This window comes from Budorcas taxicolor, chromosome 4, assembly GCF_023091745.1.
Source record: "Budorcas taxicolor isolate Tak-1 chromosome 4, Takin1.1, whole genome shotgun sequence".
Taxonomy (NCBI): domain Eukaryota; kingdom Metazoa; phylum Chordata; class Mammalia; order Artiodactyla; family Bovidae; genus Budorcas; species Budorcas taxicolor.
This window is the reverse complement of record NC_068913.1, coordinates 94,461,525-94,533,613: the sequence shown is the minus strand read 5'-3', so window position 1 is coordinate 94,533,613 and position 72,089 is coordinate 94,461,525. Positions and strand designations below refer to the sequence as shown.

General features: G+C 43.8%; 1 protein-coding gene and 1 long non-coding RNA gene across 2 annotated transcripts; both read right to left on the bottom strand.

Annotated features, from left to right (window-relative positions):
• Window positions 1–18,126: 18,126 nt before the first annotated feature.
• GARIN1A (golgi associated RAB2 interactor 1A) lies at window positions 18,127–29,843 on the bottom strand. The gene is made up of 5 exons (XM_052638769.1): window positions 29,691–29,843; window positions 27,239–27,423; window positions 26,196–26,442; window positions 24,551–24,669; window positions 18,127–18,325 (listed from the first exon to the last, which is right to left on the bottom strand). Exons 1-5 carry the CDS (start codon window positions 29,841–29,843, stop codon window positions 18,127–18,129), a joined length of 903 nt encoding a protein of 300 aa, XP_052494729.1.
• Window positions 29,844–42,060: 12,217 nt separating this feature from the next.
• Window positions 42,061–52,969, bottom strand: LOC128046618 (uncharacterized). The gene is made up of 3 exons (XR_008199269.1): window positions 52,946–52,969; window positions 42,391–42,479; window positions 42,061–42,116 (listed from the first exon to the last, which is right to left on the bottom strand). It is a non-coding gene; the product is annotated as an uncharacterized LOC128046618 (long non-coding RNA).
• Between the last annotated feature and the right edge of the window lie 19,120 nt (window positions 52,970–72,089).

Genomic DNA, 72,089 nt, shown 5'->3' with positions numbered 1-72,089 from the left:
TGTTAAGCTTAATCTCATCCAATCCCTTTTTTAGAACACTTACTGGTGGAAACAATTGAGTCAGTTGTCCTACAGAATGTCCCACCTTCTGTATTTCTCTGTTTTTCCCTTATGTTAGCTTGCTTCTCTAGCTACTACATTTCCTATGAAATAGAAGTTATATCTCAAGGGCAAATGGATTCAAGTACTAGTCACTATTTCTTAGTAAAGAGCTACCATGGGATCTACGTGAGATACTATTCTCCTCTCCCAAAGAATGTCAGTAGAAAAATACATGTAAAGAATACACATCAGAAGAAAAATGATTTCAGAAAATAGAATAAATTCTTTGAAAAGTATCACTCTAACTGAATACAATATGAGACCCTATGAAACAAAAATTCAGAGATACCAAAATTAGATTAAAAGAAGTCTTGGAAAGGTAAGGAAAGAAATAGAAAAAAACACACTAAATATCTGAAAGTCACATTAGAAACCACAAGAAGCAGAGTTGCTATAACAGAAAAGTGAGTCAGCGCCATGGATAACAGATGTGAGAATATCACACGGACACAAAAGAGAAGTACAAAGAGATGAAATGATTAGGAAGGAAGCGGTAGCTATGTGAGATGTTTATATTGATCCAACATACAGCTAGAGTCCTGATGAAGGGGGAACAAATGAAATTGAAAAAGTAGTCACAAGCATAAAAGAAAAGCCAATTCTGAAACAAAAAGACTCAGCTTGGCAAATGAACAGAATTTCCTGTATTCCAGGTAAATTGAGTAAAGACACCATTGAAATCAGAATAGCTCTTGTGAAGTTCCTGAATCTTAGTATAACAAAAGCTTCGTACTATAAACCTCCCAGCAGAAGCAGCAGACCATCTACCAAGAAGAAGAAAATGAGACTGACCTTGGACTTCTTTTCAGCAGTTTTAGATGCCATAGGACAATGGAACAATGTAGAAAGAATGTTGAGGAGGAAAGGATGTGACTCAACAATTCCATAAGTGGCTAGAAATTAATTCAAGTGTAAAGGTAGCAAAAATAATCTTAAAACTCTAAGCACTCTAGAATAAGGAAAACCAGAAGCTGCTTCTTTGAAAAAAAAATTAGATGACCCACTAGCTAACAGTTTAAGTTTTTAAAAGGAAGACAGAAATCATAAAACTTGGACTAAGAAAACACAAATAAGTACAAGTAGGAAGGACGGGTTCCTGGGTAATGGTAGTAACATGAAGCTTCGAACGTAAAATGGGCAGTCAGAAGACCTCAAAATACAGTGACTTAAACTAAGCAGAATTTTTATTCTCTTACATAGTAGTCCAAAGGAATGCAGTCTACAGCTGGTAGAGTGTCTCTGCCATTCTCAACAGGTGGCTTCCGTCTCTGAGTTCCCTGGCTGCTTTAGCTCCTGCCATGGTGTTTTCATCCTGGCCATTGAGAAGAGGAAGAGAGAAGGGGAGTGTACACTCACTCCTTTTAAGGGCAAGACCTGGAAATGACATAATCACTTTTACTCACATCCCATTGGTTGGAATTCAGTCACATGACCACGCCCAGCTACAAGGGAAGCTGGGAAATGTAGATTTTTTAGCTGAGTGGGCATGAGTCCATGTAGAACTGGAAATTTCTATTACTTATTATTTAATGATGAAGGATACTGATGGATTATCAGCAACCTCTGCAAAGAAGCCATGTCACAGAATTACTCCCTCTGACACCCACAGTAAACACATAATATTTTTTAATAGCAAAATTTTAACTATGGACAGTCTAACCAGGAAAGAGGTTAAATGGTGGTCAAAGGATAGGGAAAACATAAAATCTGGGTATGGCCTGATAATAAAGAAAGCAAGTGAATATAACTGTGTGTGTTCTCACAGATTACCTGCCACCCCCAAAAGGAGAGAGACAACCAAAGAGATGAGTAATAAGCTTCAGGGACACAGCAATAAGGAAAATCTTCAAGAGTAGAACCCCTTATTGATCACAGCACTGTCTCTGCAGAGGCAGAAAAGCTCAGCTAGGCTCACCATTTTTCAGATTTCCAGGCTGAACTGACAAAGATTATTCCATGAGAACAGGGTGCATCTCCAGCTAGAGAGAAGAACATTTAAAAGGCCATCAGGAGAGAGAGCACAGCCCAGAATCTCACCTGGACAGACAGTCCAGAAGAGATTGGATATGTAAAGTGAGGGCAGAACAAGCAAGATGGAGCTGGGGGACTGGGTAGGGGTAGGAGGGGGCCTAGGAGGGAGCAATGGCCCTCCTGGGATGGAACCAGGGAGCGAGTGATGCTGCAGGAACTTGTTTCTCTGATAGGTAAAGAGAAGGTGTGGGACCAGCACAGCAAAGGAGCCTCTGGGAGCAGCCCCAGAATGAGGAGAGAGCAGGAGAACGTGGAGATAGCAAAGTAAGCTAAAAGTTGTTATCTGTTCAAGTATCATCAAGTCAACCAGAAAATACCTGGAAGGTCAGTATTCCAATATGATGGCATCAACCTTGTCAGACTCAAGTTCCCTTTTCATGGTAGATATTTTTTATAATACATCTTTTGCTGTTCTGAAATAAAATTCAGTGATTATATCCTTACAGAAATATAGACATATGTAGTTTTAAGAAATCGATGTGCTTCAGTCTTATGTGGCAGCCTGAAGGGAGCGGAGTTCGGGGGAGAATGGATATACACATATATATATGGCTGAGTCCCTTTGCTTTTCACCTGAAACTATCACAACGCTGTTAATTGGCTATATTCCAACTCAAAATAAAAAAAACTTAAAAAAAAGAGAGCAAAAAAGAAAAAAATCAATGTGTTAGCCTGTCATGTAAAAGGAAAAAAATATAATAAAAATATATATTCCAACGTGTAAATTTTTGCATACAACTTGCAAAAGTCACAATGAAATCTAATCAGAAACTTTTACTCAGAAAATAATGAAATCTAATCAGAGACTTAGAATGCAGCTGTAACAACAAAAAAATACCCTTGAAGATGTATTGAACTGGGTACTGAAAAGCAGTAGAACTCCACAATAGACAGATAGTGAGGTTCCAAATAGTCAATTGGTTGGTGGGGCATTATTCTGAAGTTAATAAAATGCCTGGGGCTAGGCTACTCAGCTAAGGGGCTGGGAGACGCAGATCTGATCCACTGGGGTCCTGGCTGTGGTGTGGTGCCCCCTCGTGCAGCCTGCTTACCTAGGCCAGAATCCAGGGCTTGGGCTTGGGTTGGGCCGCTGGTATAGCAACTAGGCTGGGCTAAGCCTGCTACCAAAGGTCTCAGTGATGATGACTAACAGAAATGGGTACAACAGGGATGGACACTCATGAAAAGAGGCCCAGAGGCCATCGACCCCACTGCCCTCTGGACTTTGAGACTCATGAGCTGCCCAAAGCTCATGCCAAGCTGTTCTGGGCTTTCCTTTTCTCATCTGTAAGGTATAGTTCAAAATAACAGCTATCATCTCACACAACTGGGAAAATTACATTAGACTGTAGAAGTGGAGACACTTTTTGAAAAATCCAAAGCATTTACAAATGGAACATCCTGAGGATGGGTGTGTGAAGATCTCATACCACTAGGGGCCACGTTCTTCTTGCATCTAGATGTGGCCCTTGACAGGAATGCAACAGAAATTCCTTTCCTTTGTTGTGCAAGGCAGCATGCTTGACTGGAGACTTTAGGGGGCTATAAGAGGGCTTCCCTGATAGCTCAATGGTAAAGAATCCACCTGCCAATGCAGAAGACATGGCTTCGATCCCTAGGTCAGGAAGATCCCCTGGAAAAGGAAATGGCAACCCACTCCAGTATTCTTGCCTGGGAAATCCCATGGACAGAGGAGCCTGGCGGGCTACAGTCTATGGGACTGCAAATGAGTTGGACACGACTAAACAACCACAGCAAGACCAACTTGGAATAAACTATGACTACTTGTTTGTCAAGGACACATGGTGTGTTTCCAGTTACTGTTGCAACTATTAACATTCAAAAACAGTGTTTTGTTTGGGAGCATCATGAAAAAATGTATCTCTCCAATGGGGAAATTAATTAATTTATTCTAAGTCAAACAGGAATCAGAAACAGATTCGAAAACCTGAACTGAAACCTCTCGGTATATTTCTAGATTGTTGTGTTTCTCATTGTTTCCATTCAAGAAATAGCTCCACTAAGTGCCCTTAGCCTTAATAATTCTAAATTTTCATTTAAAATGTTCATTTTAGGGAGTTTTACTATTCTCAGTATTTGTTTTTCTCTTTTGAAACCATAGTCTTGGATTTCTCAAGGTTGACCCCTTGTGGGCTTTTTTTTTTAAAGTAAGATAACGAAGACTTTATTTGGGGCAGGAGGGGTGAGGGTTAACACAACAGGTATAGGGACCACCACGATGGAATTTTGCAACTGAGGAGAGAAATTGCATCAACTCTGACTACAGCATGGATGCGCGTGCTCGGTTGCTCAGTTGTGTCCAACTCTTTGTGACCCCATTGTTTGTAGCCCGCCAGGCTCCTCTGTCCATGGGATTCTCCAGGCAAGAATACTGGAGTGGGTTGCCACTTCCTCCTTCAGGAGATCTTCCCGACCCAGGGATGGAACCTGTGTCTCCTGCATTGGCAGGCAGATTCTTTACCACTGAGTCACCTGAGAAGCCTTATTGGTGGCATTTTATAGCCAAAAAACAGGGTGGGAATCAGTGGATGGAAATTTACTGGGAGGAAACATCAGGGGTAAGGAGGAAAGTGAAGAGGAACTAAAGAGCCTCTTGATGAAAGTGAAAGAGGAGAGTGAAAAAGTTGGCTTAAAGTTCAACATTCAGAAAACTAAGATCATGGCATCTGATCCCATCACTTCACGGGAAATAGATGGGGAAACAGGGGAAACAGTGGCTGACTTTATTTTTGGGGGCTCCAAAATCACTGCAGATGGTGATTGCAGCCATGGAATTAAAAGATGCTTACTCCTTGGAAGGAAAGTTATGACCAACTTACACAGCATATTAAAAAGCAGAGACATTACTTTGCCAACAAAGGTCTATTTAGTCAAGGTTATGTTTTTTTTCAGTAGTCATGTATGGATGTGAGAGTTGGACTGTGATGAAAGCTGAGTGCCGAAGAATTGATGCTTTTGAACTGTGGTGTTGGCGAAGACTCTTGAGAGTCTGTTGGACTGCAAGAAGATCCAACCAGTCCATCCTAAAGGAGATCAGTCCTGAGTGTTCATTGGAAGGACTGATGTTGAAGCTGAAACTCCAATCCTTTGGCCACCTCATGCGAAGAGCTGACTCATTTGAAAAGACCTGATGCTGGGAAAGATTGAAGGCAGAAGGAGAAGGGTACGACAGAGGATGAGATGGTTGGATGGCATCACTGACTCAATGGACATGAGTTTGAGCAAGCTCTGGGAGTTGGAGATGGACAGGGAGGCCTGGCATGCTACAGTCCATGGGGTCGCAGGGTCGGACATGACTGAGCGACTGAATTGAACTGAACTGAAGGAGGAGTCTAGCTAAACTGAAGTGACAGGATTCTTGCTGAAGATGAGACATGTATTGTTTTGTTTTTCTAAATCAATGCTCTGTGGTTCTGGGAGTTCATTAGTGGATGCCTTGGTGGCCCCAGGATGCAGGTCAGGATGGCTCATTTCTACATATTCTCTGTCCCCAGGTTCTCTGCTTCTCCCACCTGCTGTCTCATCACTACTAGAGTCTTAATGGAATTGCTGTTGATTATTTTTCTTGAGATTTACAGGGCATTTGTGAAGCTTTCATCTCATTTCCATCACACATTTTAAGTGGGTCCCTCTTGGTATTATTCCTTGAGGACATTTTCTCTTGTCTCTGAATTCCATTTCAGAAACTTTAACAGGGATTCTTACATTGTTTGGGGGGTGGGTTTTGCAAATGTCATGTCCTGGTGGGCTCTATATGACTCTGGGTAACAATGTTTTATTCCTTTTCCCTTTTAAATGATGTGCTTATTGGCCCTTAAGAGCTTTACTAATCCTTTATGTTGTGTTATTTTCATCTAAGAAATAGTCTCTGGGAAGTCAGTTTCACTAAGCTCATTTAGCAAAGACTATAGTTTCTTCCCTTGTTTCAGGGGAGGAACAATGTGGGGCAGCCAGGACTGGCCATGGCAGAAATGGATTCACTTAACAGCTTTTAACTGGGTATCTAGCAGGAACCAGGCACTGGAGGAAACAGATGAATAAGACACCCGTGTTTGCCATGTTTACACAGCATCCACTTTTCTGGGGATAGCAGCGCATCAATTAGACTTCATGTTTGTAGGCACAGGAAGCGACAGGCTCACCTAAGCAAAACAGAGTTCACTGGAAGGCTTTTGGAAGGTCTTGACAACAGCTGAAAGTTATGGGAACCAGACGAGGGATTTGGGATTCTTGGCAGGAATCAAAAGAGGACAAGAAGCTGGATGGATGCCCAGCCCTGTCACACAGCCAGCACTGCCTGGTCAGGATGCTGTCCCCACTACCATACCTTCATTTAGTGGGGATGAGGGACACCCCTGATCAAGATACAAAATTCAGGGGGGAGCATCCAATTAGCTAAAGCTCATAATGGCCCTAGGGGTGAGGGGAGGGCATGGTTACTGGAACTAGGAAAGAGAATTGAGTGGAAGAGGCTGCCACAAGAAGAACAATTTCCTTCTACTGAGGGACACACAGCTAGCCTCATGTTACTGAAAGAGAGGAAATAATTGCCTTGATTCAATTCTCCTCTCACCCTCTCATCTCCTACCTGGACTTCCTACTGGCCAAATCCATCTGGAGACCAGAGGCAATGAGACCATTGATGTAGTCTATGGTCTTGTAGAACAGGCAGAAACCGTATGGTTCTGGCCACAGAGAGGGTGAAGAAGGGAGAGAGTGGGTTTGGATGGAAAAGAGAAGATAACTGGCACAGGCAGGCAACAAGGCCCAAGAGAGGTTCCTGGGACTTTGAATGTTAAATGGAAAAACATAAGGACAGAGAACTTGATGGAGCCTTGTTCAAGCTGGTAACAGTGTCCCAAACAAAGTGTGGATTAAATCCACGTCCTGCATCCTTGGTGCTGCTCTGAGTCTGCATGTTTTTTTTTTTTTTGGGAGAGGGGGTTCTGCATTTTCTAAGCCTGTTTCTCTAATTGTCTCTGATTCTGTGCTGTGCTATGCTTAGTTGCTCAGTGGACTGTAGCCCACCAGGAACCTCTGTTCATGGAATTCTCCAAGTAGGAATACTGGAGTGAGTTGCCACGCCCTCCTCCAGGGGATCTTCCCAACCCCTGGGATCAAGCCCAGGTATGCCTGCATTGCGGACAGATTCTTTATCGTCCAGGGAAGCCCAAGAATACTGGAGTGGGTAGCCTATCCCTTCTCTAGGGGATCTTCCCAACCCAGGAATTGAACCAGGGATCTCCTGGATTGCAGCCGAATTCTTTACCAGCTGAGCTATCAAAAAAGTGAGGGACACAAAACCCAAGCTCCTTCTAAACTTAGAGAAATTCCTATTGCTTGCAACTGAAGATCTCTGAGACAGAAATTGGTACTAGATAGCAGATTGCAGGTTATAGGTCCTCCAGGGAGTTAATTTTATCCTAACAAGATGCAATAGAATTCAGCAAGATTCCAGCAATATTCCAGGTTGGGAACTTAACTATCAATGGCCTGCAGCTAATTATAAGTTGTTGATAACAAGGATCATTTGTTGGCTGAGGGTATCTGGTGAACGAGGTGGCTGCTGCCTTCGGACAACATAAAGGGTGTGAAGAGCTCCTGGACACCGGGGTAAAATGGTTGCTTCTGATGACACTGAATAACTCAAAGAAAGAGACAAAAAAGTTCAAAGAAAAAGAACTCAGAATCCAGGTTCCTTGGGTTGTTGAATTTTGAAGACTGCCCAAGTCATAGCTTCAATCCAGTCTTTAATGTAAAAGAAAGGCATGATTAAACAGAGTGAAAATTAGGGATTAATTCTAGAGACTTAGAAGATCCAAACCCTCAAATCCTTCTGGAAATTTCCCACTGCCTAATCCCTTAGGAGAAGAAGGCTTTCCTTTCTTGCAGGATGGTGCTAAAATTTCCTCTCAGAGTTAGGAGACTGGTAAGCAGAATTCAGTTCCACAGTGCCCAGTGGGTGTGGGTAGGTAAGTGTAGGAATCAATGTAGGGAAGAGAAAGTATTTACCCATGAAAATATAAGGTAGGAATTTGATGATTTGTATGTGCAAAGTCTGGAAGTATCTATTATAATAAATTTAAGGCACTCCATCAAGGAGGGACAGCATAATTTTAGATAGAGCTGGTTTATTGATATGGGTCTGCTTACCATGGATTATGTAATGATTGCTATTTCTCCCAGCTCTGTGTGTTTCTAGTAGTTTGCTGTGTTGGCTTAAATGAGCTTGGATTCAACCTGGTTTACATTAAAGAACAATGACAGGCCAGAAATTCCTTGATAGGATGTAGAAAAAGGAATTCAAGGCTTTGGGAGACAAGAACGCTGGCTCATCTATCATGCATCTCCTCTGCCCTGGCCCAACTCTGTCCTTTGAGAAGACTCTGAATACTTATACATCTCCAAGGTTTTTGCAAATGTCATTTGTTTATCTGGCTGCCTCAGGTCTTAGTTGCATCATGTGGTATCTTTCGTTGCGAGGCACAGACTTTCTAGTTATGGTGCATGGGCTTAGTTGCTCTGCAGCATGTGGGATCTTAGTTCCTCGATCAGGGATCGAACCCATGTTCCCTGCATTGCAAGGCAGATTTTTAACCACTGGACCACCAGTGATGTCCCTATCTCCAAGATTATGAGAAAGTATTAGAATGTTTAATTAGGCTAGTTGTAAGCCTGTAAATGGGCTTCAGTGGAGACTTTAGTGAAGAAAAGAGGATTCTGGGAAGCACTTGAGGACCAGAAGCATAGTCAGGTTTGGTAATCAGAGGGCTTTTGAGATCTGGGACTGTGCTTACTTAATTAAGGGTGCTTTGGGGACATTTTCAAGACTTCTGGCTGCTGTACTTCTATTTGGGGATTTACACATCATGAGTTTCACTTTCCTGGGGAGGAAGCCAGACCTTACTTCCCCAGCCTCTGTTTCAGCTCAGGTACATCCTGTCACCTGGGTTCTGCCAAGCAGACTCACTTATTTGGGAGTGAGAACATAAGGAAGCCAGCGCTACACAATCTTGTTTTCCGGACCAGGTGGCTGTAGAAGTGTCTGATATTAAAATACAGCGATGGCAGACTCTCGGCCCAGCATGGCTGGGGGGAGCTGTAGTGTTTGTGTTGTAGTCGGGCATGGGGTCTTTGTTGGGGCAGTCCTACCGTGGGTGGGCCATCATTCCTTGTGCTGGCTGGATAAGCCTTCAAGCCATTTCTCTCTTGTTTTTCTTGAGAGTGTGTCAGCTACTGGATATCCTGTCAAATGTTCATTTTACACCTGAACTTCAGAGTTGGTTGTGGACACCTAAAAAATAAAAACTGAGGACTTCCCTGGTGGTTCAGTGGTTGTCTCTGGGCTTTCAATGCAGGGGGTGTGGGTTTGATCCCTGGTCAGAGAATTAAGGTCCTACATGGCATGTTGTTCAGCTGTTCAGTCACTAAGTTTTGTATAACTCTTTGTGACCCCATGGACTGCAGCATGCCAGGCTTCCCTGTCCTTCACTCTCTCCTGGAGTTTGCTCAAACTCATGTTCATTGAGTTGGTGATGCCATCCAACCATCTCATCCTCTGTCATAGTATTATGAATAATCACAGACAAGGCATATACTTAAATTGTACTTCTTTTTAGTACAACTTTTTCCTCTTCAAGTTAAAAATTGTAACATTGTCTTGTTTGCTCGGTTTTAAAAAACTAATTATTTATTTGGCTGCACTGGGACTTTATTTGGCTCACAGGATCTTTGTTGCCACATTCTAACTTTTAATTGTGGCATGTGAGATCTAATTCTCTGACCTGGGATTGAACCCCAGGCCCCCTGCACTGATAGCTCAGAGTCTTACAAACTGGACCACCAGGGACATCCCTACTTGGTTTTATATACTATTCCTAATGTACCCCTTCCCAGGTGGTGCTAGTGGTAAAGAATCTGCTTCCAAATGCAAGAGACCCAGGTTTGATCCCTGGGTTGGGAAGATCCCCTGGAGGAGGAGATGGCACCCCACTCCAGTAGTCTTGCCTGGAGAATCCCATGGACAGAGGACAGAGGCATATTTAGCAGAGTCCTTTCTTGCGCCAATAAGAACTGACTGTTCTGCTGTCATTCTGGCATCTCCCTCCACCAACATCCTGGATTTCCTTCACTTCCATCCTACATTGAATCCATCCTTTTCCTGGATCCGTGTTTTCCTTCTTCTGAGGAATTTTAATGCAGCACATCCTCCAGAAGTCTTCGAAGGAAGGGTTGTATGAAAAAAATTTCATAAGTTACATCTCCAAAGTTTGGGCCTTTTAATACCTAAGGATGGAAATGATTCCACCAGAGGCACAAAAATCATTCTACTGATTGAGACTGATGCTGCTATTTTGGGCTCCACTTGCCATTAGCGGAGCATGGTGATTATGTATAAAAGGGGATTCTGGAGGCATTTGAGAAGCACTGACTCATTATCAAAGGCAAAATGTTGTAAAAACAACATGGGGGCAAAGAAGAGTAGGCATGGAGCCCAAAAGATCCACAGCACCTGCTCAGTTAACAGAAGAGCACGTGAGCCTACACAGCCAGACCAGTGAGGGCTTTAGGGGTTTGGTTTTTTTGTTGTTGTTTTGGCTGCACTGGGGGGCATGCAGGATCTTAGTTCCCTGACCAAAGGTCAAACCCATCCCCCCTGCAGTGGAAATGCAGAGTCTTAACCACTGGACCACAAGGGAAATCTAAACCTAAAGAATTAAGTTTTAAGGATTTTCAAGAATTAAGTTTTATGGTCTTCCTACCAAGAGAAGAACCCCATCTATCTGAGGTGCTTGTCAAAGCAAAAGGTACATGGAATGCGTAATAAAGAAATAAATGCTATCCTGTTCTCCAGTCGCTTAGTCGTGTCCAACTCTTTGAGACCCCATGGACTGTAGCACACCAGGCTTCCCTGTCCTTCACTATCTCCCAGAGTTTGCTCAAACTCATGTCCATTGAGTCGGTGATGCCATTTACCCATCTCATTCTCTGTTGTCCCCTTCTCCTCCTGCCTTCAATACTTCTCAGCATCAGGGTCTTTTCCAATGAGTCAGCTATTCGCATCAGCTGGTCAAAGTATTGGAGCTTCAGCTTCAGCAACAGTTCTTCCAGTGAATATTAAGGATTCATTTCCTTTAGGATTGACTGGTTTGATCCCTTGCTGTCCAAGGGAATCTCAAGAGTCCTCCCGTACCACAGTTCGAAAACATCAATTCTTTAGTACCCAGTCTTCTTTATGACCCAACTCTCACATCTGTACCCGACTACTGGAAAAACCATAGCTTTGACTAGACAGACCTTTGTCAGAAAAGAGATGTCTCTGCTTTTTAAAACACTGTCTAGGTTTGTCATAGCTTTTCTCCCAAGGAACAAGTGTCTTTTAATTTCATGGCTGCAGTCACCATCTGCAGTGACTTTGGAGCCCAAGAAAATAAATTCTGCCACCGTTTCCATTTTTTCCCCATCTATTTGCCATGAAGTGATGGGACCCAGTGCCATGATCTTAGTTTTTGGGATGTTGAGTTTTAAGGCAGCTTTTTCACTCTCCTCTTTCACTTTCATCAAGAGGCTCTTTAGTTCTTCTTTGCTTTCTGCCATAAGTGTGGTGTCATCTGCCTATCTGAGGTTAATGGTATTTCTCCCAGCAATCTTGATTCCAGACTGTGCTTCATCCAGCCCAGTGTTTCTCATGATGTACTCTGTATATAAGTTAAATAAACAGGGTGACAATATACAGCCTTGATGAAATCCTTTCCCAATTTGGAACCAGTCCATAGTTACATGTCTGATTCTAACTGTTGCTTCTTAACCAGCAGACAGGTTTCTGAGGAGGAAGGTAAGGTGGTCTGGTATTCTCATCTCTAAAAATTTTCCACAATTTGTTGTGATCCACACAATCAAAGTGTAGTCAATGAAGCAGAAATAGATGTTTTTCTGGAATCCTCTTGCTTTCTCTGTGATCAAATGGATATTGGTAATTTGATCTCTGGTTCCTCTGTCTTTTTTAAACCCTGCTTGTACATATGGAAGTTCTTGGTTCATGTACTGTTGAAGCCTAGCTTGAAGGATTTTGAGCATTACCTTACTCAAAAAATGTGTTCATGTGTGAAATGAGCACAATTGTGCGATTGTTTGAACATTCTTTGGCATTACTTTTCTTTGGGATTGGAATGAAAACTGACCTTTTCCAGTCCTGTGGCCACTGCTGAGTTTTCCAAATTTGCTGGCGTATGAGTGCAGCACTTTCACAGCATCATCTTTTAGGATGCAAACTAGCTCAGCTGGAATCCCATCACCTCCGCTGGCTTTGTTTGTAGTGATGCTTCCTCAGGCCCACTTGACTTCACACTCCAGGATGTCTGGCTCTAGACATGGTGTGAGTGAGTGATCATACCATTATGGTCATCTGGGTCATTAAGACCTTTTTTGTACAGTCCTTCTGGGTATTCTTGCCACCTCTTTCTAATCTATTCTGCTTCTGTTAGGTCCTTGCCATTTCTGTCCTTTATTGTACCCGACATTGCATGAAATGTTCTCTTGGTATCTCTAATTTTCTTGAAGAGATCTCTAGTCTTTCCCATCCCACTGTTTTCCTCTATTTCATTGCTTTGTTCACTTAAGAAGGCTTTCTTATCTCTCCTTGATATTCTTTGGAACTCTGCATTCAGTCAGGTAAACCTTTCCCTTTCTCCTTTGCCTTTCCTTTCTCTTCTTTTCTCAGCTATTTGTAAGGCCACCTCAGACAACCATTTTGTCTTCTTGCATTTCTTTTTCTTTGAGATGGTTTCGGTCACCACCTCTGTTCAGTGTTACGAACCCCTGTCCATAGATCTTCAGGCACTCTGTCTATCAGGTCTAATTTCTTGAATCTATTTGTCACTTCCACTATATAATAAATAAATACTAGCTACTGCCTGGTCATCAAGATGCAGAAGCAAGAATTTCAACCTATATTTCTTTCTTTGTGATGAAATATATTATTTAAGTTATTCCTTCTCTCATTACCATACATAGGATGTATCTGTGGCCTTTCAATTTACCACTTGGTATAGAAGTTTTGGAATATAAAGGTAGGATAGCAACAAGCCAGGGGAAGAATGGACCTTGCCTCTTGAACCCAGATATGGAATGGACGCAGTGATTGAGGAAGTTTTGTGTTTTCTCTAAAAAGAAAGATCCTCCCCATCCCCAAACATAGGCATTATGAAAGCTGAAGATTTTTTTTCTTTAATATTTATTTTTATTTATTTAACTTATTTAGCTGCACGGGGTCTTAGTTGCAGCATGTGAAATTTTTTAGCTGTGGCATGTGGGATCTAGTTCCCCAACCAGGGATTGAACCTGGGCCCCCTGCATTGAGAGCTTAGCCACTGGAGCAGCAGGGAAGTCCCTGAAGATTATTTTTAATAGTGAAAAAATGATATTGGGTTGGCCAATAGTGAAAAAAATCAGACTGAATGTTGGGGTTTGGACAGTGTTGGAGATGAACCCAGGTCTCACAGAGGATAGCAGAGAGAAGCAGAGCAATGACTGCAAAGAAAACGACTAAGGAAGAAAGCAGACTGATTTACGACAGTCCCAAAGGCACCCAAAGTAGACTTGCAGAGTGAATGGATGAAAGCAGGACAGTTTGTTACCAAGAGCACAGCAAACAGAGGAGCCTCAGCATGATAATACAAGCTGCCCAGCCCCCAGTGCCCACAGGAGAACAGGATGGGCCCAGTGAGCCCCATGCCCACAGTGAACTGCACTGCAGCTGAGGAACCAGGGCTGAGGGCTCAGCAAACAGCAACTGTAACCAAACCAGTGCCCCCTCCGAGAGCAAGTCATTGTAGTCACGCGTTGGTCACTTCCCCTGTTGAATTGCCTATGTGGCTAGCTCCAGAAATGGCTCAAGGTCATAGGACAGTTAGGCCTAAAAACCTGGGCTTCCTCATTAAGGGTATATAGACTTGCTTGAGGCTGATGGCAGAGCTCCTGTCCAAATTCAGAGCAAAGAGTCAGACTGTGGTGGGCATTTGTTATCATCCTCCAGTAGACATCCATTCCCCTAATTGCTCTTTCATGCTGCTGCTGCTACTGCTGCTAAGTCGCTTCAGTCATGTCCAACTCCGTGCGACCCCGTAGACGGCAGCCCACCAGGCTCCCCCATCCCTGGGATTCTCCAGGCAAGAACACTGGAGTGGGTTGCCACAGCCTTCTCCAATGCATGAAAGAGGAAAGTGAAAAGTGAAAATGAAGTCTCTCAGTCATGTCTGACTCTTAGCGACCCCATGGACTGCAGCCTACCAGGCTCCTCTGTCCATGAGATTTTCCAGGCAAGAGTACTATTCTTTCACAAGAGCCCTCAATTGCCTTTGGGGAAACCACACAGCCTGCTGCAGCATTTGATGAGATGTTCAACTGGATATCCTTACCTGAACCCCCAGAGCTCTGCTGGTATCAGAGCATTCCAAGACTGACTCCCAAGACTGGCTCTTCAGCTGGCCCTTCAATCCCATGGGCCAACTCATATTCTCCCAATAAGTTCCTTTAGATTTAAATTAGAGTCAGCTGCTCTTATTGGAATCAAAAGACTTTAATATAAAATGGATTCTCTTCTTAAATGTGTCCTAGTCCCTCCAAGGAAACAGATATGCAAGCAACTACAGTAATGTGAGAAATGCTATAATACAGGCACACACAGGGCACAATGGTAGCCTAGAACTCCATCGATAAGGACAAGTATCTTGAGAGCAATGTGATAACAACAAGTAGAAAACACAAGAAAAGATATTTGAATCGAGTGAAGGATGTGAAACATCCTTGCAGCATCTAAATACGTGGTGCCTTATGGAAACCACAAGAAATTCAGCATGGTGGAAGCAGCTGACTCAAGGGGAGCAGTGCTCAGTGGGGAGGCTGGAGAGACAGGCCTGGTCATTTCATATCAGAGTTTGGTTTTATCAAGGGTAAGGTTATAGTCAGATCTGTGGTTCAGAAAGACAGCTTTTTAGACATATGAAAGGGAAATGGATTGGGAAGAAATCAGAGTCATCAAGAGTATGGTCTTGGCTCTGCTATCGGTCCCTTTATGGCCTTGAACAAGTTCTTGAGCCCCTCTGTCCCTTGGGTTCATCATCTATCAAAATGTGATCCTTAGAATATCTCTATTCCAATGAGTTGGGTCATTTAAGTGATCTTTGTAAAGTCTTGGCATAGTGTTTGGCCTATAGTAAGTTTCTAATGAAATTAGCTGTTATTGCTACAGTGATGACAGAATCTGGGAGCCCAGTTGGAGTCATCACAGTAATCTAGGTGAGAGTTGATGGAGGCTTAAACCAAGGCAATAGAAGTGAGGATGGAGATCTCCTAAACATCTGTGAACACACATTATTAGTAGAGTGATTCACTGTTCCTATAGGGATGCTTTTGAGAGTGGAATGGGTTCATGTTAATAATGATACTAGAACAACAGGCATAAATTGGGAAGTGTGGTCACCCTTCACATGAGTCTCTTCTAAGTTCTGCTTCTGGATGTCCTTCATCAGCACCAACAATGCTCAGCTGATTTGACTGTTAGCACGTGAAAGGAACATTTGCTATTTTTATTGGAGGCAGAGAAAAACCAGCAAACACTGGGCAACCTCTTGGCTCAGATGTCTTTTCTGATCCAGTCTAGCCTGGGTTTGTCCCGTGCCATGCTAAGTCACTTCAGTCATGCTGACTCTTTGCGACCCTATGGACTGTAGCCCTCCAGGCTCCCCTGTCTTTGGGGATTCTCCAGGCAAGAATACTGGGGTGGGTTGCCATGCCCTCCTCCAGGGGATCTGCCCCTCCCAGGGATGGAACCCACGTCTCAGTTCTCTTGCATTGGCAGGCAGGTTCTTTACCATTAGTGCTACCTGGGAAGTCCCTCTAGCTGGGATTTACCACTCAGCATAACTGAGTATGCACGGAGGCAGGGGGAAAGGGGGAGGGCAGTCATGCTCTTTCTGCCTGTCTCACTCTATTACGTGGAGAAGGTAATGGCACCCCACTCCAGTCCTCTTGCCTGGCAAATCCCATGGACGGAGGAGCCTGGTAGGCTGCAGTCCATGAGGTCGCTAAGAGTCAGACTCAACTGAGCGACTTCCCTTTCACTTTTCACTTTCATGCATTGGAGAAGGAAATGGCACCCTACTCCAGTGTTTTTGCCTGGAGAATCCCAGGGATGGGGGAGCCTGGTGGGCTGCTCTCTATGGAGTCGCACAGAGTCGGACACGACTGAAGCGACTTAGCAGCAGCAGCAGCAGCAGCACTCTATTACGCACAACGTGAACTATATGGAAGCGGGTCTTCCAAGCTTTGACTTGCAGACCAGGTGACTCAAACATCCTGTCCTCCTAAATGGCTTTCTTGTGTCTCCAAAACAGGGCTCAGTGGCTCTCCCATTTGCTCCCCAAGTCAAGCATCATGTCCTTCTCTCCTGTTCTCAATAATATACCCAGCATCGAGTGCAGCATCTGGCGCCTAGCTGGAGCTTGATAGATGCTTACTGAATGTTGTGGTGATATTTCCCAAGTCAATATTCCCCATTTGCCCAGATGTTGGCCAAGGCTTCTGCCCCATCCCTGATCTACACAGTGTGTCTTCCAGGTGACTTTCATTAGGTGCTGGGTCAGAAGAGTCAAATCGATTAGGACTTCCGTGATGAGTGATCACCAGCTTCCTTACCAGAAGCCCAGTCTTCATTAGCAACCAAAGTATGCATGGCTAAGATGAGCCTTCATGAAATGGAACAGAACCATATGGTCCTTGCCGCCCGCCCCCCACCCCCATCATGTCCTCTGCCTGCCTTTTGCCTGTGGGAAACTTTAGTCAAAGAATAAGTTTAATCAGAGAAGTGAGAAATGCTGAAACAAAGGAAAACAGTCTAAGGAGACTGAATAATAATACTGTAGTCATTAAGCATGGCCAAGGGCCTTCAGTTCTTTGTCAAGGGCTATAGATAATATTCTGAGGCATATCCTGTGAGCTCTCATAGAAACTAAAATCCCGGGTGGGAAAGTTCACTGCACGATGACCAGACTGTACCCAGGACATGAGCTGCCACAATTCTGAGAACTGACCACAAAGAATTGGGAACAAGTTCACCCTGGAACTGAAGATCAACTGTACCTAAAACAACCAAGATGATGCTGTTCAGACCACCGATGACCAATTTGAAGATGACTGTTAGAAATGACTATGCTGTTTCTGCATGTAGGCCCCCTGCCCCAGACTCTGTCTATAAATGCTCTTACCTCTGCTTGTCAGGGGCTTGGAGTCTGCCTTTGGACAGATGTCCTCCACTCTCCCCACCAAGTGGCAGCCCTCTAAAATGAAGCAAACTTTCCTTTCCACCAACCTGGCCTGCTCATTGGCTTTTGAGCAGCAAGGAGCCAGACCCCCCCACGCATACCTTTCTGTAACATTCATAGCTTTACACTTAACATAGGGTATGGCAGCAGGAAGACACACATTCTTGCTTGGGGTAAGTGGGGCACCACAAAAATATCTCCCAGCCAGTTGCCATCAGTCTCAGGATTTCTTTCACTTTGGGCTTGTAGCAGCCCTGTCTCTGTTTCTCCGACCTCTCCCTTGTAGGAGAGAGTTGGATTTCTCCCCAGGCCCTTTCCTTGAGACTGGCTTTTTTGGCTTTGCTTGGCTGCTTTGGGGTTTCAATTGCACAAACAGAACACTATTTCCGCACTTGTTTCCCCAAGGAGTGAGCTATTGCTCCTAATTAGTCCTTCTCCAGCCTAGGGCCCCGTCCTCCCTTCCATAGCACAACCTACAACAATTAGGGACTCATCTGGAGGTTTACTGATGGACGTACAGAAGCAACTTGTTATAAACACCATCTTAGCTCTCCCAGGGTCATTTGGGCCACAATAGGAAAACTGCCCTATAGAAGATTGTAATAAGTGCACTGAATGAAGCCAGGGAAGACCACCCTGTTTGGGCCAGGTGTTAGGGTCCCCAGAAGTTCTCTCCTAAGGAACTGGCTACAGGAGCCTGCAAGTTGTACTCATCGGCATTCTCTTGTTCCCAGAGACTGTGGCTCAATGTGGCTCTCATAGGTATATTCGAAATGACCGGGGATGATGCTGGCAAGGATGTGTTGTCACTGCAGTTGAAATTCTCTATTTCAGTGGCACTGCTGGTGTTTCTGGAGTAGCCCAGGAACATTGAAAGCAACAGAAGAAAAAGAAAGCATTGGTAAGAATCGAATTTTAAAACTGTTGTTTAATTATGTTTTTTCCAGCACAGATACCTTCGACCCAGATCTGGGTTGAAGTGAAAAGGCACCAAAAAGAAAGTTAAAAATAACACACACTTAGTATTCAGAGATAAGCGTGATGAGTTTTTTTTTCCAATGAAAATAATTTTAGGGTTATTTAGCCATAGACAGGTAATATGGACTAATAATCTAAAAATGTCTTTGCCATGAAACACCCATAACTGCTAGATAAAATATAATCCACACAATTTTAAATGTACCATTACATTTATGAAAACTAAAGTAAAAATCCCCGGGGCCCAAAATTAAAGATCAATGAGGTATGAGTTAAAGCTGGGCTGACTGAGGGGCTGGCCAGTCTTGGTGACCCGGGCCCTGGGTTTGTTTATTTATTTATTGGGGCTATGCTGGGTCTTTGCTGCTGTGCAGGCTTCTCTAGGTGTGCTGGGTGGCGGCTGCTCTCTCGTTGTGCGTGCCTGGGCTTCTCACTGCAGTGGCCTCTCCTGTTGCAGAGTACAGGCTCTAGTGTACAGGGATTTGGTTGCTCTGTGGCACGTGGAATCCTCCTGGAGCAGGGATTGAACTCATGTCCCCTGCGTTGGAGGTGGATTCTTAACCACTGGATCCTCAGGGGAAGTCCAGGCCTTGGGTATTTATGGCCATGTGGCCCAGGAGGTTAAGTATTGGGACCCAGCTCCTGGGACATTAACTTGAGAAAGTTAATTCTTAGATAGGTTGATAAGGAATCTGAGGCCCTCAAGGAGAAGGGAACAAACTTTTTTTTTCTATATTGCTTTATCTTAGTCACAGGAGACTTTTTTTTTTTAAACTGGGAGTTGTAATGGCAACAATCTATTTCTTGTAAGACTAACTTTCTTTAAAGCCAGAGCTAATGATTACACAAAACAACACATCTTGCTCAAGGGTATGTTTTTCCTTCCCTGGTGGCTCAGAGGTTAAAGTGTCTGCCTGCAATGCAGGAGACCTGGGTTCGATCCCTGGGTCGGGAAGATCCCCTGGAGAAGGAAATGGCAACCCACTCCAGTATTCTTGCCTGGAGAATCCCATGGACGGAGGAGCATGGTGGGCTACAGTCCACGGGGTCGCAAAGAGTCACTTTTCAATGATTACACAAAACAACACATCTTGCTCAAGGGTATGTTTTTCCGTAAGCTCTATACTAATGATTATGTAATAACAATGTTTCTTGCTTGAGGACATGTTTCTCCTTCTTAACAGTAACCCTCTGTCTAATCTTGTTATCTTATGTTGTGGGAGTGGATCTGGTAAAACTTTCCTATTGTTTCCTATTGTTAGTTCTAATTCTGTTATCTTAAAATGTATGTTGTGTACACCCGTGGTGGATTCATGCCAATGTATGGCAAAACCAATACAGTATTGTAAAGTAAAATAAAGTAAAAAAAAATTAAAAAAAAAAAATGTATGTTGTGGGAGTGGGTCTGGTAAGACCTACTCTTAGTGAAAGAAAGAAAGTGAGTCGCTCAGTCTGACCCCATAGACTAGCCCACTAGGCTCCTCCGTCCATGGAGTTTTCCAGGCAAGAGTACTGGAGTGGGTTGCCATTTCCTTCTCCAGGAGATCTTCCTGACCCAGGGATCGGACCGGGGTCTCCTGCATTGCAGGCAGACACTTTACTCTCTGAGCCACCAGGGAAGCCCAAAGTGAAAAGTGGAATTGTTAGTCACTCAGCCATGTCTGACTGTTTATGACCCCATGGACTTTAGCCCCCCAGGTTCCTCTATCCATGGGGATTCTCCAGGAAAGAAAACTGAAGTGGGTTGCCATGCCCTTCTCCAGGGGCTCTTCCCTGTTGGTTACTAACCAACTGAAGAAGTATATAAAGCCTTGAGAAGACTAGTGAGTGGGGCACTCTCTGTCCCCCTTCTGATGTCTATGTCAGAAGCTTTCTTTGTCTCTTTTCCACTGTAATAAAACTTCTGGCACATGAAGCTCTGAGTGCCTGAAGCCTTGGCCCTGGTTCTGAAGCTAAATTCTCTTCGGAGATCACGAATCTGACACCGGTCAAGATATTTGCATAAGTCCAGGACTTTCAAAGCCACCTTCTTGACAAAAGGGGATATCAAGGACTTCCTTGGTGATCCAATAATACCAGGGAATATACCTGGTATCCAAGAATACACCTGCTGATGCAGGGGACACAGGTTCAATCCCTGGTCTGGGAAGATTCCACATGCTACTAAGCCTGCGCTCCATGGCAAAAGAAGCCACCACAATGAGAAGCCCATGCACTACAATTAGAGAGCAGCCCCTGCTCTCTGCAGCTAGAGAAAGCTCTCGTGTGTAGCAGTGAAGACCCTGTGCAGTCAAAAATTAATGAGTTAATTTAAAGGGGCAGGGAATACCAGAGAGAAATCCATCCAGTGTCAAAGCCAACATGGATTCTGGGTCAAAACAAAAGTCTCTGTTGAAAATCCTTATCCTTGGGACTGTCCCAGTATTGGTTTGAGATCTGAAATGATACAGGGTCCAATAACTTCCAAGCTGAGAAACTAATGTAAAAAATTTCTCCTGAGCCATGAATCTCTCTGAGGCATCCAACACAAGCAAACTTACAATGGTTCTGTGGGGTCCAACCCTGCCCCTCCAACTTAGGCCAACATGAATCCCACAGACATAGGCCTGTTTGAGAAAAGCTCAGATAAAATATTACAGCTACAGATAGCCCCAAGGCCCAGAGGGTCAGTATCTATGTGAGAGACAGCAGAGAGAAGCAGCAGGGCATCTGATGTGCCTGTAAACAGGAGGGCTTCTACATTGCCTGCAGCTTCTCAGGAGAAAGTGCAACCAGCCAATTTAGAAAGAAGGAAACTGGGGAAGTAAGTGCAAGGGGTCTGTGGAACAGTCTGAAGAGACTGTTGAAGTATGTGCCTTAAGAACTCTCAAAACCACCAGAACACACTCCCTTGCAGGACATGGCCTCTGGAAATGGAATCCAAATTGAGTAGGACAGGAACAATAGAAGAAAAGGAAAGAGAACAAATCAGCTAAAAATAGGAACACAGCAGGGGAATCCTAAAATGCTTAAGTCCATAAGTGAAAGAAAGTGAAGTCGCTCAGTTGTGTCCGGACTCTTTGCAACCCCGTGGACTGTAGCCTACCAGGCTCTTCCATCCATGGGATTTTCCAGGCAAGAATACTGGAGTGGGTTGCCATTTCCTTCTCCAGGAGATCTTCCTGACCCCGGGATTGAACCCTGGTCTCCCACATTGTAGGCAGACGCTTTACCATCTGAGCCACCAGGGAGGTCTATAAACACTTTACAAAAACAACACAAGAGGGAGCTCTGAGCCCAAACCAGACAGCTACCTTGACCAAGCCCTCACTCCCAAAGGTTTAGGAAAACCGTTTTCCATAAACACAAGCATCAGAAAAGGATCATAATCCAAGATCATAATCCAAGGAAGAAAGAGGCTATGAAGCATCTTAACTCCTTACAGACAACGAATGTACGCTAAAAAGACGTGCCTGCAAAACAAACAAAAACCGCAACCCAGCATTTCAGAATGAGCTCAGTTAAGACAATGACAGAGCATATAGGAAAGAGCCAAGTCAGCCAGAACCTAAAGACTTATAAATGCGGTGACAAAATTGAGAAAAGCATCAGCCATTTCTAAAGAAACAAAAATTACTTCCAAAATGAAGGAACACGAAAATGAACAAAGCAGCTAATGCCTTAAGAGAAAGAAGAGAGCAAAAGTCCTCTCCTTGAGTTTCAGAAATAAGAAAGTGGCAGGCAATTAGATAGCAAAGATGATCCAACCCACATATAGTGAGCATACCTTAAGAAGAAATTTTAATATTATAATTCAAGAAAACAATCTTGAAGTCAGAAAAAAAAAAAAGACTGCCAAGTATATGTAAAGGTGAACCATGGCCTGGGAGGTGGTGAGGGACAGGGAAGCCTGGCATGCTGCAGTCCACGGGGTCACAGAGAGGGGGACACAACTGAGCGGCTAAACAACAACAAATGGCCTGGGAGAACTGACCTGGCATGACCGCCACTGCGACCCCAGAGCGAGGCTATGGAAACACTGAGAGACACGATGTGTGGCAAGTCCTTTGTACAGAGCTGCTGCCTTGTCCCACCCCAGCTGAAGGAGAGAGGCTTTCTGCGACCACCCAGAGCCCTTGAGCAGTAGTCCCCAGGGTCTGGGAAACTCAGTAGTTGGGGGCACAACTCCTGCCCAGGGAGCATGGAGGGGGGAGAAATGGGAGAGCGGGTTTCTTTGATGATGGATGGAGTGATGAGGATCTGTGTGCGTCTGTGTCCAGGAGGCACAGTCCCCCATCCAGTAGCCGGTCGTTTCCTGAGGACCAGATGTGAACTGTACCAGGGAGAGAGCCAGCCTGGAGCCACTGTGAACCCTGCCTGACTCCCTTAAAGGGGAGGGGACACTGACAGCTAGTGCCCAGCGGGCACAGATGCCTGCAGATCCAGGGCCTGGCCGGGGAGGGGGGTGGGGGCTTGCCTTGGGGTGAGGGGTGTTAAGTGCATGGCGCATGCTAAGTTGCTTCAGTCTGTCTGACTCTTTGCGATCCTATGGACTGTAGACTGCCAGGCTCCTCTGTCTATGGGGATTCTCCAGGCAAGAATACTGGAGTGGGTTGCCATGCCCTCCTCCAGGGGATCTTCCCGACCCGAAGATGGATCCTGTGTCTCCTGCATCATAGGTGGATTCTTTACCTCTGAGCCACCGGGGAAGCCCGAGGGGTGGTAAGGAGGGGACTTCAAATAATCCAAGAAAGCTCCTAAGAGAAAAAGTCAGTTTCAAAATCAAGAAACAGGGGGCTTCCCCTGTGGTCCAGTGATTAAGACTCCACCTTCTAATGTAGGGGATTCAGTTTTGATCCCTGGTCAGGGAACTCAGTTGCCTCAAGGCCAAAAAGCCAGAGCATAAACAACAGATGCAATGTTGTAACAAGTTCAACAGAGACCTTAAAAATAGTCCACATTAAAAAAAAAAAATCGTAGGGGCTTCCCTGGTGGTACAGTGAATAAAAGTATACAGGTTTGATTCCTGGTCCGTGAAGATTCCACATACCGTGGAGCAACTAAGCCCACGAACTGCAACTACTGAAGCCCGGGCACCTAGAGGCCATGCTTCGCAACAAGAGAAGCCACCACAATGAGAAGCCTGAGCATGACAACTAGAGCAAGCCACTGTGCAACAACAAAGACTCAGCACAATCATATAAATAATAAATAAAAATTATATTAAAAAAAAATCTTCAACAATAAAATCAAATCAGAAACCTGAAGGAGAGGAGTGACAACCCAGTCCCCACAAAGAAGGGCCATCATAATATAAGGCCATGCTGACTGAAGGGGGGTGATGTGGCCACTTCAGAATTTTGATAATTTTCAAGCACTGGATGTTTTATTTCAGAATTGAGGCTGCTTTTGCAGTTTAAAGGGACCAAAGAGCCCTTTTATATTCTAAGAAGGACCCCATATATGCTTAGGGGGCCTGCCCAGAGACCAGCTTTTACTCAGGAGCAAGAGGAAGACTTTTCCAACTGAAAAAAAATTATAAAAGGAAGAACAAATTTTTGCATTTTGATGATGCCCTCCAACTTGTACTTGTTCAATGTATTGACTGCATGATCTTGTGTTGGTTTTTCTATCACTTGTTACAGAAAGAATCTAACACAGTGACTTAGTAGATAGTAAAGCTTTGGAGCCAGCTGTAGTCTCCTCTATGGGTTAATGTCTATTCTGTCCATTTTACAGAATAGATAAATGAGGCAAAGAGGCCTCAGGATTGTCTTACCCAAGGGACCCTCGAGAGCTGGGACTGTCAACATCTAACTCCATAAGTCTGCTATTATCACCCTTCTTTGAATTAACCTGTTCATCCTCACTCCTTTTACTGAACATCTTCCATTTGAGAACACTGGGGTTTGCCTAGGGAATATTTAGATCAAGCAGCCACAGATCCTGTTTCCAAGAACAGGCTTATAATAAAATGAAGGGGAAACATTACATGTAAAAGCCCAAAGTGTAAAGAAGGAACTGAGGTGGGTAGGCAGAGGGTGTCACTGACTCTCCACCCCACCATGACTCTAGGCTGTGGGAAAGGGATGCCAGGGCAGCCTGCATGGGGGACCCACCTGTGTACTGTGAGCTGGGAAGTTCCTGAGAGGTTCAAGAAACGGTCACTGTTCTGCTCGGCAGCCAACAGCATGGAGCTCTCACTGGGCTGGGAGGATGATGGCAGGCTGCTTTCAGACTGGATGGAGAAATTGACAGTCAGTTGACCGGGTCTGATCTCCAATAGCTCTTGGCCTCCTCAGGCCAGAACCTTGAAGAGATTCACTTATGTCTTCCAGCCTAGTCCCGGGAACTGTTCCTTAAATGTTAAGCCCTGGAATCATCAGACCAAAAGCAGGGCCCCTAGCAGGATCTCCTCTCCCTGATGGACTGCTTTGGCTACTCTGCCTAGAGCCAAGGTCTGATCCTTAGGAACAAGAGCAGCAGAGCTGTAAGGCTAACTTCGAAGTCAGTGACCAAGTACCTAAGGCATATCACTTAAATGCGATGAAGCAAGTGTTTAGATCTTGAAATCTGGAGGTTTAAGGCTATCTAATCTATCATGCTTTTCCTTCTTATGCTTCTACCCTAAGCAGGTACTGGGAAAGCCTTCTGTATGTCAAAAGAAGAAGGAAAAAAAAACCTTAAATAAACTAAAAGGGAAAACCAAATCCTTAGAACAAATATTTGCAAAAACTCATGATTAAAGGCTTAAAGTTCCTGACATATAAAAAGCTCTGATTTATAAATCAACTTAGAAAAATGCAAAGTTGCCAACAGGAAAATGGCCAAAGAAAGCAAAAGATGGTGCAAAAAAAAAAAAAAAGTTGGCGTTCAAATTCATTGACAGTCAAAGAGCTGCTACTTTATTTTTTAACCTGTCATATTAGACAAGGAAAATTTATGCTTCTCAATTGTGATAAGGATACAGTGACACAGTCACTCATATTATTAGAGAGAGTAGAATTTGGTATGAATTTCCTGGAAATAATCTGACAATATGTATTGAGAGCCTTAAAAATGTTCCCACCCTTTGAATTCTGCTTCTAAATCTATTCCGGGAAAACCATCAGAAATGTGGACAATACATAAATGCTTGTTTTAGCATCAGTTACAATAATGAAAAGTTAGGAATTACTCTGAATGTCCGATATTAGAGGAATGGTGAAGTAAATTTTAACTCATTCATACAATTGAATAGCATGAAATTATCAAAATGATGTGTACAAAGGGCTTTTGAAAGAAATGGGAAATGTTTATGATACATGATATAATCTACACTGGAAAAAAGCAACATTGAGAAATATATTTATATATGTAATGTCCTCAAAGATATAAATTAAAAATTAAGATGAAAGACTAGAAGAATATAGGCCAAAATGTTCCAAATGATTGCTTAGCGCTAGAGAGGAGTGGGGGTGATTTTTCTGTAATTTTCTGATTTTTCTTCAGTGAACATTATTCCTTTATAACACTGAGGAAAAAAAACAAACCCAGAAAACAATTTTTTAGTGAGTTCAGTATTTTATCTCTTTTTAGGAAAACAAAACTACTTTTTAACGTCTGTAGATCTCAGTGTGGTGTGTGCATATCAGTGATTTGAAAAAGAAGGCTGCTGATCCCCACGCAGTGCTAGATTCTAACATCCATCCATTCTCCAGAGACGGTACATCTCCAATTCCCAGCTGACCCTATGGATCTTGGCAGGATCTTGGTGAAACTTACTGTTTCTGCTGAGCGGCAGGGCAACTTGGGCACCAGGCAGTGAGAGATTCGGATTCTTGGATCTTTGGTGGTGATGGACAGACCTCTCTGCAGAATGTTCACCAAACGGATCCAGAACTGAAACACGGTCTCGGGGTGTTTTTCGTGGAGCCTCAGGTAGTAGATCTTTTCAGTCACTGTCCTAACCCTTAGGATGCGCTGGAGCCGGTCATAGATTCGCAGTTCCACGTACTTCAGGGGCAGAATCCTGGGCACAATCAGGAAATTCCCATGACAGAGGCCCCAGTGGTTTTAACGAAACCCGTTAGACTCCTGCCTCTGGGGGATGCTGGAGAGCGAAAGCTTGTGGTCTGAGGGTGGAAAAGATCACTAAAACCTATTCTTCTCTGATTTCTAGAGCCTTGGTTATTAAAGAGTCTGCTCAAACCAATAACAATGGCTGATGGTTGATGTGTGCAATCTCATTTAACCCTCACAACAACCCCTTAATGAAGGAACAATAAGTAGTATTAATTCCCTGTTACAGAATTTGAAACTGTGGCTCAGAAAAGCTAGGTGATTTGTCCAAGCTTAGATCTTCTTAGGTAGGAACGGGAACTAAGATTTTCTGACTCCATCTCCAGGTCTCCTTCTCCCTAGATCCTGAGTAACAGTGCTGAAAGAGTAGCGAGAAGGATGGAGGTCTGGTGTTTTACATCCAGTATTTTTTTTCAATTTCAATACCTCATAATCCTATTTGACTTTCATATCGCTCACCTTTCTTTTTGAAAACTTCCAAGTCTATATTGACAAAACAAAAATAAGCAAAAGGAAGCCAAGATTCTCGAAAACTAGGAAGAGACATGGTCTGGTCCTCTACCCTAGCACCAAGTACAGCACTTGGTACATACAGACACTAAATAAATATTTGTTAAATGATCAAAGGAAGTCTACACAGTTTATGCTAAAGAACACTGTCCTTTCTTCTTGTCTAGAGACCAGTGGCAAAACAATTCAGTTGTTCACTCAGCCCCTTCCAGCACCTCCCTCAAATCTTCCTTTACCTGCTGAGGGTGATGACTGGGGCACTCCCAGGTGTGCTCCAGGTGGAAAACTGACCCTGGGGCCAGGTGATGTTGGCCATCAGGAGGATGTTGGGTAGTGGCAAGGAGGGTACGGATGAGGTCACCCCAAGGATCACAGTGGTTGGCCCTTCACAGTCATCCATCCAGTTCCCCGGCTTAGTGACCTAGAAGTTAGCCCCAGGCACATGGAGTCAGAGAGAAACAGAAGACAGGGGTGGAAGATTACAGGTGCTTCAACTTGGCAACAGGCTTGGAGCACCTGTGTTCTTGCGCACCGGGCTGGGCCATGACCTGCCGTCCATCCTTCCCGTGGGTTCTCCCCAAAGAGACTTTAGGTCATTGGCAACAGGAAGTTGGTCACCCTCCTCTGTGTCCTTTGCATGACTAACTTTAAAAGGACGTACTGGTAAGACAAAGCTGATCACCACTTCATTCCTCCGTCCTTGGGCAGAAGAAGGCAGCACAGGTTTCTAATGATCTGGAAGGGGGATTATGCAAAGAAAGTTCCAGAAGGGGAGGAGAATGAGGAAAAAGCTGTTGAATGGGGAAGATCCAGGCAGCCCAACTTGAGAGAGTTTTGGGGAGCTTCCCTCAAGACAAATGATGGTCAGTCTGGCTTGCTGCTGGGTCCTGAGAGGAATACCTGTTCTCTTGCAGCACTCAGGGCTGTGGCAGGACAGGAAGATGGCAGCCTGGCACTTGGGTGCAGTCTCAGCTGAGACACCCCCACGCCTCACTGTCCAGGACAGGCAGATAAGCACCAGCACTGTAGCATCCAAGAAAGCACAGGGATCAGGATCTAAGGGGTGAGCCCTATGTTCCCAAGACCAGAGGGCCTTCTCCCAGTGTCCCAGACTCTGCAAGATCATTAAGGCCATTCACAGCCTGCGATGGATCTGCAGGGGGACAGCCCCAGCAATGCCTGAAATGTAGGTTTCCACAAGCCTAGTAGATGGTACTCTGAGAAAAGTGAATTTTGATTTTGAGAAGAAATAAGAGTAACATTTCTTGAAGCCCATGTTGTGGAATGAAATTCATATGTGCTACAAAACACAGAGGGCCACACACACAGAGTAATACATCAATGTTTGCAGGTGATGTTTCTTGGCAGTGATGGTAGCTGGTGACGCTGAGGAGAGGGGAAGGAGGGAGCACCATAACTCTGGGCTGGATCATTTCAAAGCAGCTTTTATCTCTGACGAGCTAGCTTCAGCAGGCAGGCTTTTCCCCTCCCTGGCACGTCTGAGTCTCCTGGGGCAGCTCAGGGTTGGGGAAGACCTGGAGCTATGAACCTGAGACCTGGGGGACCTCATCAGCAAGAGTCTCACTACTCTGTGAAACGGTCTCCAAATTAAGTTCAACACCCACCTCGGATTATTTCCACCCTCTCTCCCGGGGTTCTCATCACTTTTCAACTCCACCAAATAGATTCCTGACTGCAGACCCTCCCTGTGCATTCCAGCCTCCTGGCTTCACCCAAGAGCTTGAAAACCTTTCCCTCTGCCTGAAAGGTTTTCACTGCCAACTCTTCCGCTTACCAAAGTCTTAGGAACACCTCAAAGACGCGCTTTCCCAGAATATGGGGAAAGCTTCCACAACCGCCCATGTCGAGGGTTTGCTCTTCTCATGCTATAGGGCTCAGCAGGTCCAAACCCTCTGACATAGAGCTTTCTTAACAACTGCCATTTCACATTATGTCCGTTGAACCTCCAAAGTCACAAGCTTCTTGGCCAGGGGCACTATCTCATCTCTCTTTGCATCTCCTGCCCCTCACACAGTTGTTGACAAACTGGTGATCTATACCTGCCACGTAGCACAGGGGGGTCACCAGCCAGACCACTGGAGGGAGGTGGGGGAGCACCCTGGTAAAATGTCACATGGATTGAAATGACCATCCCGTGCTCTTGGTGGCTCCATGCTCCTGAGGCCACACTCACTCACTTGCGTGGGTCATATTACTACTCTTCTGGAAATCAGTAGAATCTGGGCAAGGCTAATTTGTCCAGGACCTTGCTCTCATGCAAGGGTGTTTGTAAGACATCCTAGAAAGAAGGAGTTTGGGTTTCAGAGCAGAGATTCTGACAGCCGCCTTCACCCCGTTTTACCAGTCGGTATGCACTGGTGGCCCCAGAACTGTGGGCCCCCACCTCACCCCTGGAAAACGGGTCCTGCTATCTCCTTCTGCAGATATAACTCTATTTCCCCAAAGCAGCTGAACTGCAGGGAGGCCTGTGATGCTGTAGGCACAAACCGAGGTGAACTTGGGATCTAGACACTCCTGTTTTCTCTGGCTCTACCTGCTTCCCTGCTGCTTCCTCCTCCCCACGGCTTTCAAAGGCCATGGCATTTGGAGGCCAAACCCTGGGAATAGGCTTTGGGGTACAGGGGTGGGGGGGAGGTGAGGGGAGGGTCCCTGAGTGCACAAGGGTACCTGGACAAAGATGCTTTCAAACACCACTGAGTCAGAGAACAAGTTGAATTCTGGAGAATGAATCAGTTGACAAAGGAGGCCATCTTCCACCCCAAGTTCCACTCCAGGGCCTGGTTCCCTGACCTCAGGTGGGAGGCCCCGTATTTTACTCATTGGTTCTTGGGAAGAATGGGCTGGGGAACATCTCTGGGGCTCCACGCAGACCCAGCCCAACTCCAAGGTGATGTTGTGACCTCTTCTTCCCCCACCTCCACAGCACCACCCCTCCCAATGTAGGGCTGTCCCCCAGGCTGGGGGGTGGGGGATGCTGCGGGCTCACAATGGCAGAAATGACATCAAGGAATGTGACGGGTAACAACAGGAAAGGAAGGCAGACAAGAGGCAAGGAAGGGTTGGCAGTGAGCAGGGCGTGTCTCTCCCCTTTCCTACTCCCTACAGACCAGCAGCCTCCTCCATTCTTCACTCAGCCTCCTCACACACACACAAGGAGAACGAGTCTCCCAAGGCTGTGGCCTGATTGTGAGCTGCCAGAGTAGCAAGGGAGTCTCTCAAGCCTCTCACAAAAACTTTCTCTCTCTGTGTAACCTGCTCGCCCAAATGCCAGGCCTTCACCAGGCCAGGGGAGGTCAGGATGGGGGCCACAATGCAGCCCAATCTTTCCTCCCCACCTCATGAGATGAAAAAAAAAATTTTTCTTAACATCAGGTTATTGATGTTTAAAAGCAAAGAGGTTTATTTATTTGGAAGCTGTGAGCGAACGAGGAAGTGTATGCTGGAGCATCAGTGAAAAGATCATGAAAACCAACTGTTATCTTTTTAGGAATTTGAACGAGCCAGTTAAACACAGCCATTATTTAAAATTTAAAATATAAACTGATAATAGTAAATAAGTTATATAAAAAGCAAGGTCATAGATGCCCAAACTCATCACTGCTTAATCGTTTTACTCTATTTTATGTCTCTTTATTCCCTTGGGGTTATTGGTTTCTATTGGTAGAAATGATATATAATGTGCTACCATTGCATCTCTCTTCTCAGGGTGTACAGAAAGTTCACAGTGATCGCTGTCTTGAAACCAGCCGTGCTGGGAGGTGTTTACATGATGGAAATCAGCCAGTGCCAAAATCTGGCCTTAATTTATTGCCATTGTGATTGTCTAAAGGGATAAAGAACATGTCAGTGATGCCAATTAAAAGAGTGTCTATAGCTGTTACACTGTGGACACAAAGAAAAATCTGAGGAAATGATCTTCCAGGATTTGAAACGTATTATCTAAATTAGCAAAGAAGGTGCTGGTCATTATCCTTAACAGAGTTCCCAAAGGCAACTTTGTTATTTCACATTCCCCTTATTCATGAATGTAAGTGGAAAAATTAGCCAGCATTCATGTCAGAAGTACTCTGGCTTGTTAGTTACACAGGTTGGCTAGGAACACAAAAATTCGACAAAAATCCATGAAAGCTTTCTATGAGAATCATCTGGCATCTGAAAGTTACAGTAGAATATTGTATAGTCTATTGTTGTAAATTGTGTGCTTTAAAGTAAATTCTTATTAAATAAAATGTTATAAAGTAAGATTCTTTTTAAAGAAAAAAAATGTATACTTATATGTATTTCCCCTTTCCACTGCCCCCTTGGAAAGCTTGTGGTTAGACATTTAACAGCTCACCACTGTGGTGGTACCAACTTCTCTCCCACTGCAATTCTTTCCCTGGTTCTAGGACATGAAACTTTACCTTAAAGGCATCTTCAGGTTGCATGAAGTTGAGGAGGGATGAGCCATTAGTTACCTCTCTCAGACATTGGCTGTACAGCTACAGGCTCTCTCACTTGGTGCTTCAACAGGCCAAGGGGTAAGTTCTCTCATCTTTTAAACTCTCAAGACACACACTGCTGCAGTCCACCCATGACTGCGCTTGAATCTTCTGCTGCCTCTCCTATCAGGAGGGAAATCTGCTTCTCATTGTTTTCCCAAAGCTGTGACATCAGAAGCAGGATTAGCTTATTTCTTCTTAAGACTCACTCATTAGAAGAAAAAATTCTTCTCTTTTATTGATGCAAAGTCTGTAAGACCAGGGATTTAAACTTCAGACACTTCAAGACTATTACTTTTCTTTTCTTATCTCAGTGCACTCTGTAACATTATTTCTCCTTTCCTTGTAAAAAGAAAAAAACAAACAGGAAACTTCTCTTACAATGTTTGTAGCATAAACCAAAAATTTAAACAATGTAGAGAACATCAGCATGACCACTTATGCTAGAGTACCTCGCTCACTTGCATAGGAAGTTCTAGTGTTAAATAAGTGGAAGAATGTTCCCTGAAACACTGTTTGCAGTAACAAAAGACTGGAGACAACTTAAATGTCCATCAACAAGGCAGCAGTTAAATTATGATACAAACCCTAACCTTAACCCTAACCATAATCTATAATGTAATGGTTTGCAGCCCATGAAAAAATAGGTAGCTTTATATATACTGATAAGGAATGATTCAGTTCAGTTCAGTTCAGTTGCTCAGTCATGTCTGACTCTTTGCAACCCCATGAATCGCAGCACGCCAGGCCTCCCTGTCCATCACCAACTCCCGGAGTTCACTCAGACTCAAATCCAATGAGTCAGTGATGCCATCCAGCCATCTCATCCTCGGTCGTCCCCTTCTCCTCCTGCCCCCAATCCCTCCCAGCATCAGAGTCTTTTCCAATGAGTCAACTCTTCGCATGAGGTGGCCAAAGTACTGGAGTTTCAGCTTTAGCATCATTCCTTCCAAAGAAATCCCAGGGTTGATCTCCTTCAGAATGGACTGGTTGGATCTCCTTGCAGTCCAAGGGACTCTCAAGAGTCTTCTCCAACACCACAGTTCAAAAGCATCAATTCTTCGATGCTCAGCCTTCTTCACAGTCCAACTCTCACATCCATACATGACCACAGGAAAAACCATAGCCTTGACTAGACAGACCTTTGTTGGCAAAGTAATGTCTCTGCTTTTGAATATGCTGTCTAGGTTGGTCATAACTTTCCTTCCAAGGAGTAAAGGAATGATTACCAAGACATTAAGTTAAAACAAGATGCAGAACAATATATATAATATGCCATCACTTGGGTAAAATGAATTTAAAAGAATATATACCCATATGAACATGTTTGAACATGCCCAGAAACTTCTGGGAGGATAAAAATGTGGTTGTGTTAGGAGGGGTAGGGCACTGGCAACTGTGGTGAAAAGAAAGGACTTATTTTTCACAGTATATATATAATATATACTATATTATATATTATATACTATATATAGCATATATAAAATATATAACATATACAGTATATACTGTATATAGTATATATATCATTATGCATATATATTATATACTATATAGTATATATAGTATATATAGTATATACATATATACAGTATATACTATATACATATAGTATATATACTATATACAGTATATACTATATACACATATATAAGTATATATACATATAGTATATATACTATATATAGTATATACCACACACACATATATACAGTATATATATGTATAGTATATAAATATATAGCATATATACTATATACAGTATATACTATATATATATAGTAAGTATGTATATAGATGTGAATTATTTACCTTGAGCATGTATTATATGTATTATATTTAAATATTATATATGTATAATAATAAATGTATATTATTATATATAGTATATAGTATATATATACAGTAAATATATATATGCTTGAATTATCTACCTTGAGCATGTATTTCCTTTTTAAATAAATAAATTTTAAAATAAAAAGCATTAGAGAATTATCCTATGTATGGCCCTACAAATATTTGCTGAGAGGCAACTATGTTTGCCAAAGTATGCCACATATTGGAAGAACCATTACTAGCTCTAAAAGTAGTCTGATCAGGGTTGTGGACGTGGTTAGGGCTGTCTCAGACATAACTCTCTACTTGTTGAGGTTAAAAAAAAACCAAAAACATATTTCAAGAAATAAGGGTGGGAAACTTTCCAAATGTAATAGAAACTGTAAACCTACATCTATACAAAGAATAAGAGCACTAGAAACTGTAAATATGTAACTAAACTTTAAAAACATACATATTAAAATATATATTATAGGGCTTCCCTGGTGGCCCAGACATTGAAGAATCTACCTGCAACTCAGGACACCCGGGTTTAATCCCTGGGTTGGGAAGATTCCCTGGAAAAGGAAACGGCTACCCACTTCAGCATGGACAGAGAAGCCTAGAAACTGTAAATATATGAGCAAATTTTTAAATATACATATTAAAATATATATTGCATATAACTTTAAGAGTTCTTTAAATAAGTTGTTTTAAAAATTACAATATAATATGTAACATCAAATTTAGAACACAAGCAGAAGTAAAATAGATGACAAGAATGGCACATTGAATAAGAGCGTGGAGATAAAAATGTATTGTTGCATGGCTCTGACATTATACATGAGTGGTATAATACCATTTGAAGGTAGACTGTGGTAAGCTGAAGATGTCTATTGTAAATCCTAGAAGAGAGAAACCATTAAAAAAATTAAACGAAAGAGGTATCGCTAATAAATCCATAGTGGAGGTAAAATACAACACTGAAGAATTTTCAGTTAATCCAAAAGAAGAAAGAAAACAGCAATAAAGACAGTTAATGCTCAGTGGTGATTTATTTTTTAAAACTATTTTAATATATATTTTATTTATTTTTTTTCATTTTGGCTGTGCTGGGTCTTCATTGCCACATGTGGGCTCTTTGTTAGGGCATGTGGGTTTCTCTTATTGCAGAACATAGGCTCAAGAGCACAGGATCAATAGCTGTGCCACATGGGCTTGGTTGCCCTGTGGCATCTGGGACCTCCATTCCCTGACCAGGGATTGAACCCAGGTCCCCTGCAGTGGAAGGCGGATTCTTAAGCACTGGACCACCAGGGAACTCCCTCAAGTGATGAATGCTGAGTCATCAAGTCGGCATAGGTTTGCCATATAAAGCAAATCAAGTTTGTTGGCATTATTAATACTGTGTGTGCAAAGCAGCACATAAAACAAGCACTGTAAGTTATAGCCATCTTATAATTTTAAATTTTGTTACAATAAGTTTGCTTAGGAAAAAAAATCTCACATGTGCCCAGATAAGAATTACCTCGAGGGTGATAAAACTCATTATTGACTTATTTTTCTTTACTGCATTTTGAAGTGTCCTTGAAAAAGGAAAAACACAAAACAAAAAGAAACCCGTGATGTAGACAAAAGAGCTGCATACTGGAAGAGACCACCAATTAATTCAATGACATTATCTAAGTTACTTAGTTTCCTTCTTTTTCCCCTGTGGTGAAATGATAAGACATCACCCAATACACTAGCCACCAGCCACACGTGATTACTAAGCGCTTGAAACGTGGCTAATCCAAATGCAGGTGTGTTGTAAATGTAAAAGACTCATCAACACAAATACACACTTAGAACAACAAAAAAAAGTACAATATCTCATTACACTTATGTTGATTACATACTGAAATATTCTTAATGTATTAGGTTAGCTAAAATTTGTTTAAAATACCTTTTCCTGTTTCTTTTTTCTTTTTCATGTGACCACTAGACAATTTTAAATCATATATACGGCTTGCATTATACCTTTATTGGACAGTGCTGAACTAAATCGTATCTTCTAGTCCTTAATATTCTGATACTTATCCTAAGCTTCAGGAGTGCAGCGCTTCAGATCCAGAAAGCATACATTTAAAGCAGTTCATTCTCTTCATTCCATTCCTCTAGATGGCACTAGAGTTACAGCTTCAAGCTAACAACATAGTTTAAAATAGTTGCAGGTCTCTAAACACGTGCTTAGTTTCAGCTCCACGCCCTTACTCACATTATTTTCTCTACTGGGAAACTCTTTCCTAACTAGATAGCCTATTCATTTTAAAAAAATTCAGACCCTCTGGGACATCCCTGTGGTCCAGTGGTTAGGATTCTGAGCTTTCCCTGCCAAGGGCCTGGATTCAATCTCTGGTTGGGAAACTAAGATCCCACAAGCCACGTGTCACAACCAATATAAAGAAATTAAAAATAAAACTCAGATCCTTAACATCCGTCTCCTGTCCATAAATAACTTTATGTAGCCACTGTCCATATTATTTATGTAGCCATATTATTCTATAGTAAATCCATGAAATATTGTTTACATGCATCCCCTCTTCTATCTTGCATGTTATCTGAGATAGGTAGTGATGAGATTTTAGTTGATGCCTGGCATCCGGCACACAGTAGGTACTATAAGCAATGTTATCAGGATAGGCCAAGTTAGCAAAAAGTCCACATCGAAGTAGCATAAGACAACAGAGGGGCACTTCCCTGGTGGTTCAGTGGTTTAGACTCTGAGCTCTCGGACCAATCCCTAGTTGGTAAGTAGATCCTACATGCAGGAACTAAGAGTTCACATGCTGCAACTAAAGATCCTACATACCACAGCTAAGACCTGGCACAGCCAAATAAATAAATAAAATACAATGTATTAAAAAAAAAAAAAGACAAAGTATTTTTCTTGGGTACATGTTCATCAGGGATCAGCTGAAGGCTCTGCTCCATGACCCGTACTCCAGGACCTACGTTAATGGAACAAATCCATCTAGAGCTTTGCTGGTGACTGTGGCAGAAGCCAAGAGGGCTCTGTGCCTATGCTTTGGAGGTCTCTGGACCTGTGCTTAAATGCACCAACCTAGAATTGACACAAATCATTTCTACTCACGAGTTACTGGCCAGAACTAATTATATGGCCCAATCCAACGCAAGGATATCAGAAAGTGTGATTCTATCATGTGCTTGGAAGGCAAGGGCAGAAATATTTGAGGAATGTTAATGATGATCTTTCCAGTAGCCATGTACGTATGTGTGAGTTGGACTATAAAGAAGGCTGAGCGCCCCAAAATTGATGCTTTCAAACTACAGTGCTGGAGAAGACTCTTGAGAGTCCCTGGGACAGCAAGGACATCGAACCAGTCAATCCTAAAGGAAATCAACCTTAATACACATTGGACGGACTGATGCTGAAGCTGAAGCTCCACTACTTTGGCCACCTGATTTGAAGAGTCAATTCATTGGAAAAGACTCTGATGCTGTAAAAGACTGAGGCTAGGAGGAGAAGGGGGCAACAGAGGATGAGATGGTTGGATGGCATTATCAACTCGACGGACATGAGTCTGAGCAAACTCCAGGAGATAGCGAAGGACAGGGAAGGCTGGCGTGCTGCAGTCCATGGGGTCACAAAGAATTGTACATGACTTAGTGACTGAACAAGTGACTACTAATAACCCTTCTAGTCAATAACCTTTCAGCTATTTCTCCTGCAGGTAGAACACATTCACTATATGTTCCGCCACAAAGGAAACAACCCAAGAATTCCCTTCAGTCACGTCAAGTTCAAATTCAAGAATCTGCATGATGCACAATAGTTGCTATTGACAGTTTCAGACGTGGCTGAGCTAGAGAACGATAAACTGAAACAAGCCATGTGCCGCACATCTAATGTACTCTGGTGGAACAGGGACAGGATAACTGCAGTCAGGGGAGTGGGGACAAATGGAAGACACAACAGCCTAGGGCCTGTGATGTTCCACTGTGTGGATGTGATGACAGCCCCTTACCTGGAGCAAAGGGAATAGTTCTTGATTAGCTCTCAATTCTGCTTCTTGGGAAGACATCCTTCGGCCACTGTTCTCTGTTCTAAGCTGCAAAGTTTTCAGGGTGGTTGCTGCAGTATAACCTAATTTGTCCTGACTGATAAATCAGAATCTAGAGGGGGGTGTTACATATTATTTAAAAAGAAACACTTAATACGTATGAATAACAAATGTGGAGGGCAGCAAAGATCTTATTGGAGGCTGGAAGGTCAGCAATCCATGTTATACAGTAGCAAAGCATTTGGTAAAATTGTGGCCTGCAGTAACTTAGTTATTTAATAACCTACCTAATAAGCTAGGAGAGTCAAGAGAATAGAATTTTAAAATTGGATACAGTTGGCTGTCACTGACAAAGCACCTCAGGATGAGTCCAGAAGAGAACTGGCCAGCTTGCAAGAAGGTAAAGGGATCAAGAGAGACTATGGATGTCACAGGGGTTCACAGAGGCAACTGCTTATTATCCCCAAGTGCATGCTCAGTTGCCCAGTCATGTCTGACTGCGACACTATGGACTGCAGCCCTACCAGGCTTCTGTCCATGGGATTTCCCAGGCAAGAATACCTTGGGTATTGTGAGTTGCCATTTCCTCCTCCAGGGCATCCCTTTGGTAAGAGGTAAAATGGAGATGCTTGGAGTGACAAAAATCACTCAAAAGAAAATTCAAACTCAGCTTTGTTGGTATGGTAACCAACAGTCCTGGTTTGACCAGAACCATTCCAGTTCTTAACACTGAAAATCCAGTAACCAAGGAAACCCCTCTGCCAGGCACAGGGACAGTTGTTTACCCTACTCTTCACATCTCTGTTGAAACCTGTTAGTAGTTTAAATTGTTTTAGAGCCAAGACCTTGTTTAATTTGCGGCACTCAGTAAACCATTTCCATTAAGCGAAACTGCTTGGGAAAGAGACTTCAGGTGCGGGTCTCCAACCAAAAGATCAAAATGCCCCAAAGTAGTTGAAGAGGCATAAAAATGATAAAAGACACCAAATCTAAGAAAAATGTCTAGAAAAGGGCAGCTATGGTATGAAACTGCCTGAAATCAGAGATAAAAAGCCAACTATATTTCTGCTTCTTGGGAAGACATCATATATTTCTGAGAGTACTCTGCTACCAAGACAAGTCACATAAGTCCAGCCAATCACAAAAGACCAAAGAGTGCAATCTTTTATTACGTGCCCAGAAGGTGAGAAGCTGGAAATACTTGCTAACAGCACTAAGAATTATCACAGCACAATAAATAAAAGTGATGCCCAAACCACTGGTTTCTGGGCTGTGTGTTAGTCACTCAGTTGTGTTCAACTCTTTGTGACCCCATGGACTGTAGCCAGGCTCCTCTGTCCATGTTATTCTCTAGGCAAGCATACTGGAGTGGGTTGCCATTCCCTTCCCAGGGGATCATCCCAACCCAGGGATTGAACTCAAGATTCTTTACCATCTGAGCCACCAGGGAAGTCTGGGGTAGTGGCACTTGAGTTTAAGAACACTCAGGAAGAGGACTTCCCTGGTGGCTCAGTGGTAGAGAATCTGCCCGCCTACCAATGCTGGAGACATGGGTTTGATATCTGATCCAGGAAGACCCCACATGCTGAGGAGCAACTAAGCCCACAGAACTATTGAGCGTGTGATCTAGAGCCCAGGAGCCGCAACTACTGAAGCCCATGTGCCCTAAAACCTGTGCTCCCCAAAAAGAGAAGCCACTGCAAGTGTCCAAGCACTGCAACTAGAGAGCCGCCCCCACTCTTGCACAGCTGCAAAGACCCAGCACGGCCAAAAACAAAATAAAGAACACTCAGAAAGTAGAGCTAGTTTAGCAGAGGACACCATGCACCATTCTTACCCTTTAGCAAAAGTAAATCAAACTCACCATATACAAAGGGATGTGTGCCCCAAGATGAGTGTGTTAATTTCCACACACAGAGGAATGAATATGTTTCAATACTGAGTGGGGATGAAGGAGGGAATTCAAGGAAAAAAAAATCTCCTTTTTTCTGGAAAGTCCAAGCTGTTAGGTCCGGGAGAGCAGAAACAATCATCAGTGAAGCACAGACAGTTCACCAGCTAGCCTGGAGAACAATCAGAATTGAGTAGAAAAGAACACAGAGAAAAAACACCTACTGGACTCAAGTCTTCTCCAGGGACTGAAGCTGAAGGGCTGTCAGAAAGGATCACTTTTCTTTTTCTTTAGAGATGGAGTCAAGAGAAAATTCTAATAGCCTTGGCCTAGGCTGGGACAACTTGTTGATACAGGGCAGCCCCAAGTGTACCTGCCTCCACGTTCAAAGGTTTATTTCCCTTATGTTTTAAACAAAGCGTTTTACATACTTTTCTTCTCCTATACTTTAAGATCTGAAACCTCGATGTACGCATTAAAACCCTTGCCCATCACTAATTTCAAGCGCAGGAGTCAACAAGACAGAGTGGAAATATACATTCAACTTTATTTCATTAGAAAAACTTATTTAAGCCACATGGTGGCCAAATACCCTTGTCCCAAGCAGGCGCTGTCATTCCCCTGCCCACTTCAGACCAATACACACACACACGTACTCGCTAAGTTGGAGGAAGAACTTTAAAAAATGTAAAAATGAGAACAGGACACAGAAGACTCCACCTTCCCCCTTTCTACAGCCAACCCACACAACTCTTAACTGTTATCTGCACACAGAAGAGCTCTCATGGGAAAAAAGCTGAATACCAAGTAAACTGACCATAAGACACCCAAGTCCAAAAGAATTGTTGGCAGATGCTTAGAAAGTAGGGTTGAAACTAAGACCATCTCCCAACAGCTGAAGTTGCAGCACAAGTCCTCATCTAAGAGAAGACTAAGCCAGGCTGCTCAGGACAGCCAAGCATACAGCAGACCGGGGAGGGGAGTGAGATCACTCCATTCGACAGCCACAGGCCACCCACTAAGATCTGTGATTAAACAGGCTGTTTCCAGAACAAGGAGTATCCAGATGAGGTCCTTCAAGGGCCTAGTAACAGTTAGTTCTCTGATAACACTGATGTGGAGCTTGCCTGCCCAGGAACTGGTAGAGCTGGCGGTATTTTGGACACTGTTCCAAGGTTATAACCGGTGGAGGGAGGTCTTATCACACCCCTCTGGATGGATGGTCTGGAAGGCCCTTGGGGGCTCTGTGTTGGCAAGCTGACCTCTGGTAGCCCAGGAGCTCCCAGGAGACGGGCTCTCCAGTAAGCCCTCCAGGGACTCCATCAGTCTAATGAAGATGGAGAGCAGGGTCAGCACCCCACCTAAGAGATAGAGGTTCAACATATGCTTCATGGCTTCAAGGATTCCACTCCTCTGTAGAATAGAGCTGCCTTCTGCTTCTGAAAGGCCTCTGAATCCTGAGAAGAGAGAGGAGAGGTTAATCTCCAGCCTTCTGGGATATGCGTGCCTCTGACCTTGACCCTGGAGCTAAGCAGGTGGCCAGCCAGTCAGGGAGGCAGGGGCTAGGGCAGAATCTCCAAGTAAATTTACACTGTAAATGCATGGCTCCCACCAGCTGTGGAACGACTCAGCTTCTTGGACTAATCCAAGAGCATTCCTTAAAACTTTTACTTCTGCTTTCAGATATAGAGAATCCCTGTTCCACAGTCCAGGGACCACAAACCTTCCTGGATGAAAAAACCCAGTTCTTTTTGGGGGGAGGAAGGGTGCAGGGGGCGGGGGTGGGGGTGGGGGGGTCGATTGCGGGAATATAAGAACATGTCCTTGAGAAAGCAAAAGCAACCTGCCTGGAAATCTCCTTCACCTTTCAGTCAGGTGTGAATTAATCCTAAACTTTTTAGAAGTCTAAATAATCCTAACGGAGTAAAATATATCAAGTGCACTTATTTAACAAGTACGCCCTGAACACCCACAACGTGTTAGGCACCCCGTATGGCACTAAGGCCACTCGAGGCCCTGCAGACACGAACTCGGCCCTCATGCGCCTTCCAGTCCAGGGGGGGACAGGCAAGAAAACGGGCAGTTCCTACAAACAACAGGAAGGAGATGCTAGGTGTGCTCTGGATGGGCACGGCGTGGGGTGAGCACACGGATCCTAGTTAAGGCCACCCCTGGAGAAAGCTGGGCGGGGTCGCTGAGTGGGGCCCCAGGTGGGGACGAGAAGGGACGCTCCCCACAGCGCAGCCCCAGGCGGGGTAACGCCAGGAGGCCCGCGGGGCACGCAGCCCAGGGGATGGGGGCGGGGAGCCGGGAACCCTATAAAGCCGCTCACCTCCAGGAGGACGGGCCAGGAGCGGCCCACTTGCTGTAATAACGGGTCGCGCGGAGTCGGAAGGAAAGTCGACCCACGAGATGTCAACCCAGACGTCCCTCTACAGCTAAAAGCGCAGCTTGCAGCGAAACTCTGAGCTAGGGCCACACGGCCCATTTATACCCGCGGTGCGGCTGGGAGCCCGCGCGCGCGCACTGGAGCCCTGACGCAAGCCCACGGCCCCGCCCCTAGGCGAGGGCGGGCTCGGGTCTCAGGCAGTTCTCAGCAGCCTCGGTCAGGGCTGTTTCTTGAGATACGCGCTGTGCGACTCTGAGTCTCTGAGGTGGACATGGCACCAGGCGTGTATATTAACTACAACTGCCTTTTCTAGCTGCAGGAAACGTTTGAGGGAGTTAGAAAGTCATTATTCCCGCATACCAGGTAGATGGAAAACATCTAAAATGGTGCAATCCAAGGGCTCGCAGACTGCGTGGTATGAGGTCCGGCGGGCGGCTGGGGATGAATTCTTCGCTGCAGATTTTAACAAAGCACAGATTGTCAGAGGGCCTCAGACCCTCCTTCCACCCACCCCCCACCCTACTGCCCGTTTCCTTTATTCAGGAACTGAAAAGTTGACATTGCTTCACTTCCTACAAGTAATAGGATTCCAAACGCCCCCCACCCCCGACCCAGTCCCTATTCCGAGTTTTCTTTGCCATTGGTATCTCTGGAATGGCATCATTTTACATCATAAACCCTGCCTTCCATGAGAGTTTGTCACAGTACCAAAATGTGGAATACACACCTGGCCCTGGTGTCTGAGCATGTGACCGAGTCCCTTGGCAGGCACTGGATGTCAGTTTCCTCGTGTACAGTGTGGCCACGGAACGAAGTCTGAGGATGAACGAAAGTCCTAGGTCACAGTCTAGGTGGTGGTTTAGTCCCTAAGTCGTGTCCGACTCTTGCGACCCCAAGGACTGTAGCCTGCCAGGCTCCTCTGTCCATGGAACTCACCAGGCAAGAATACTGGAGCAGGTTGCCATTTCCTTCTCCAGGGCGTCTTCCCGACCCAGGAATCGAACCTGGATCTTCTGCATTGCAGGCAGATTCTTTACCGACTGAGGAAGCTCCCACGTCTAGCTCCCATATTGGGGGCTGAGAAGCCTCACTAAGCACTACCCTCCCAGGGTGCTCCCGAATCTCATCCCTGCCCACCCGCCCCCCGCCCCCAAGTCCCTGGGTGTCGTGAGGGCACCCAATGGCAGATCTCGGGAAATAAATTGCTGGGGACAGGCTGGGAGTGGGGAGGCCCCTGGGGAGGAAATGTCCACGCCGTGGAAGGAAGGCCATGAGTGGTTTCGCTGCCTTCCTCGTGGGGAGGGGAGGGGGGCAAAGCTCCAAGTTGGTGACTCTAGCAGGTCCCCGGAGCTTTAGGACTCTCGGCTTCGCTTGCCTGGACTGGACTAGCGACAATCCAGGCGCTCCCTCGGCTCCGCGTGCTCTGCGGAAAAGAGGCAGGACCAACCGGGAGTTGCCAAACCCCGGCTGCGACCTTTCACCTACTATCCCCGTTCCATCTGCTGTCAGAGGAGGAAGGGCGGGAAAGGCCGCCGAGAAGGGGAAAAGTTGGAGATGGGAGACGTGCTGGCAGGCAGGCAGGCACTGTGAAATTAACTTTTCTACTCAGCTTGCAGGAATTTTTGGTTCTTCATTAAGCTAGAGTTTCGTCTCTATTTTCTCTGGACTCAAGTGACTCTTTTCTTGCACTGTTATTTAGGAGGGGCTCCAGCTCTAAGCTATGAGGGAAGCCCTCAGATGTTTTGGTATATATACCGTTTCTGGTCATGTCCAACTCTTTTGGGACTCCATGGACTATACAGTCCATGGAATTCTCCAGGCCAGAATACTGGAGTGGGTAGCCTCTTCCTGCTCCAGGGATCTTCCCAACCCAGGAATCGAAACCCGGTCTCCCGCTTTGCGGGCAGATTCTTTACCAGCTGAGCCACAAGGGAAGCCCAAGAATACTGGACTGGGTAGCCTATCCCTTTTCCAGCAAATCTTCCTGACCCAGGAATCGAAACCAAGTCTCCTGCATTGCAGGCGGATTCTTTATCAACTGAGTTCCCTGGTAGCTCAGATGGTAAAGCGTCTGCCTGGAGTGCGGTGTCTCCGGTTCACTCCCTGAGTCAGGAAGATCCCCTAGAGAAGGAAATGGCAATCCACTCCAGTATTCTTGCAAGGAAAATCCCACGGACAGAGGAGCCTGGTAGGCTACAGTCCATTGGGTCGCAAAGAGTCGAACACGACTGAGTGACTTCTCTTTCTCTTTCCAGCTCTGAAACTACGCTACAGAGTGTCCCCCACCCTTGCTAGTTAGGGGCTTCAGGCGAATCCTGTAACCTTTAGGCACTTCAGTTTCTCACCTGTGATATGGGAGGTGAACAGTGCTTACCTGGAAATTAAACGAGTTAAACCACATGAAGCACCGAGAAAGCTGCCTGGTACATGGAAAACATGCTGTAAGTGTTAAAATTATCTGTATTCTCTACCACAAAACTCCCAGTGAGAGACTTTGGTCACAGTTGCCTATGTTCAGTGAGGCAACATAGGAATTCCGCAATAACCTGTTGGGCTCTGCTTATTGTCAGGTCTAAAAGTTTATTCTCATAGAGCTCAAAGGAAGAGATAGGCAGCTCTCTGACAATTCCCTCTCCCCTATTTGCTGCCACTGTGCAAACATCATGCTAGATGCAGAAAACCAGAGTTTGGGTGAATATAGTCCTGGGCTTTCCCATTTATCAATTACAAATATTCTTCTACATCATCTCCTCATCTCTGGGTAGGTACTGGGCCTACCTATATCAAGATTCTTGCCTGTTGTATCTGCAGGCCAAGTTAGTTAATCCTTTTGAGCCCCAATCTCCTAATCTGTAACATGAGAGAAATAATATATAAAACAGAGTTATGAGGATTTGAACTAATACATGTAAAGTATGTGTCATGTAGTAGATGATTAATAAATCTTAGCTCTTTTTATTAAAACGAGAAAGGCAAGTTCTTGTCCTAAAATAAGCTTGTCACCTGGTTGGGTAAATAAGACTTAAGATAAGTAGCAACCCACAGCCTGGGTAGGGTTGTGGTTAGAAATCAGTCCAACTTGAATTTGAATACTGCTCTGTGATTTGCTAGCTATTGTCCTTGGGCTTTGCTTGCTTCAGTCTCTTCATTTGTACAATGGAAATAATAATAGTTTGTACCAACTAAGATTATTATGAAGATTAAATAATGGGCGTAAAGTACTAGGTATCAGTTCAGTTCAGTTCAGTCGCTCAGTCGTGTCCAACTCTTTGCGACCCCATGAATCGCAGCACGCCAGGCCTCCCTGTCCATCACCAACTCCCGGAGTTCACTCAGACTCACATCCATAGAGTCTGTGATGCCACCCAGCCATCTCATCCTCGGTCGTCCCCTTCTCCTCCTGCCCCCAATCCCTCCCAGCATCAGAGTCTTTTCCAATGAGTTAACTCTTCGCATGAGGTGGCCAAAGTACTGAAGTTTCAGCTTTAGCATCATTCCTTCCAAAGAAATCCCAGGCTGATCTCCTTCAGAATGGACTGGTTGGATCTCCTTGCAGTCCAAGGGACTCTCAAGAGTCTTCTCCAACACCACACTCCAAAAGCATCAATTCTTCGGTGCTCAGCCTTCTTCACAGTCCGACTCTCACATCCATACATGACCACAGGAAAAACCATAGCCTTGACTAGACGGACCTTAGTTGGCAAAGTAATGTCTCTGCTTTTGAATATGCTGTCTAGGTTGGTCATAACTTTTCTTCCAAGGAGTAAGCGTCTTTTAATTTCATGGCTGCAGTCACCATCTGCAGTGATTTTGGAGCCCAAAAAAAGTCTGACACTCTTTCCACTGTTTCCCTATCTATTTCCCATAAAGTGATAGGACCGGATGCCATGATCTTCGTTTTCTGAATGTTGAGCTTTAGGCCAACTTTTTCACTCTCCTCTTTCACTTTCATCAAGAGGCTTTTTAGTTCCTCTTCACTTTCTGCCATAAGGGTGGTGTTATCTGCATATCTGAGGTTATTGATATTTCTCCCGGCAATCTTGATTCCAGCTTGTGTTTCTTCTAGTCCAGCGTTTCTCATGATGTACTCTGCATAGAAGTTAAATAAGCAGGGTGACAATATACAGCCTTGACGTACTCCTTTTCCTATTTGGAACCAGTCTGTTGTTCCATGTCCAGTTCTAACTGCTGCTTCCTGACCTGCATACAGATTTCTCAAGAGGCAGGTCAGGTGGTCTAGTATTCCCATCTCTTGAAGAATTTTCCACAGTTGATTGTGATCCACACAGTCAAAGGCTTTGGCATAGTCAATAAAGCAGAAATAGATGTTTTTCTGGAACTCTCTTGCTTTTTCCATGATCCAGCAGATGTTGGCAATTTGATCTCTGGTTCCTCTGCTTTTTCTAAAACCAGCTTGAACATCAGAGAGTTCACAGTTCACGTATTGCTGAAGCCTGGCTTGGAGAATTTTGAGCTTTACTTTACTAGCATGTGAGATGAGCACAATTGAGCGGTAGTTTGAGCATTCTTTGGCATTGCCTTTCTTTGGAATTGGAATGAAAACTGATCTTTTCCAGTCCTGTGGTATAGATTAGGGCAAAATGTATGGTATTTATTAATCTAATTAGCTTCTGTTGTTGTTTTTGTTCAATAAATCATGTCCAACTCTTTGCGACCCATGACTGCAGCACGCCAGGCTTCCCTGTCCTTCACCATCACCCAGAGTTTGCTCAAACTCATGTCCATTGAGCCAGTGGTGCAGTCCAACCATCTCATCCTCTGTTGCCCCCTTCTCCTCCTGCCTTCAGTCTTCCAACATCAGGGTCTTTTCCAACGAGTTGGCTCTTCACATCAGGTGGCCAAAGTATTAGAGCTTCAGCTTCATCATCAGTCCTTCCAATGAATATTCACGGTTGATTTCTTTTAAGATTGACTGGTTTGATCTTGCAGTCCAAGGAACTCTCAAGAGTCTTCTCCAGCACCACAGTTCAGAAGCATCAGTTCTTTGGCGCTGAGCTTTCTTCATGGTCCAACTCTCATATCCAAGCATGACTACTAGAAAAACCATAGATTTGACTATATCAACCTTTATCAGCAAAGTGATGTCTCTGCTTTCTGCTATGCTCTCTAGGTTTGTCATAGCTTTCCTTCCAAGGAGCAAGCATCCTTATTCATTTTTTAAAATTTGCTTGTTATATTTATTACAGTGTAGCTACTCTACCATGTTGTGCTAAGTTCTGGTATACAGAAGAGTGATTCCGTTATATGTGTGCATGCTCAGTCACTGAGTTGTGTCGGAAGACCCCATGGACTGTAGCCCGCCAGGTTCCTCTGTCCATGGGATTTTCCAGGCAAGAATACTGGAGAGGGTTGCCATTTCCTTCTCCATCAAGTGTCTTTTATTTTCACGGCTGCAGTCACCATCTGCAGTGATTTTGGAGCCTAAGAAAATAAACTCTGCCTCTGTTTCCACTTTTTCTCCTTCTATTTGCCACAAAGTGATGGGACCAGATGCCATTATCTTAATTTTCTGAATGTTGAGTTTTAAGCCAGCTTTTTCACTCTCCTCTTTCACCTTCCTCAGGAAGCTCTTTTGTTCTTCTTCATTTCCAACCATTAGAGTGGTTTCATCTGCATATCTCTAAGGATGTTAATATTTCCTAGCAATCTTGATTCCAGTTTGTGATTCATCCAGCCTGGCATTTCACATGATATACTCTGAGTAGAAGTTAAATAAGCAGGGTGACAATATACAGCCTTGACGTACTCCTTTGCCAATTTGGAACTAGTCATTTGTTCCATGTCTGGTTCTGATTGTTGCTTCTTGACCTGCATACAGGCTTCTCAGGAGGCAGGTTAAGATCGTATTCCCATCTCTAAAAATTTTCCAGTTTATTGTGATCCACACAGTCAAAGGCTCTAGTGCAGTCAATGAAGCAAAAGTAGATGTTTTTTTTTTTGGAGTTTCCTAGCTTTCTCTATGATCCACCGAATGTTGGCAATTTGATCTCTGATTCCTCTACCTTTTATAAACCCAGCTTGTACATCTGGATGTTCATGGTTCACATACTGCTAAGGCCTAGCTTGAAGGATTTTAATCATTACCTTATTAGAATGTGAAATGAGAGCAGTTGTACAGTAGTTTGAACACTCTTTGCCATTGCCATTCTTTGGGATTGGAATTGAAAATTGTGACCATTACTGAGTTTTGCAAATTTGCTGACATATTGAGTGCAGCACTTTTAACAGCATCGTCTTTTAGGATTTGAAATCGCTCAGCTGGAATTCCATCCCCTCCACTAGCTTTGTTCATAGTAATGCTTCCTAAGGCCCACTTGACTTTACACTCCAGGTTGTCTGGCTCTAGGTGAGACCACACCATTGTGCTTATCTGGGTCATTAAGACCTTTTTTGTACAGTTCTTTTGTGTATTCTTGCCACCTCTTCTTAATCTCCTCTGCTTCTGTTGGGTCCTTACCTTTTCTGTCCTTTATTGTTGCTTGAAATGTTCCCTTGATATCTCGTTTTCTTCAAGAGATCTCTAGTCTTTCTCATTCTATTGTTTTCCTCTGTTTCTTTGCATTGTTCACTTAATAAGGCTTTCTTATCTCTCCTTGCTATTCCCTGAAATTCTGCATTCATTGCCTTTCTCCCTTGCCTTTTGCTTCTCTTCTTTTCTCAGCTATTTGTAAAGCTGCCTCAGAAATTAGCTTCTAAGGTGGACATTATAGATGTCCTGCAGTGGGTGGGAGTCCAAAAATAGAGGAAGAGAGAGAACTGGGTGGTAGAGAAGTTGAAATAAGACCATAACTAGGGTGGCAATGCTTTGCTTCGGGATCTAGAATTTTAATATTCCCCATGACTGAATGAAACAGTGGAAACAAAATAAGCATTCTGCAAGTAACCGACTTGCCAAGAATTTTGTTAAATATAGCACAGAAATTATTTGTTAGTTCTTATAAGAACTCAGTTCAGTTCAGTTCAGTCGCTCAGTCGTGTCTGACTCTTTGTGACCCCATGAATTGCAGCACGCCAGGCCTCCCTGTCCATCACCATCTCCCGGAGTTCACTCAGACTCACATCCATAGAGTCCGTGATGCCATCCAGCCATCTCATCTTCGGTCGTCCCCTTCTCCTCCTGCCTCCAATCCCTCCCAGCATCAGAGTCCTTTCCAATGAGTCAACTCTTCGCATGAGGTGGCCAAAGTACTGGAGTTTCAGCTTTAGCATCATTCCTTCCAAAGAAATCCCAGGGCTGATCTCCTTTAGAATGGACTGGTTGGATCCTCTTGCAGTCCAAGGGACTCTCAAGAGTCTTCTCCAACACCACACTTCAAAAGCATCAATTCTTCAGCTCTCAGCCTTCTTCACAGTCCAACTCTCACATCCATACATGAGCACAGGAAAAACCATAGCCTTGACTAGACGGACCTTAGTTGGCAAAGTAATGTCTCTGCTTTTGAATATGCTGTCTAGGTTGGTCATAACTTTTCTTCCAAGGAGTAAGCGTCTTTTAATTTCATGGCTGCAGTCACCATCTGCAGTGATTTTGGAGCCCCCCCAAAAATAAAGTCTGACACTGTTTCCACTGTTTGCCCATCTATTTCCCATGAAGTGGTGGGACCGGTTGCCATGATCTTTGTTTTCTGAATGTTGAGCTTTAGGCCAACTTTTTCACTCTCCTCTTTCACTTTCATCAAGAGGCTTTTTAGCTCCTCTTCACTTTCTGCCATAAGGGTGGTGTCATCTGCATATCTGAGGTTATTGATATTTCTCCCGGCAATCTTGATTCCAGCTTGTGTTTCTTCTAGTCCAGCGTTTCTCATGATGTACTCTGCATAGAAGTTAAATAAGCAGGGTGACAATATACAGCCTTGACGTACTCCTTTTCCTATTTGGAACCAGTCTGTTGTTCCATGTCCAGTTCTAACTGCTGCTTCCTGACCTGCATACAGATTTCTCAAGAGGCAGGTCAGGTGGTCTGGTATTGCCATCTCTTTCAGAATTTTCCACAGCTTATTGTGATCCACACAGTCAAAGGCTTTGGCATAGTCAATAAAGCAGAAATAGATGTTTTTCTGGAACTCTCTTGCTTTTTCCATGATCCAGCAGATGTTGGCAATTTGATCTCTGGTTCCTCTGCCTTTTCTAAAACCAGCTTGAACATCAGAGAGTTCACGGTTCATGTATTGCTGAAGCCTGGCTTGGAGAATTTTGAGCTTTACTTTACTAGCATGTGAGATGAGTGCAATTGTGCAGTAGTTTGAGCATTCTTTGGCATTGCCTTTCTTTGGAATTGGAATGAAAACTGATCTTTTCCAGTCCTGTGGCCACTGCTGAGTTTTCCAAAGTTGCTGGTATATTGAGTGCAGCCCTTTCACAGCATCATCTTTCAGGATTTGAAACAGCTCAACTGGAATTCCATCACCTCCACTAGCTTTGTTCGTAGTGATGCTAAGGCCCACTTGACTTCATATTCCAAGATGACTGGCTCTAGATTAGTGATCACATCATCATGATTATCTGGGTCGTGAAGATCTTTTTTGTACAGTTCTTCCGTGTATTCTTGCCACCTCTTCTTAATATCTTCTGCTTCTGTTAGGTCCATACCATTTCTGTCCTTTATCGAGCCCATCTTTGCATGAAATGTTCCCTTGGTATCTCTAATTTTCTTGAAGAGATCTCTAGTCTTTCCCATTCTGTTGTTTTCCTCTATTTCTTTGCATTGATCACTGAAGAAGCCTTTCTTATCTCTTCTTGCTATTCTTTGGAACTCTGCATTCAGATGCTTATATCTTTCCTTTCCTCCTTTGCTTTTCATCTCTCTTCTTTTCACAGCTATTTGTAAGGCCTCCCCAGACAGCCATTTTGCTTTTTTGCATTTCTTTTCCATGGGGATGGTCTTGATCCCTGTCTCCTGTACAATGTCACAAACCTCATTGCATAGTTCATCAGGCACTCTATCTATCAGATCTAGGCCCTTAAATCTATTTCTCACTTCCACTGTATAATCATCAGGAATTTGATTTAGGTCATACCTGAATGGTCTAGTGGTTTTCCCTACTTTCTTCAATTTGAGTCTGAATTTGGTAATAAGGAGTTCATGATCTGAGCCACAGTCAGCTCCTGGTCTTGTTTTTGTTGACTGTATAGAGCTTCTCCATCTTTCGCTGCAAAGAATATAATCTGATTTTGGTGTTGACCATCTGGTGATGTTCATGTGTAAAGTCTTCTCTTGTGTTGTTGGAACTCAGTGAGGTATTTTTACCTCTCTTCTTTATGTGTTAACTATGCTTTTTCCACTAGAAGAAAAAGAGACTTCCCTTTAGCTAGTCTTTTTTCAAAGGCTTAGCAACTATTTTAATTGATTAGCTTATTTATTTTTTGGTGCACAGCACAGCATGCGGGATCTTAGTTCCACAGGCAGCATCGAACCTGAGCTCACTGCATTAGAAGCTAGGAGTCTTAGTCACTGGACTGCCAGCGAAGTCCCCCTTTAGCTAGTCTTTTATTCATATTTCATATCTCAATTCAAACATGTTTCCTCTGGGAACCCTTTGCTGACCCTCAGATACTTGCTACAGACTCTGGTAGTAAGACATACATTGCCCTCACTGTTTGTTGTTACCTTACTCTTACTTGTATTAAAATCTTATAGTCCTCAAGAGCCTGAAAACATTAACAAAAGGTCTATCTTGTCTGATTTTTTTCATTCCACCCTAGCATCTAGCTCTACATTGTAGGCTTTCAATAAATATTTGTTGACTGAAGGAATAAATGAACAAATGATTAGCTTACCCAGCATCTTTAGTTAGTCCCCACTATTCCAAGGAAGGGTAGACAGAGTTCTAAAATGAACCCACTTCAGGTTCTACCTTCTCCTTGATAACTGCCAACCAAGGAAACCTCCTGATGAGGTGGGTCGTTATCCCCAGTGCCCTCAAAAGAAGTGATTCCATACTTGATCCACACAGGAGTACACACTAAGACTACATTAGCCTCACAAATCTGATCTTATGATTCTGGGTCCATTTAAAAAACAGGTACCACACTGCTGGTGAGTATAAATTGGTACACTTTCTGTGGAAACCAATTTGACAACACCTATAAAAATAAAAGAATGCACATGCCCTTTAATCTAGAATTCCACTTCTCGGAATGATCATTACAGACAAACTTCTGCACGGGAACAATAGAATATAAGAGGCAACCACTTCAGCACTGTTTGCACAAAAGATTGGGGGTAAAAATAGAACAGCAGCTTATCAGCAAGGGACTGGCTAAGTCAATGACAACTAGGAAGATTGCACATCCATACAATTGGATACCATGAAGCCAGCAAAAAAGAATAAGAAGTTTTGCACATCCTGATATGATCTCCACAAAATTAAATGGGAAAAGCAAATGTGTAGTGTGTGTATAGTATGCTACAATTTGTGTTAAACTCACAAGATAGGATGTACAAAAAGAGATACTACCTTCTACCCACTAGGATAGCCATATACACACACACACGCATATCAGTTCAGTTCAGTTCAGTTCAGTAGCTCAGTTGTGTCTGACTCTTTGCATCCCCATGGACTCCAGCATGCCAGGCTTCCCTGTCCATCACCAACTCCCAGAGCTTGCTCAAACTCATGCCCATCGAGTCAGTGATGCCCTCCAACCATCTCATCCTCTGTCATCCCCTTCTCCTCCTGCCTTCAATCTTTCCCAGCATCAGGATCTTTTCCAGTGAGTCAGTTCTTTGCATCAGATGGCCAAAGTATTGGAGCTTCAGCTTCAGCATCAGTCCTTCCAATGAGAATTCAATGAAACACACACACACACACACACACACACACACACACACACACACTTAAATGTATTAAGGAAAATAAAATTAAAAGTGTTGACGAGGATGTGAAGAAAGTGGAACACTTATATATTGCTCTTAGGAATGTAAAATGGTGTAGCTGCTGTTAAAAAGTTTGAGAGTTCCCCCAAAAAGTTAAACATAGAGTTATCATGTGACCCATTAATTCCACTACCCAGGAGAATTGAAGACATGGGTTCACACAAAAACTTGTACACAAGCAGCATTATTTGTAATAGCTAAACAATGGGACCAATCCAAATGTACATCAGCTGATGAACAGGTAAACAAAATGTGGTACAATGGAATATTATTTCATCATAAAATGAAGCATTAATATGGGCTACAAGATGGATGAACCTTGAAAATGTTATGCTATGTGAAGAAGTCAGACGCAAAAGAACACATATTGTATGATTCCACTTACTAGCCATGTCCAGGGTAGACAAATCCGTAGAGACAGAAAGTAGGTTGGTGGTTGCCGGGGACTGGAGGGAGAAGGGAAAGAGGAGTGACGGCTTTTGGGGGATGATGAAAATGTTCTAAAATTAGACAGTGGTGTTGTTGCACAACTCTGTAAACCACAGAATTACACACTTTAAATGGTGAATTTGAGTATGTGAATGATATCTGAATAGTAGATTTTATTCTTTAAAAAGAACAAAGATACCTCCATAGACTCAGATATAGAGAACAAACTAATAGTTACCAGTGAAGGGAGCAATATAGGGGGTGGGAAGTGGGAGGCACAAACTATTGGGTGTAAGACAAGCTCAAGTATGTCGTGTACAGCATGGGGAATACAGCCAATATTTTGTAATAAATGAAGGTAGAAAGTAACTTTTAAATATTTTTAAAAGTTATAATTTAAATATAAATTTTTCTTAAATTAAAAAAAGACATCTTCATCTTCAGATGACAAACAAAAACAGAACTAACCATTATAGAGCCTTTAAATTTTTTTTAAACTTATTTATTTATTTTGGCTTCACCAGAGCCCTTGGCAGTGAAAGTGTGGAGTCCTAACCATTTGATCACCAGGCAATTCCCTATAGACCCTTATTAAGGAAGCATGAACCTAAGAAGAAAACTGAACTTAGAAGGAAATAGTAAGATGCAAGAAAAAGTGAGTAAACATTTAGAAACCATATGAATAGATCTAAATAAATTGACTACTTGAAACCATTTTTAATAATAATGATTACCTTGGCAAAGTTAAGAAAACAAGATGAATTTTTTAAAAAATGGTGAAGGTTTAAGATGGGAACAGTGAGCAGAGAAAATTAACATGTCTTCTTTTGAGGGAGGAAGGTAGATATCGTTTAATTTTAGACCTTTGAAGTCTTTATCAAAATGTTAGTAATGTGACTCTTCCTCAACCTCCCTTTCCTGAATAATTCAGTCTTCAAGCCCTTGGATAGAACAGAGCGGGTGTTTGCAGTGAAGTGGCCCAGCCTGGAATGTCTCATTTTCTACTGTTTCCTCAATGTTGAGTAATCGTTGAGTGTATGGATGCATGAATGAATGTCATTTTTCAGGGAGGCCTTCTAATTCCCCTACACAAAACAACATCTCTCCCACCCTCTCCATCTCCCTTACTCTGCTTCATTTCATTTTCATAGTAATCAACACCATCAAACCTATTTTATATTTATATTTATAAAATGAATCATCTGTCTTCCTTTACTGGAAGGTAACTCCTTGAGGACAAGACCTTGGACTACTTTGTCAATAACTCTATCCCTAAACCCAGAACAGCGCCTGGCATATAGTAGGTGCTCAACAAATGAATGAATTTATTGAATGAATGAATAATAATTTTTGTGCCTGAGCTGTTTCATTTTTTTTTTTAAAGAACATCTGCTCAGCTATTGGTTCTATATATTTGTATTTATTGTGCAGCAGCATTTTAACAACAATCATTTCTGGGTGATATGGTTATGAGCTTTATTAATTTATAAATTAATTGCTTGTGCAACATTGTGACAACGACACAATATGGGGAAAACAGCCAAGTGAGTTTGGATGGGGAAATCGGGTAAAGAGCCCTGGCAACTGTTGGGGGTGGGAAGGCCACGCCAAGGCAGAACTTCTTCATCCCTGTCTGGGCCTGGGATCTTACCCTGAGTCTGCTTCTGGTACTAACTACCCACTGATCTGGGGCAAGGCACTTCTCCAGGCCTCAGTTTCCCATTTTGTGAAATGCAAGGCTGATAGACATGAACCATCTCTATGCTTTGCTACCTCAGAGGTTTGTAGTTCCAGAACCTGCACTTAGAGGCTACAGCCTAGACAGTGTGTGTGTGTGTGTGTCTGCGTGTGTCTGTGTGTATGAGAGAGAGTCTTAAAGTCACAATAGTCCTCTGTCTCCAGTCTCCACTTGGGAAATGCTGGATGAATCATGCAGAGTAAAAACAGTATTTAAAACTGTATGGGCCAGAGACCTCCCTGGCTATCCAGTGGTTAAGACTCCAAGTTTCCACTGTAAGAGGCACAGGTTTGATCCCTGGTCAGACATGCTGCACTGCCGGGAGAAAAAAAAATACACAAAACATATATGGGCGATGTAAGTTAACTGTGAAAAATTTATATATATTGAGGTCTTGGTAGGATATACTCTTAAACGCTAACAGTAACATTATTTTTCACTAGGCAGACCCTTTTATCCATTAGTCACAACAGGCACAGTGCCTGGGACCTATAGACTATATAAAAACTCAAAATATTTCAGATGGGTGGTTTGCTGGCTGTGCTTGACCTGTGACCAGCTGTGGGTTTCAGCTCTGCGGAAAAAACAAAGCCAGCCTAGGAGGTACGTGTCCTTGGACTGGACTCACACTGAACAAAAAGGAAAGAAATGTGCTCACACTCTTTAATGAAAGCTCTCACCCTTTCGGCCTATAAGAGAATAGTTTAAACCTCTTTCTGTGAGGATGTTATCCCCTTAATGCGACCTGAAACTCACTAAAACTTGCTATGGAGTCTGTTACGGTTAAGCATCTCCTCAGGAAGTGTTCTGTGGATCTCTAGGAGATTATAACATCGTACAGAAGTGTATTGACAATTTATTTCCGGCCCAGGTATTTTAAAAGTGTTAGTCACTCAGTTGTGTCCGACTCTTTGCCGCACCATGGACTATAGCCCACCAGGCTCCTCTGCCCATAAAATTCTCCAGGCAAGAGTACTGGAGTGGGTAGCCATTCCCTTCTTCCCTGGTGGCTCAGACAGTAAGCAATCTGCTTGCAATGCAGGAGACCAGGGTTTGATCTCTGGATTAGGAACATCCCCTGGAGAAGGGAATGGCTATTCACTCCAGTCTTCTTGCCTGGAGACTCCATGGACAGAAGAGCCTGACGGGTTACAGTCCACGGAGTCACAAAGAGTCAGGCACAACTGAAATGACCTTAGCATGCAAGCGTTTTACTGTTAGGCTTTTAGTGGCTGGCCATTGAAGAGCAAACTTATATGCTTCTTGAAAACAGCGTCCTTCTCGAGTTTATAACCTTGAAAATCAATCTTCAGATAAGTTTAGGGAAGTGGTGGGGAGCTATCTTCCCAACACATCTAAGAGCTCTATTGAAAAAAAACACTCAGATATGGAAAACACAATATATTGGCTTCAAAAAATTTTAAAGGCAAGATTAAGATGACTAAACATTTAATCAAAAGTCTCCGAAATATAATATTATCTCAGCTAGACAATTTCTTCTCAACTTGATAACTGTTGATGTGGGCTATGGGTGCATTTTAAGTGATGGGGGCATTGTGTGGAAGGCATGTTGAGAGTCTGTGGAAGATCTGTGGGTAGAAGATAGATGATGGATTCATTTCATAATCCCCTACAGTTTCCAATTTTCTACTATAAGCATATATTGTAATAATAATAATAATAATTCAGTGAATGTTTTGAAAAAGCATGTTAATGAAAAAGTTTAGGAAAAGTTTAGGATGAAGAACCTGTGTTTTCTCATCTCAATAAAAGCTTGTGGATGGCCTAGTCCTTTCTTCTGTAGGTAATAAGAATCAAAGGGGAAACACTCAAAACATGTATTTAAGAACATTTGCTCTTTCTGGGCTCTCTACCAAATTATGTCCATCCAAGAGTCTGGGATAAATCTGAGTATTGACTCGGCTCTTTCCTTCCTTCATAGAATCCTAAAATGATTAAATGTGAAAACTTAGATGAAGTCTTTTCCCCTTCTGTCCTCTTGGTTCATGAGCAGAGTGGGCTCCTTGAGAGCAGGGAAGCCCAGGCCAGCTGTGACCGAGCCAGACATGCAGTGAGCTTCCTGCCACCTGACAAGTGGCTGCGGGAGCCACAGGAGGGGGCAGGTATCCTGCCATCTTACCACGGAGGTGGCAGTTGGCACAGAGAGCTTGGGAGGCAGTGGGGTTCTCCTGGTTTCTGTGCTGTTTTCATTCATAGTTACAATACCACTTCCCCCTCTTCTGGGTGACCTATACGCACATGCCCCATATTGACATATATGTGCACATGTGGGCATATTCTCCCCTTCCTGGCTGGCTGGCACCTTTCCCCCAGACACAGCTATTCTGCTGCCAGCCGACTAATTCCTCGGCTCTGCTCCAAGTCGGCTATTGAAGAGGGTGGGAGCTGCCCTGCTGCCTCTTATCCCAGCTAAGCTGGAGAATAGTGTCCAGCCAGAATCCGCGCCCATCTCTTCCCATCAACATTACGGCCCAGTCCCTCCTGAGCCTGCCCCCCACTGACCCCCGGCCTGACGGATCCTGAAAAGCAACTAAAACTACTCACTGTCTCAGGCTCCCAGCTCTCTCTTTGGCTATGGAAAGCTCACCAGACCCCGACACCTGTTTTGGTTTTTTTTTTTCATATTCAAGTATTGCTTACTGATGTCATAGCATCCAGTGTTTATGCTTCTTAATTGATAAGCATAAGCATGTTCTGTCTAAAAATTTCTTGTACTGTTCCTAAAAATTATCACAAATATGTTTCTTATTCATTTATTTCTGCTGTTAGGTTGTAACCACTTTGAGGGAAAGAGTTATTTTAAGACTTAAAGAGGATATATCATCTCCTTTGTCTGTGCCTTGTATAAACCAGATACTCAGGGGTTATCTGTTGATCGATCTCCTATCATGTGGAAGCACTAAAGGTCAGTAAGTCTCCTGAGCTCACCAAACCCTTTAGCTAAACTGAACCTGTACTCTCTCTGCCCATCCCACCCACATCACCAAACTCAGGCTCAGCCCTGCTCAGCCAGAGCAATCCCTTTCTTCTTCCAGCTTCAGGGTCTTCACCAATAAAACAAATGGACTGAGCTCTGTAATGTTCCTTCCACCTGATTGCATTCTGTAATGGAGTGTTTTTAAGAGGTCCTGGCACCTCCTGTTCCCAGGCTTCTGGAATGAATTCATAGCTGTCCCCTGCCTCCTCTCTCTCTGCTAAACAGAAGAAGTCAAGGAGAAAGAAGAGGAGAGGGATGTGGACAAACTCCTTTCATAGTAAAGGAACCAAGCAGCTTTGGGACTTGCTCAAAATGGGGGCTACGCAAAAGAATAAACTTGGTGGGTGGCAGGATGTAGAGTCCAGGGTGCTCTGAGTGTGCACACCAAGTGGGTGTGTGTATATCAGGGCAAGCGTGTGCACACTAGGAACCTTTGCACTGTCAGGGGTTCCAAGCCTATGGATATTACTGTTGGTGTGACTTCTGGTGCCCAGAGTGCTTGGGCTAGCTTTCACAGTGTCCTTGTGCTGGTCACTTAATCAAGGAGCATGTGACTGTTGGTGTTTCTATGTACCTGAAACTGTGTGCTGGGCTCATCACTGCAGGAAGTTGAGGTTCTTTAGCTGGATTAGTGGATCACCTAATAATAGTGGACACAGCCTGAAGCTCCATTACTTCTTCCAAGCCAGGAAAGGAGGGAAATCCCCCCAAGCCCCAGGGGTCAGCACACCTGAACAGCCCCTTCCTACAAAGGGGATGTACTGTGAAAATCATCCTTATCTCCTGAGGATGAGTTCTCAGTTATGCGATCCCTAATAGGAAGGGCATGAAATGAAAGTCATTCCAGGATCTGGGCCTGGAAGCAAGCTCAGTAACCAACCCTGTAGCTGCTAAGCCCCGGAGTCATATAACCTCACCTGGTTTCTCACAAGGAAAAGGCATTTTCACGTGCCAGACATGTTACTGCTATCATCAGAGCCCAAGTCTCAATAGCTCCCAAAGCTGGTGTCCTGTGACCTGTCAGGGCAGAACAGATCTGGCCCTGCTCCCCTCGAGCACTCTCCCCAGGACTGCTGTCCACCTGCTAGAGTTGAATTTCCTCCCCAGAGGGTAAGCTCACCCTCCAACTCCTTTCCAGTAGAAAGCCATATTCCTGCTTCCAAATACTTCTGATTTTTCTGGCTTCCTTCACCAACTTGGGACATCCGATCACCCTGTCAGGCCTCAGAGCACTTCCTCTCCTGCCCTCTCGCTTGTCTGAAAGAGGTCTCACTCAGCCCCTCTGCTAAACGTTTTGCATTTTCTGATCAATTCCCTCTCCTCACCTTCCTGAGGGTCACTGTCCTTATATGGTCCCCAGTGGTCTCTTATAAAATTAAAGGTGCTAAGTTCCAGGAGAGGCATCGTTCCAGTAGCTCCAAGCCAACTATTCATTCATTCAGTGTTGTCATTTTTCTATTAAAGATTTCATATTTTTGGTATCAGTTTTCCAAATTATTGACATATTAAGAATATACTGAGCCCTCCTTGATCTATTGTGCCCTTTCTTATTGAATTTATGAACTATTTCCCTATCTGCTCACTTTTAATTTTTTTATGATTATTTTTCTCCTTTTTACACCCATTTATTCAGAACTGTTTATTAAATGTCACTAGAAATTAGCATCAGGTGAAGCATTTGGGAGACAACTTAGGACTTTTCCTCCTTCCTACTCCCAATTAGTCAAATCACAGATCTAGAAGTTTGATAGTATAGCTGTACTTTTAGTTGATAAGATTCTGATTTTCTTTAAGGTTTATCACTTAAACCTATATATATAGCTCACTTATATATAGCTCACTTATATATAGCTCTCTATATAAACTCACTTATATATATTAGCTATATATATATATATATAGCTCACTATATCAGTAATATAAATAGCTCACTTATATCAGTAACAAAAATTTTAGCTCTATAGTAATATAGAGTTAATTACTAATAAAATATATTAGTAATATAGTAATTACTAATATATTAATATATTAGTAATATAATAAAATATATTAGTAATAAAAATTTCAAATTAACTTAAAATATAAATATGTATTATGTACCCAATATTAGAAAAACTCATGTGAAATTGACATATAAATGCATATTAATTGACTTCCATTTAAAAAATCACAGCAAGGAGTGCTTTCTTTCCTCTCTACAAAAGTCCACTTAGGGACTAAAATCATGACAGCCGGTAGCTCAGGACAGTAGAATCAGAGCTGGGAGATCTGGGGGCACATCTTGGGGATGACCGTCTCCAAGCTCTATCAGTCTGTTATCCTCACTGTCCCTCCATGAAGATACACAGCAGAAGCAGATTTCTCATGTGGATGTTTCAGGGTTAAGACCAGTGGCCTCCAAGACAACTGGACTTGAGTTGCAGCTCAGCTTCATGACTGAAGGACTGGATGACCGTGGACAAGCTCCTTAATCTTTCTAAGGCTCAGTTTTCTCAATGGGAATAATGATACCTACCACCATAGGACTGTTGACAGATTAAATGTAATTATGTAGGCAAAGCATTTTCTACAGTGTTTGGCTCAACTGACAGTAGTTATGTTTTGTTATTTTGTCCTTATGTTGTGTGCCTAAGGTGGTATTGTGTGCTGGGGACGCAGAAATGAACAAGACAGGGTCCCTGGGACACCTCCCCACCCCCACCCCCTCACCTCCACAATCCAGTGGTTAAGACTCTGCACTTCCATTGCAAGGGCACAGGTTTGATCTCTGGTCAGGAAACTAAGATGCCACTCAGTGCAGCCAAAAAAAATAAAAATAAAAAAAATTTAAAAAACCTACAAGATCCCTGCCCCTCACCACTCCCAGGGACCTAATACCCTGATTTTCAATTCCCACTGCCACACTTGATCAAGTGAGACTTGAGTTTTCCAGCACCAAATTCAACCTCAGTTATACACATGGCCTTCATCCCTTCCTGCACTGCCTTGTTGAGAAAAGTAACTTTAAATCAAGTAAAATATTAGATTATAAATTCTTTGAGGGCAAAAATTTAACCTACTTATTCCACTAAACAGCACAACAATACATGTCTGGAAAAAATGAATTGTAATCATCCCCTACATATGCAGAGGACTGTTAGTTGTGAAAGCACTCTCATGCTTATTTCATTCTGGACAATAACTGGGTGAGTTAGAGAAACAGATGACATTAGAAAAAATTTCAAGGTATATTGGGTCATGGGGTAAGGGATGGGAACAATTTCATGGTAGAATAATTTCAAATTATTTCAACAAAATAATCTTAGAAGTCGCAGTGCCTAGAAAAGCCTATAAACCAGAATTCAATTAGAAATCTCTTTGTTTAACTTTTTGTTATGGAAAATTTCGATCATACACAAAAGTCCGTCTAGTCAACAAAGGTCCGTCTAGTCAAAGCTATGGTTTTTCCAGTAGTCAATAAAGGTCTGTCTAGTTAAAGCTATGGTTTTTCCAGTAGTCATGTATGAATGTGAGGGTTGGACTATAAAGAAAGCTGAGCACCAAAGAAGTAATGCTTTTGAACTGTGGTGTTGGAGAAGACTCTTGAGAGTCCCTTGGACTGCAAGGAGACCCAACCAGTCAATCCTGAAGGAAATCAGTCCTGAACATTCATTGGAAGGACTCATGCTGAAGCTGAAACTCCAATACTTTGGCTACCTGATGCGATGAACCGACTCATTACAAGCAACCCTGATGCTGGGAAAGATTGAGGGCAAGAGGAGAAGGGGAAGACAGAGGATGAGATGGTTGGATGGCATCACTGACGCGATAGACATGAGTTTGAATAGGCTCTGGGAGTTGGTGATGGACAGGGAAGCCTGACATGCTGCAGCCCATGAGGTCGCAAAGAGCTGGACATGACTGAGTGACTGATCTGAACTGAACTGAAGAGCCTCCATGTGTCCAGCACTGGCTTCCCTGGTGGCTCAGGTGGTAAAGAATCCACCTGCAGTGCAGGAGATGCAGGTTCGATCCCCAGATTGGGAAGATCCCCTGGAGAAGGAAACGGCAGCCCACTTCAACGTTCTCGCCTGGAGAATTCCATGGACAAAGGAGCCTGGTGAGCTATATTCTATGGGGCTGAGGAATCCAACACAACCGAGTGACTAACACTTTCACTTTCACAGGACATTTATACTTTTTAATATGATAAACAAAGTTGCAGTGAATATCTTTATGACTTTGTACACTTGCCCAATTATTTCCTTAAGAGTAAATTCTAAGAGCGAAAACAAGAGATCATACCTCTTTCAGGTTCTTGTTACATACTGTTCAACAGCCCTCCCATCCACACTTCATGAAAGTGTCTGTGTTCTAATATTCCATGCACACACAATCCAAATGGTATTATATCCATTTGCAAATGAGGAAATGAGAGTGGGGAACCAGAATCCCTTCTGAGACAGGTAGGGCTGGTATCTCAACAGAGGACTGAGGCGACTCAGATTAAAGAACATGATCCTCAGTGGGTCAGGGGTGAGGCTGAGTTGTACAATCTTCTGCCATTTCCTGGGTGCAAGACCTTTGCTGGTGATCATATGTGTGTGTGCGGGGAAACACCCAGGGCAGAAACTGAGCCAGTGAGTCAGAACCTGTATGAAGGGTTGTGGTTAGGGCTTGGCACTTTCATTGCCAGGACCTGAGTTCAGTCCCTGGTTGGGAACTAAGATACCACGAGCCATGTGGTGTGGCCAAGAAAAAAAAAACAAAAAACACCTCTAGGAAGTCATTGTCATTCCTCCAGAGATACTGGGCAATGTTAATTCTAGTAACGGCAGAAAGTAAATTAGTTTGGTATTGTGGGTTAAACTGTGTCACTCCAAAATATGTGCTGAAAAAAATAAAATAAAATATATGTTGAAGTCATAACCACTGGGACATATGACTGTAACCTTATTTGGAAATAGGCTCTTTGAAGATGTAACCAAATTAAGATGAGGTTGTACTGAAGTAGGGTAGGCCCTACTCCAACATGACTGTGTCCTTTATAACCCAAGGAAAACTTGTATGCAGACAGACTGAGGGAAGATGATCATATGAAGATGGAGGCAGAGATTAGAGTGATGCTACCACAAGTCAAGGGAAGCATGGGGCTACCAGAGCTGGAACAGGCGCAGAGGTCTCAGAGTCTTCAGAGTCAGCCTGGCCCTGCTGACATTTACAGACTTCTGGCCTCCAGAAATGTGAGAGATTAAATTTCTGTTGTTTTAAGTCATCCAGTTTGCGGTGCTTTGCTAAGCATCCCAGGGTGGAGTGGTGTGTATACAGGGAATGAAAAGGATTCTAACAAGAACTGACATCATTTACAAAGCTGCAGTAATTTTGCAGATTAACTCATTTTAGGACACCAGAAAGCTATGCTGGATCCTGGGGAAGGGGATGGGAAGAAGACAATGGGGGTGAAGGGAGGTGGATGGTGCTGTGGGATGCAAGGCTTGTAGGGGTTGAGGATATCTGAGGTGAGACCAGAGATGAGCTGAGCGAGGTTTCCCATCATTATTACCCAAGGAGTAACAGGGAACAGGCCGCACTTCTGGATTCCCCAAAGGCAGTTTCCCAGCTTTCTCACACCAAGGATTCCTGCAACTGTCTTTCATCTATGAATTCACATTTTGATTTTGTGCCCCCCTGAAAATTTGCCAATCAGAGATTCTGATTAACAAGCGAGAACTGATAATTATTTATTCATTCACTTCAACATTTACTGTATGCCAGGTTTGCGCTACTAGGAGAAATGCATTCTCTATTCTTAAGCAGCCTAAACTTAAATAACTCTAGTCAAAATTAAATCACTTGGCATTACAGTTAGCATAGGATCCCTAATAAGAGGGAGGGTATGGGTTATATCAGAAGTTTTAAAATATTAAAAATATCCCTGGGGCCCTTTTTAGTGTGGATAAAGCTGATCTCTTAATTCCAAAAGGTGAAGAGAGAGCAATATTCCCCCCTAACCTTGTGACCCCTACACAGAGATCACAGACCCTATAATACAAATAAAATAAAAGCAAGATTTGTGCCATTTCTCATAGACCTTCAGATCCCGAGGTAATAAAACTAAAACAAAAAAGGAGGATAACAACTATTGACAAGGATTTGGATAAATAGGAACCATCATAAACTGCTGGTGGGAATGTAAATGATGTTGCTTCTCTGGAAAAAATTTGCCTGTTCCTCAAGAAACTAAATGTAGTTGCTGTATACCTGAAACTAATACAATATTGTTAACTATACTGTAATAAAAACAAGACAAAACAGAGCTACTGTATGATCCAGCATTAGTACACTTAAAGAGGTGAGTTTAATTGTATGTAGTTGTACCTCAATAATAACAACAACAAAAAAAAGGTTTCCAGCCCGTCTCTGGGCTCTATCCATGCATCTACCATCTCCAAAGGAAACCACTTTCAACAGCCTCTTATGCATTCTTCCCCAAAGACCTAGATATCTATAGATGTACAGATACACAGATTTGCAGGGGTATAATTTAAAGATTCTATATAAGGGAATATTATTCTGGATATTTCATATATAAATGAATCATGCAATAGGTGATCTTCTATGTTTGCCTTTTATTTAGCATAATGTCTTCAAGGTTCATCCATGCTATAGCATGTAATAGAATTTCATGTTTTTTAACTGAAATATAACTGATATACATACAATATTATATGTTACAGATGTACAATATAGTTATTCACAATTTTAAAAGATTGGGATTTCATTTCTTTTTATGTCCAAACAATTTCCATTGTACAGATATAGCACGTTTTGCTCATTCATTCATCAGTTGATGGACATTTGGGTTGTTTCTATTCTTTGGCTGTTGTGAATGATGCCGATATGAATATTTGTGTACAAGTTTTTATATGGACATGTGCTTTCAGTTCTCTTCAGTGTATAACTAAGAGTGGTAACTCTGTTTAATAGTTAGTTGGAACGGCCAAAATGTTTTCCAAAGTGACTGCATCATTTTACAGCCCCACTAGCAATGTATAAGGACTCTAGTTTCTCCGCATTTTTGGCGAAACTATTTTTTGTCTTTCTTATTTCTGTTGTCCTACAGTCTGAAGTGGTATCACATCATGGTTTTGACTTCCCCAGCAGCAGCAGCAGCAGCAGCAGCAGCAGTGACTAATGATGTTGGGCGTCTTTTCATATGTATATTGGCTATTTGTATATCTTCTGAAAAATGTCCATGGAACTCCTTTATCCATTGAATATATTCAACTCATAAGCTGAATATGAGTTCTTTTATTTACTGGTTGTGCTGCACTTAATATGGGATCTTAGTTCTCTGATCAGGGATGGAGCCTGGGCCCTCAGCAGTGAGAGCTCAGAGTCCTAGCCACTGGACTACCAGGGAATTCCCTAGATTTTTTTTTTTTAATTTGAGCCTTACTTGTTCAAACTTTCTATGTGGGAATCCTATATAGCCTGGGGTGAGGGGGAACTCCTCCAGAGAAGCTTTGTAAAAAGCTCCTTCAAAGAACCAACAATCCGTTCCTAATTTGTGTTAATGTTCCCTCTTGCGTTTTCCCAGATCACACGTAGTATATATCCCACTCTCAAATTCACAGAATCATAAATTCTCACTGGAAACTGCTCAAGTCGAGAAAGCAGGTAGAGACAAACACATATCGCTGACCCCTCCCTTTGCTGATTTCTCCAGGCCTGCCTTCCCCGAGAGCATAGCCTCGAGGGTCCTGCTCTATGCCAGGTTTTGATGATCAAGACTGGTCAGCACCCTCAGGATAGCCGTGGCTGTAGGGACAAACACTTAAACAACAACACTGGTTTTCTGGCTTCTCTTTGTTCTTTGCTTTGTATGTTTGTTTGTCTTTTGCCCCTGTAGATTTCCCTTTCTTTATTTTTTCTTTTTCTTCAAGCTGTGCTATGCATGTGAAAGAATGCTTGCTATGTTTTAGGTGTCTTGTTTTGGGAAGATTGTCCCATTATCTAGCTGTTACCATGCCCGACATAGAACTTCAAGGGAGAAAAGTGCACAAATTGACAAACCATGTGATTTCCAGCGCACCAAAGCCTTTTATGGATCTATTTGCTCCAGAAGATAAGTTAATCAGATAATGGATTCCTTACTGCTAATAGATATCGAATTGACCTTTCTGGGTAACCTAGAGCTTTGACCCACTAGAATGCATCACCCTTAAGAAGGGGTTGAAGACATGGAATCAGTGCTGAATCTTTCGAGCAGTCAGGAGGAGAGAGGCTGGAGACAAAAGCTTTTCTGAGACCCTTAAATCAATCACCCTCTACCTAATTCTCTGACATGGGGCTTTAGGGGAAGATGTGTGAAACATGATGTCTGTCATACACGTGCTCAATAAACACTTGCTGACGGAACGCTGAATGTATAGCTGAGTCACTGTGTCACAAGACAGCACCTCGATTTTCATCAGTAAACTTCCCTCTCTATTGAGGTGACAAATTATCCAGGCTAGCGTTAGAGAATGAATCTGTTAGAATGTTGATATCCAGAAATGAAGTACACTGGGGCGGTAGGCAACAGATTGTCATTTCAGATTAGTCAAAGAGAGTTTCTTGTACAGGGTGTACTTGGGTTGAATGGTGAAAGAAAAAGGTGGGCTGCTCCAAAGCTTACCTATGAATTATGAATGGTAAATCTGATAATTATGAAACATCTACTATGTACCATCACTATTCTAAGTTCTCCCAATGTATCAATTTATGTAATCATCCCAACAACACTAAGAGCTGGGTATTACCATAATTCTATTTTATAGATGAGGAGCTGAAGCGCAAAGAACTTAAGTAACTCATAATAAGTAAGAGAGCTGGAATTTAAACCCAACAGCATAGCCCATAAATTCCTGTGCTAAACTCTTATGCCGTAGCGCTTCAGTGGGAACCTAGATTCTATCACAGAGAGAGCATGTTATTCCACAAAACATGTCCTGGGAAGCCTCAGAACCCTGCCTATGCTTGTGTAAATGCTTGGAATGACCTATTCTCTCTTTATCTGGTGAACTCATTCATCTCTCCAGACTCAGCTTAGATTTTTGGTGCCTCCAGAAACTGACTCGAGATTAGACAATGGTAACAAGGACAAATGGGAGGGAAAGAATCTATAGTCTATGATTAAAAAGCCAAATACTGGGACTTCCTTGGTGGTCCAGTGGTTAAGATTCCAAGCTTCCACTGCAGGGGGCACAGGTTCGATACCTGGTCGGGGAAGACCCCACATGCAGTGCAACATGGCCAAGAAGTTTTCTAAAAACATCAAAATTGACTGATTATTATTACCTGATTATAGGCTGATTATTATGCTGCCAACATGGAGACATCTATGTTGCCTCTTGGCCTGTAGATCTGGGAGACTGGGCTGAGAACTTGTGTGTGTATGTGGGGGGTGGGGTGGGGGGTGGGGGTGACAGATGGGAAGATTGGTTGTTTTAAGAGTTTTAGGAAGGGCTCTTTGCATCCTATTCCCTAGGTTGCCTTTAATTAGGACTGTTTTTGTTACTGAACCAAACTTAGGCTCCCTTGTCTGTCTGCAGTAAAGCTAACCTACTGACACCAGTTGTGGTACAGGAAAGTGCAGCATTTATCACAGGGCACTAAGCAAAGAATTCAGGGCAGCCGGTGCTTAACAGACTCCCCCAAGGCTTCAGGGAAAGGTTTTTAAAGACAGCGTGAGGGAGATGGATTGTGGGATACGTGATCAGCTCATGAACATTCTTCTGATTGGTTGGTGGTGAGGTAATCAGGAGTCAACATATCAGCCTTCTGATTCCAACCGGTCTGGGGTCTATGTGCTTGCGAGGGGCATACAGAGAACTTCTTCCACCTGGTGGAGGTTTCCGTGTCTGCAAAACAGCTCTAACGACAAGGCTCAGAACATTATCTATTGTCCTTGAGAAGGAACTTAAAGGACCTTGACTTTGTTGTGCTTGACTGTTTTCCTTTCTGCATTTTCTTACTTCTCTGATTAAATTTATTCTTGGATTAAAGTTTTTCTACAGATGAAAAGTAGGTGCAAGACATGGTGGGGGGCATGGTGGGGTTGCGGGGGGCAGTTCCTGCTCCAGGAAGGCCCCATAGGACCCTGCTCAGTTACATTTCATCTGAGAAAGAAACTGAAGTGGCCGGTGGGAAGCATGCTGTAGTCGACTTAACGGGATGTGGCGGCCATACAAAACCTGCCTGCTCAAATATGTCTTTCTTTTGTGTGAAACCTCTACACTTTGGGGCTTCCCTGGTGGTTCAGATGGTGAAGAGTTCGTCTGCAATGCAGGAGGTGTGGGCTCAATCCCTGGGTCAGGAAGATCCCCTGGAGAAGAGAATGGCAACCCACTCCAGTATCCTTACCTGAGAAATCCCATGGACAGAGGAGCCTGGCAGGCTATAGTCCATGGAGTTTTGCAAGAATCAGACACGACTTAGCAACTAAACAACACAACCCTTGAGTTGGTACAATGTGCCAGGCACCATGTTAAGTGTGTTTCCACGTTTGTCTCATTTAATCCTTATAGCAATCACAAGAATGAGAATTATTACACATTTTGCAGATGAAAACAACTGGCCTCTGAGAAATAACAGACATTCACCTTGGTGGGCTCAAAAAAATGGCAAAGTCAGGACTCAAATCTGGGTCAGGATGCTAGAACCCATACTCATTTGCGTTATGCAGAATCTTTTTAGATGTGGCGTGTCTGATCTAGTCCCCCCTGAGATCAGTTCCCAGACCAGGGATGAAACCCAGGCTCCCTGCTTTGCAAGCATATAACCTTAACCACTGGACCTCCAAGGAAGTTCCTAGAATCCATACTCTTAACTATTTCTTACACTTCTTGTGTAGATAGCCTTTCCTACTGCTTCTTGAGAGTGAAAGGGGCCCTTAGGGGCAGCAATGACTTTACTAGCGAAGTCCTGATGAGGGAAATAGCACTTTTCAGCGCATGGTATGCGTGAAGGATACCAACTTTGTCCCAGGAGAGAAGGGAAATCTAAGTAGAGTCTCCGATTTGCTGGGGTCAAAGAGTCCCTTCTCTGGCCGGACAGTGCCAGCTTCTGACAATCCGAGGGGCCCAGGACCACACCCTCGCCCGGCCTGCTCCTGGCTCCCCTCCAGCAGGCTGGTGCTGGAGCTTTCCCAAGGCTGTCTGTCCATCTGCCTGCCCACCAACCAGGGGCCAAGGGGCGCACCACTAAGGGCTGTCCAATGCCAGAGGAAGGGAGTGGGCAAGTACCTGCTGACCAGCCGAGCCAAGTCTTGAGGGGCTGGAGCCGCTCTCCCTGCAAAGCTGACTCAGCCGGAAACTGCTCTGGGACACCCTCACCTTTACCCTGGAGCAGGGAGAGGCCCACGGCCAAGCCAACCAACCAACCACAGGAACCAGTATTCCTGCTCACTGGGCGGGGCTCAGTGAGGGAGTTTGGAGGTGATTTCGGGGCACCAGGTCTGCAGGGACTCCAGGGAACCTCAGAGGCCACCCTCTTCCAGGTCTTAGTAGAGGGGTTTGTCTGTGAGGGCCTTGGGGTCCTGTCTCAGACTTTCCCTCATGTGGAGGGGCCTCCAGCAGGCAGCAGTCCCAGAACTCCATAAGGCAGCTGCTCCACCTTCCTGAGGATGACCACAGAGCTAGCCATGTCCTGGGAAGCGCCCCAAACCTGGGCGGGCCAGAATCATAAACCTCCCTTAGGGTGGCAGACTTCTGTCCTGTGTCTAGCATAGCACCCTCCCTCCCCTCCCATCCCTCCCCCCCTCGCCCCCCCCCCCCCCCACATACACACACACATCAGAGGAGTCAGGCTGCCTGCGGCAGCTGTCTGTCTGCACTCTGCAGCGATCTGGCTGCAGCAGGGGACTGCGAAGGCAGGAAGGAGGTGAAAGGTCTCCCTAAGCCTCCACCTGCACTCATGAGGTCACCAAAGCTGGATTAGGCAGGGAGATTCAGAGTGACTGAGTCTTTCCAAAAGCTGAGAAAGGCAGAGGTCATGCCCTGGTTACAAACAGGTCAAGAGCTGAGCAGTCAGGGATGCCTTGAGTGGCTTCTCAGAAGCACTGTCTCCTTGGGGATATTATCTATCATGACTGGTGTTGCTTTTATATATATATATATATAAGATGGTACTTTACCAAAGTGGGGATGTGTGTTTTGGGTACTGGGAGTCCCAGGGTAGGAGGTGGGCATCATGACTAGCCTGGGACATCATGCCCAGAAGTGGCCACGTGGATGTGAGACAGCAAGCATGTTGAGGTTGGCTGTGCTGACAACACCCACCCCAACCTTCTGTCTTGCACAACCTGGAAACTCCAAAGTTTTAAAGAGAATAAGCCAAACCCTCTCCTCAGCTGTGCTCAGAAAGCTGGTGTCCAGCCCTCAGCCACCTTTGTAAATATCACCTTTGCCACCTTTCCCACTGTTTACGCTTTTGATAGAGCAGTGAGACATCTCCAGGCCTCTCAAGCTCAGAATGGGTTCAGTGCCACTTAGCTTAGTCCCCTCACTTCTGACCCATTGCCTCTGGAAGCTGAAGGGTGAATAAATACAAGCCCTGGCTAGGGCTGAAACTTCTCATCAGGGCTTCCAGAATCCAGAGCATGTCCATAGCTAGGACACATGAGAATCAAGATTCAAACCAGGCTTGCCATCAAGGTAGGATGCCAGCCTGGGATTATGAGTGTCTTCAGAAGGTGGTATCCAGATGTGGCAAGATAGGGAACGTCAACATGGGGCTCCTACTGTCACGGTATGTAGATTTCCTTACACACACACCCCACATCAGCAAAGACTCTTCGTGTGGTGGGAGTCCAGGATTTCTCCAAAAGAGTCAAAAAGAGGTCATAAACAAGCACAACTCTTTGCACAATTGGAGGCAACTAATTCTCACTGTGGAGCTTCCCAGGTAGCTCAGTGGTAAAGAATCAATCTGCCTGCCAATGCAGGAGACGCAAGAGGCACAGATTCAATCCCTGGGTCAGGAAGATCCCTTGGATAAGAAAATAGCAATCCACTCCATTCTTCTTTGCCTTGGAAATCCCATGGACAGAGGAGCTTGGCGGGCTATAGTCCATGGGGTTGCCAAGCAGTCAGACATGACTGAGCACACACACAATTCCCACTCTGCTTTTCCATCACCGGACCTTATCCTTTGTGCTCCTGCTTTCTCTACCTGGAATGTTCCCCACCTTTTTCACTTGGCTATTTCCTTTTCATCCTTTTAGTTTCAGACTAGATCTCACTTCTTCCAGGAAATCTTTACTGATTCTCTGAGTCTGGATTCTGTCCCTCTTATGTGCCTCCATCTGCCTCTACTTCCTTCATGTATTAGCGTCTATCACATGGGATTTGTAATTACCTGTTTCCCAGCCTGTGTCCCTCCTTAGACCATGAGCCTTGAGGGCAGTGACTGCACCTTATCCATGGCCATGCCCCTGTGCCTAGCACACAGTAGATGCTCACTAGATATGTATGAGATGAATGTCTTAGAGACACTGATTCTTCTTCTACCTCCTCCCCAGAAGCTGACCTGAAGTTCAACCACCTGCCTAGTGAGACATAAGATTTACCTCTTACACAGAGAGGTCTATTTTGTAAAACGTCTTCAAGCCCAAAGAAATCATATCTAAAGTTGGAAGCTCAGGTATCTTGGCTGGTGTAGCAGTTTCCTCCTGCAAATAACAACATGTAGGGGAGGTGGCCATCTGTTCTGGGGCTGACACCGCTAAGAACCAATGTCCAGGAGAGTGTATGTGTGTGTTGAGTTGAAATGGAGGACATTTTTAGGTCCTGAGCAGCCCTTTGATCCAGCATTACGTACAGTGATATACGGGGCAACTGCAGAGGAGGGTGGTGTGGGTCTGAGTCTACACAACACCAGGGAGCCGGCAGAGATCTTTCCATAGCAGTAGTTATCCATGGACAATAGATGGAGAAAGGGGAGTGAGTTCAAGAAAACTAAGGGGACTTCCCTGGTGGTTCAGTGGTTAAGAGTCTGCCTTCCAATGCAGAAGACTGGGGTTCAGTCCCTGGTCAGGGAATTAAGATCCTACATGCCCCAGGGCAGCTAAGGCCGTGTGCCTCAGCTACCGAGCCCAAGCTCTCTAGAGCCTGTTTGCCGAAACTAGAGAAAGCCCACAAGCCGCAATGAAGACCCAGCACGATGAAAAAATAAATAAATAAAAGAACTTTATTTGCTTCATTGTTCTATCAGTTTAGTTTGTGCTGACTTAATTGACAAGATGCTGTGATTATAGGTATATAAGCATGCATACATTAATACAGCGTGCTTGAGGTTGACAATTGGGTACAGACAAGTGGTTAAATACATGTGTGGGGTCAC

Bases quoted from the DNA above. Each gene is read 5' to 3' on its own strand.
- GARIN1A (XM_052638769.1), bottom strand. From the start codon at position 29,843: ATGAGTAAAATACGGGGCCTCCCACCTGAGGTCAGGGAACCAGGCCCT. The intron at 26,443-27,238 runs GTAAAGGAAGAT...GATTGTGCCCAG, and splicing joins CCAGTCATCACCCTCAGCAG to GATTCTGCCCCTGAAGTACG. The intron at 18,326-24,550 runs GTGGGTCCCCCA...GGGCTACTCCAG, and splicing joins TCCCAGCTCACAGTACACAG to AAACACCAGCAGTGCCACTG.